This window comes from Cajanus cajan, chromosome 2 (genome assembly GCF_000230855.2).
Source record: "Cajanus cajan strain Asha chromosome 2, NIPB_CcT2T_4, whole genome shotgun sequence".
Taxonomy (NCBI): Eukaryota; Viridiplantae; Streptophyta; class Magnoliopsida; order Fabales; family Fabaceae; genus Cajanus; species Cajanus cajan.
In genome coordinates this window covers 48152518-48218668 of record NC_138518.1, presented here as the reverse complement: position 1 = coordinate 48218668, position 66151 = coordinate 48152518, and the positions used below count along the sequence as shown (strand labels likewise).

General features: G+C 34.6%; 2 protein-coding genes and 1 long non-coding RNA gene across 14 annotated transcripts in view; 1 reads left to right on the top strand and 2 right to left on the bottom strand.

Annotated features, from left to right (window-relative positions):
* Positions 1–26046: 26046 nt before the first annotated feature.
* On the bottom strand, positions 26047–31429 carry LOC109789877 (uncharacterized). 7 transcript variants are annotated; one of them, XR_014431513.1, is made up of 6 exons: positions 31027–31429; positions 30441–30925; positions 29869–30349; positions 29587–29774; positions 29399–29480; positions 26047–26288 (listed from the first exon to the last, which is right to left on the bottom strand). It is a non-coding gene; the product is annotated as an uncharacterized LOC109789877 (long non-coding RNA). The 7 variants fall into 7 exon arrangements; XR_014431511.1 differs by lacking the exon at positions 26047–26288 and adding an exon at positions 27401–28182; XR_014431512.1 differs by lacking the exon at positions 26047–26288 and adding an exon at positions 27401–28182 and having other exon boundaries at positions 29399–29774; positions 29869–30044; positions 30127–30349.
* Positions 31430–36959: 5530 nt separating this feature from the next.
* On the bottom strand, positions 36960–43966 carry LOC114915194 (uncharacterized). Of its 6 annotated transcripts, none has more exons than XM_083068332.1 (6): positions 43189–43966; positions 42475–42647; positions 39914–41009; positions 39708–39835; positions 39429–39584; positions 36966–38326 (listed from the first exon to the last, which is right to left on the bottom strand). In XM_083068332.1, exons 2-6 carry the CDS (start codon positions 42553–42555, stop codon positions 38321–38323), a joined length of 1467 nt encoding a protein of 488 aa, XP_082924458.1. In that variant the 5' UTR covers positions 42556–42647; positions 43189–43966; the 3' UTR covers positions 36966–38320. The 6 variants fall into 6 exon arrangements, 5 of the variants coding, with proteins under 5 accessions (XP_082924458.1, XP_082924460.1, XP_082924459.1 ...); XM_083068333.1 differs by having other exon boundaries at positions 36968–38326; positions 39497–39584; XM_083068334.1 differs by lacking the exon at positions 39708–39835 and having other exon boundaries at positions 36967–38326; positions 39497–39584.
* Positions 43967–58422: 14456 nt separating this feature from the next.
* Positions 58423–66151, top strand: part of LOC145954314 (uncharacterized) — a 9115-nt gene continuing 1386 nt past the window's right edge. The window contains exon 1 of the mRNA XM_083068329.1: positions 58423–61373. Within this exon, the coding sequence (XP_082924455.1) occupies positions 60074–61373 (1300 nt within the window). The 5' untranslated portion in view covers positions 58423–60073. The remainder of the gene's footprint in view (positions 61374–66151) is intronic.

Genomic DNA, 66151 nt, shown 5'->3' with positions numbered 1-66151 from the left:
GATGGGCATCTTACTTTTTTTTAGGCTATTCAAGATTGATTTACGCTTTTGTGCAGTATTTTAGTTTTATTTGTGTATATTAACTACATATTTATATTTTAGTTTTATCCTTTTGATACATATATATTTGTGTACATTATTTTAGTTTTGTTAGAATGCATTATTATTAATTAACGATAATTTTTATTGAATTTAAGGTTGATTGGTATAAAAGTTAATTTATACATTATTTCAAATTAAATGATAAATATTCTACATATTATATAAATTACTATTGAACTCGACAACAATATACTAAATTAAATTGTTCAGAATATATATATATATATATATATATATATATATATATATATATATATTATATGTAGGTTTTGAAAAAATTCATAAAACAAACATATTAAAAAAAATCTCACATTTTATGATGGGTCAGTCATAGAATGTTCACATTCTATAACAGAATTATTGTGCCCTTAGTGCCTTAGTAAATATTTGTGATTTACACACATTCCTTATAAATTTAATTTTAAAATCACAATACAATGATCAAAGCTGTAAGCTACTAGAATTGGGTCCTTCTCAGTAGATGATTCCTCGGTTGCAACAGTGGCAGCTGAATTTGACTTTGGATTATTATTATTTTGGGTGGAATTCCGTTTCTTTTCCGTACATTTTTACCACACAAAGCATGTGGTAGGTATCTTTGCATTTTTTTTTTTATACGTAATACAGTTTTATTTAAGAGAATGATATGAACCTTTATCATGCCTTGTATCTTTTTTCTTAAACCCTAAACATGTCAATTTCCTTTATATGTTAAATTTATTTGATCCTTTCTTGGTTTAAACTGCAAGAGGGAACAAACTATATATATTAGTCAACATGCATGCGTCAGGGAACAACAACTTCAATGATTAACAGACATGGTACTTAATAATATATATAACCCCTTTCATGTGTCCTTGTAAGAGCCACACAGCATTTACATTGGAATTTACTATGCATTTAATGATCTCAATTATATCAGTTCATGTGTCATGTCATCCTGCATATAGAAATTAATTGACAAATTAATAAGAAAATGGTGACCATTTTAATCTTTTCGAGACTAATTTGGTTACGAAATACATTTTTAAAATTATGATTTTGGTCCAAATCTATTTCAATGGATAAAAAGTTAAACATATTTTGTAAACATATTTTATTTGTCTTATTTATTGTTTGGTAGATTTGATCTCAAAAAGATTGAATGAGAACAACCTACTGTTGTCCTCGTAATTCTGCCAATAAGTGTAATTGATACATGTGGCCTTGTGGTTGTGGGGCTCACATATAATATTATCATGAGAAAAAAAAAATTACTCATGCGTTTCTTACTTTCTTTAAATAATAAAACCTTTTACCCATTTAAAGACTCTTAGTCTAAACTAAACATGAGCAAAGCAATAAAAAAAGAAAATTATAATAATGAGAAATAGTGCTATCCTAGTGGTGAGATTGGAACATAGTCATAAGTTTTTATTTTATTAGTTTCATTGTAATTCCATTATATAAAAATTAATTTTAATAATATTTAGATTATTTTTATAAGTTATTTCAGTCAGCTTTTATCTCACAATATATTTTTTCTTTTCTTTTTCTGTTTATATTTTCACGAATTTACTTAAAATTCACTTTTCAAAAATATATTTTTATTTATTAATTAATCTTATCAAATACTTCTATTTTGTTTTTGTTTTATAAAAAGTTATAGTGACTCATGTAAGTTAAGATAAAGTAATACTTTTAATCGTGATAATATTATGTTCAATGTTATAATCGAATCTTGATTCTTGATTAACTAGTTGAAATATTGATACACTTAAGATAACAATTTTTAGTTCAAATACTTTCAATTTTTAAAATACTAAGTTTTCAACTTTATATCTTTTAATTTATAATTTATAAATTCATAAATTAGTTTGAGTTAGTTTTGTTGGCCACACAAGTATTATAAACGTAATATAGAAAAAAAAATATATGAAATTGTTACTCAAAAACATAAAAAGCAATAATTTTTGGTAGATTAAATTACCAAATGCATATGAGTTCATATAGTGTTTTTATCACTTTATACGTGTATATCAAATTTTGTTAAAATTGAACAACAATTTAAAGGTAATTAAAGTGTTCATATTTTAGTATATTTTGAAATAATATTTAAATTATTTTTATAAGTTATTTCAGTCAGCTTTTATCTCACAATATATTTTTTCTTTTCTTTTTCTGTTTATATTTTCACTAATTTACTTAAAATTCACTTTTTAAAAATCTGTTTAATTTATTAATTAATTTTATCAATTACTTCTATTTTGTTTTTGTTTGATAAGGAGTTATAACAAAAAGGTTGATATAAGTTAAAATAAAGTAGTACTTCTAGTCAGACAATATTATGTTCAATGCTAGATTCGAATCTTGATTCTTGGTTAACAATTTTTGGTTCAAATCCTTTCAATTCTTAAAGTACTAATTTATAAATTTTCAACTTTATAACTTTAAATTTATAATTTATAAATTAGTTTGAATTAGCTTTGTTAACCACACAAGTATTATAAACGTAATATAAAAAAAACGTATATGGGATTGTTACTAAAAAAACATAAACAGGAATAATTTTTGGTAGATTAAATTACCAAATGCATACGACTTCATATAGTGTTCATCGCCTGCTAACCCAAACCGCTTTATGATAATACATTTTCATTAAAAACCAAAGGAAAATTAAATGGCTTCCTTTTGTATTCTAATTTAAAGCTTCTAAGCAGAACAATAAGTACAATAAATGTTATATAAAGTGATACACAAATAAGTGTTGTTATAGATATAATATATATATATATATATATATATATATATATATATATATATTTTACATATAGTTACATATAATTTTAGTATAATTTTAAATGGGATTTAAAATAATAAATATTGTGTGTCATTAAAGTCTATACTTATATTTTTTTAACAATATACTAACATATATTGTATCTATAGTATAGATAAAAATAAATTTTAGTAACAAGTATATGTGTCATTATAGAATGTGTGTTATTATATGACTTTTTATAGTGAAGACACTTTAAAGGATCTCCTGTGATGTGCTATATTAGAGACAAGATAAATATAATGATCATGTAGATAATAAAATAGTGAGTAAAGTACTTTTTTTTTTATTAAAGTGGATAGTGACACTGCAACAAAAAAGAGATTTTGGCAACATTTGAAAATGTTACCTAATTGTGAATAAATGTTGTTAATTTACTTTTGCGACACATTATCAAATATTGTATATAGTCCATGTTACTAAAGATGTTTAATAATATTTTTATATAATTAGACAATATTTTTTCAAATGTTACCAAAGTAGTATTTTGTAATATTTTAATAATGTTGCTAAGTATTAGTTAACTTTATCAAATAATAAATTAGTTTTAATATAGTGTTGCTATCATTTATACCTTATGGCTCGTAGCCTCTTAGGAACCCTTTAAAGTTAAAGACATTCTTAATTAATCATCACCAAATCTATATCAAATATCAAAGTTCATTTAACTAATATTATGTGTCATTACAGTTTATACCTATGCTTTTTAACAATATATCAGTATATATTATATCAGAAGTATAAGTAAAAGTAATTTTTAGTAACAAGTATATATATGTGTTACTATGAGATGTGTGTCACTATATGACAATTTTTTTTTATAGTGAAGGCACTTCAAAGGATCTCTTGTGATGTGTTACATTAGAGATGAGAAAAGTGTAACGGTCATGTAGATAATAAAATAGTGAGTAGAGTATTTTTTTTATGACAAAAATATATTTTTCGTCCCTTATATTATTTATTAGATTCAATGTAGTCTCACTTTAATTAATTGAATCAATTTAGTCTCACATCTTAAAAATGTATCTCAACGTTTGATTTTTTGTCTCCTATGTTTAAATACTTAACGGATATGCCACGTGTCATGTTGTTATGCCACATGGCTAGACATCATGACAAGTAGCATGACACATGGCATGATGACATGACACGTGTCAAATCCGTTAAGTATTTAAACAGAGGAAACGAAAAATTAAACATTGAGATACATTTTAAAGATGTGGGACTAAATTGATTCAATTAATTAAAGTGGAACTAAATTGATACTAATAAATAATATAAGGGACGAAAAATGTATTTTTACCTTTTTTTTATTAAAGTGAATAGTGACACTACAACAAAAAAGAGTTTTTGGCAACATTTAAAAATGTTACCTAATTGTGTATAAATGTTGTTAATTTACTTTTGTGACATATTATCAAATATTGTATATAGTTTATGTTACTAACATTTGACTTAAGTACCACTCTATAATTATATATATTCTTTATGTGTCATTCACTTACTCGATATTGGACTTAATTTTGAGAAACATTAATTATAGAGATTGAAAAAGTATATTGTTTATATGTCATTTTATTACTCAATGTAAAACTTTAGTTTTGGAAAAAATTAGAAAGAATAATAGTAAAATAAAAACTATTATTATATCTATAGTAAAAAAAAATTTGAAAAATTATTACAAAATAACCTATTAACTCAATCTATAGTAACATTTTAACAAAATGTAAGTAGATAAATGTTGCTAAAAAAATTAAATATAGTAGTGTGAGTATAGTGTTGTTCTCATAAATGTATGTGATCTAACAAATTTCAATCAATTAATTGTCTATTTTGAATGTGAAAATAATAAAGGTAAAGTAATGTAATTACTTTGGCAAATTTGGTGGCAAAGGTTGAGGTAGTATGCACAGAGTCATAGGTTCAAACTCTATCAACATTAGAACTCTTATATATACGAATAAAAAAAGGTGAAGTAATAATTAAGAAAATTTTTGTAACACTATGTTGTGAATTGTTGTTTATTTAATTACATTATTTAATTGAATATTTGTTGATGTGTTGTTTTAAATGTTTTAAAACTTTAAGGATTAAGGAATTCTTATGAGTTTAGTTGTTTGGGGGTTGTTTTGTATTGAGGTCAAAGTTAACCAAGTTTAGGGGAAAGTATATAAAGTTTTCTTAAGACTTAAACTTCATAAGTTAATTTCTAAGAATTCTAAAAAGAGATTTTAGATAAATAGTCTTTGGAGAAAAAATGATATCTTTTACCTTCGAACTTCATAGGAGAGTTCCAATCCTTCCCTAGAGCATCATTTGTAGGAGTTGAGTTGGGATTGGGATTTGAGGCCTAAAAGCTGAGAATTTGAGAGGTTCAAAGTTGTCATGTGGCAAGAGTTCAAGAGTTGCCTTTTTCGTCATTTGTCTTTTGTTTCCCTCTTTCCTTGAAGATTTGAGGTAAGGAAAACTTGTAGATTTTTATTCTTGTTGTATTGCATATGTTGATTCTTTCGATGATTCCCCCATTTTTGGCTTTATTGTTGAATTGAGAAATGAAAGAAGTTGAAGTCTTAGGTTTTGGGGTGTTCTTGTATGTCTTGGAGAATAAATGTTGATCTTCAGGCTTATTGTTGTTGCATGTTGTTTAAATTGATAAATTGGAGTTGTTTAGCATGTATCTAGATGTACTTGCTTAGAGTGAAAACTTACTTGCTTAAACGAGCTGGTGCAACCATTTCAGAGGTACTCTCTTACTTGGCTCGCTTGGAGTGCTCGTTTGTTACTTTGAACGAATTTTCATTGCTCAAAGCAAGGGCTTGCTCGCTTAAGCAAGTGTATCATTCCTCCTAGGAGTGCTCTCTATCTAAGCTTGCATAAAGTGAGTTGTGAGTGCTTGGAGTGAAATTTTCTCACTTAGAGCGCTTTATATTCATGGCTTGAAGTGCCTGTTCATTTTGAGAAATTGTAATCTTCTAACTCATATCTTGTTATGTTGGTTGTTTATATGAAGATTGATGATGATTGAATCCAGTTCATAATATGTTAGTTTATGATGATGTATAATGAAGTTTTAAGTTATTTTAAAGTTGAAAGTAACTTGATGTTTAAAGTTGTAAGATATTGAATTGTGAATGCATAAGACATGTTGCTATATTGACTTATGTTGATAAGATGCATGATGTATGATGTTGATTGTGTTGTGAACTTAAGATTAGAGAAGAGGTGTTGATTAAAAAGTTGAGATATACCATCATGTGAATGTGTTATGGTGCTCTAAGAACCCACTTGTTGAAAAACCCTTCTTGAGTATTATCGTCTCTTGAAGTGGAGTGTTAAGTCTCCTCTAAGTTTTTAGTTGATATCGTATAAGGTCCAGGTCGACCCATATTCGTTTAAAAGCATCCAAATTGTGTAAGGCATAAAGTCACGAGGTATAATCCTTAAATAATTACTAGAAAGGTTTGTGGTATCATATGGGTAATTAATGGGTTATTCCCATATATGACTTGGTTAATGGATGTCAATGTTGTGGCAAACCCACACCCAAGCCATGTTATACTTGACGATAGGTATTGGACTTTTTTAGTGCAAGTATGTGACAAAATTCAAGAAATCATGTTGTGTTGTAAATTGATATCCAAATTTTTTGTTGATCTAGCAAGCAAAAAAAATCATGTTATTATTGGTTCAATAGTGTCCAGCCATTTAGACTACTTACCTATGTTGTAAGAGATCTTTTAGTTGAAATACATAACAATGCATAAATTTTTTGTTTTGTTAAGTTAATGTGTTATAAGTTATTGTGTTGTTAATTCGTTGTATTGTTCTTATGTTGTGTTGAAAAACTGTGTTGTTCATATCTTGAAAAGTTTCTAAATTGGTATGCTAATAAGTTGTATAGTTGTGTTGTAAGTTGAAATATTTGCATGTTGTTAAGTTGAAAAATTGTCTTGATATGTTGATCTATGTTGTTAAGTTAAGCTTGAGCTCTTGATTTATTATGTTGAAAAAGTTATTTTATAGCTAGCTAAATTCTTCTATATCATGTTGTTTTTATTGTTTATGAACTTACCCTTATTTTTCCTTGTTGTTATACTACGATGATCATACTATTATCGGAGTACGGCATGATTAGGCCAAAAGGCAAGCAAGTTGTGGTGCCATGTTATAGATGGTGATGTTTGGGGTGGCCTTGTTCTAAGGCAACATTTGTATAGTTGTTGCATGACCAACAACCTAGTATCTTTATGTTTTACAGCCTAATATTTATGTGTGAATGTATGTCAATATATATGTATATGGTTCAGATATAATCCCATTGAGGGCTTTTATGTTTTTAGTTGTTTATTTCCTTACATATATATTGTTGGATGAATATCCAATGATAATTTTATATTAGATTAGTTTTACATTTTTCGCTGTGTTGTAAATGAGTTATAAAATAAAGACTTGTCGGGTTGTTACAATTTTGGCTTCTACTTAATCAAGATAAATAAGTTAGTAAGAAAAATAAATAAACTATGAATATTTTCAATTATCTCCTAATATAACTTCATTCAATCCTAAATTCCTTTCCATTCACTAAGTTTACTCTCAATTCTTTGGGCAACACTCTTTTATTACTAAATATGGAGAAAAGAAAGACATTAGAAAGGGAAATTTTAATAGTGTCAATAAAAAGTTCAATATTTTTTTTTGAAATAGTGAAGTAGTATCAAGGACTTTGCAAATCCAGACAAAGAGTCAAGAGAAAAGAACACACAATATTTTTATACTGGTTCATCTCAACCATCAAGATTACATCCAACTCTTGATCAACTTGATTAAGTCTCCCCATCTTTTACAAAGATAAAAGTATTTCTTTCACAAGCCACTTCTAGCTCAACTTAAGTGATCTTTGACTTATCTCTTCAAGCAATTATCCAAGTATTCTTTGAATAACAAAGTTTTTCCAGACTTCAACAACCAAGTATTCTTTTATAAATAAGTCTCTTTAGGCTTAAAGAAATAACATAAAGTTTAAGTTAGGAAATCACTTATTTTTTCATCTTACTAACAAGATGTGATACAATCACTTTAATTATAATGTTTTTTACAAAAACATTGAATATGAATTTTAACAATAATTGTTCTTTCTTCTTTCTAAATCTTCAAGCTTCTATATATAGGTTCTTCATGAAGATGATCATTGCACATCCTTTAGCATCTCTCATTAGCTTGCTTCATCTGTCTTCATCTTCCTTTCTTGTGAGAAAAAGTGTATGTTAGTGCATTAATTATGAGCATTAAATGTGTTTCATCAAATTATCACTTCTTATTTGATCAAATAGACTAGCTATGGAAGCTTCCATGCACAAAATGTGAAGCCAAAAAATGATCTTGCATCCATTACTAAAGATCCATATAGTGTTATCCTTGATACCAATGTCCACGAATTGGAAACCAAATGGAAGAAGATTTATAATTGATCAATGGTTGACCATTACACAAAAGTCTAACATGCATGAGTTTGACCCACTCATACGAAGAATGCATCAAGTATTAGTCCTATTTTAGTGAGGTAACAACATTTATAAAACAAAGTGATCTTAACCCAACGCCGCCTTCCTTGAAAGGTAATCAAACATTTTCCAAGCTACCGTGACATATTTACACACCTATGGGTCACTAGACCAAATGAAATTCCTTATAAGCTCTTCCAACTTCTTAATCATAAGCTTGGGTTAAGGATAAACCTGAAAGTTGTAAAGAAAAGAGCTATGAGTCATCGAGTTTACAAGTTGAACTCGTCCGATGATGAACAACAAGCAACCCTTCCAAGAGGCCATTGTTGCTGTAATTTTATCAAAAGTATCTTAAAGAAAATGAGTTTTAGATTTCCCTTTGATGATGGGAACCCCTAGATAGACAAAAGACAAACTACTCGTTGGGAAACCTAATCTCTCCTTATCCCAACCCTTCTAGACGAAGAGATAGACTTACCAAAAAACCTACACTTAGAGAGACTAATTTGTTAGCTTGAAGCTTCCTTATTAACTTTAAAGAGTTCTGAAAGGTTTATGATATTCTAGTTAGTTCCATGATTGAAAACCATTATATCATCCATATAGAAAGTGAAAGAAGGCATCTTGAAACCTTTTAATCAGTAATAGCAGGCGGTTCTCCACCAAGTAAGATTTCTTCTACTCAAGACATCTTCTTCCAAGGAAAACAACAAAGGTGAGAGAGGATCCCCTTGATTCACCCATGTTTACAAGCCAAATAACCCATAAAGGCACTGTTAATACTAAAAGAAAGTCTTGTTGAAAGCAAAATTCTCTTTATCCATCCATAAAATATATTATTAAAGTTAAAAGCTTACAATATCGATAAAAGGAAGTCCTAATTCAATGTATCAAAATAATTTTTGATGTCAAACTTAATCATTAAATTTTCGCAAAAAATATTTTTATCCAACATATTTGCAGCTTCAGAGGCAATGCAAACACAATATGAGATATGTTGATCTTGTATGAAGCCTCTTTGTTGTGAGCAAATGATATGTGGGGCAACACTTGAAAACTTGCCTACCAACTTTGGTAGTGATTTTAAACTGAAAATTTACCAAAGCAATGGGGCAAAAATCCTCAATCTTATGTACCTCAAAAAACTTAAGAATGAGAACAACTTGATTCAAATTAATCCTAGGCAGAATCCAATTATTCTTAAAAAATTGGAGAATTGAATTATGTACATTAGAAGCAATAATGTCCCATAAGGAATGATAAAAATACCTCCAAATCCATCTAGCCCTAGTGCACTAGTGTTAGGCATAGAAGAAATAATATATTTCACCTCATCCAATGTAGGCATATTCGTAAGCATAATGTTATCTTTTATTGAAACTGGAGCTAGCACCACCTTTTACATGATATTATTATTTACTCGCTTATTCTCCTTCACATATAAAGTAGAAAAAGAACTATACCACATGATTATTAATATCTTCTTGTGATTATAGTAAACAATCACCTAATCTAAGGTAGCCAATTCCTTTCATCAAACACTTGTATTGGAGTAACTTGTGGAAATATACCTCATCTTGCAATCTCTATGCATATGCCAATTCACAATAGGGATGACAAGTAAACATGTACCTATGAGTTATATCCAAATCTATCCTAACTTTGACAAAAAATATCCAGTTTGATTGGGTGTAGGTATAGATGTCGCCACCGGCCCAAACGGGCCTCGGCGGTCGCGAAGACGGTCGAGCTCGCTTTTATTTTAGTTTTGAAAATGTATTGGATTATTAGAAAGACTTGTTCTCAAACTGAGACCTTGTCGATCTTATCCAATTTATTTATTAAAAGTCTCACCAATCCATATTAATCCCAAGCGGGACCCTCTATGGATTAGTGGTTTTCGCAAAAGGAGGGTTCGTGGAGTCGCCACCAATGTTTTACTCAAAACATTGGAAAAAGGGATAAGGCAATTGATTTTATAAATCAACTTTGGCCATTACAACCAGAGTTGGGTAAGGGAGTCGGTTACGCGTGGGGAAGGTGTTAGCACCCCACAGCGCCCCTTTCGGGTTCCCTATGACAGATTATTTCTAAAATGATAGCGTAAAATTACTAAATTACCCCTATTTATTATAAGCGATTATAAATTAACCATCTACATGGTGATAGTTTAAATATGCACACAGAAAGCAGTAAAAGGAAGGATTTAAGAAGAAACCTCTTGAAGCGTGCTTTTATATATTGAGTAAGACTGGGAAGCTTTTTGGCGTTCCCTCGCTCTACAAGCTCGCTCGCTCCTTCCTAAAAACTTTTGACTATGGAAATCCGGAGGATTTCTCTTCGACTAGGTTCGAATCTCCAAGCTAAGTGCTCGGAATTCCGGAACTTCGTCGGATCGACTCCCAGAGAGATTTCTAGGGCAGAACACTGCTCAAAAACCCCAGAATACTCAAGGAGGGAGTCAAAACTGAGTAAAAAAGTGTGAAATGACGTCCAATTGACGTCATATTTATAGGGAACAGGCCCAATACGGGCCCTGGAGCCAATACGGCCGTATTGAAATTTTTGAACTTCAATACGGCCGTATTGAGTTCAATACGGCCGTATTGAAATTCAGAAATTTCAATACGGCCGTATTGAGTTCACTGCGGCTGTATTGAAGCTTCAATACGACCGTATTAAGTTCAGTACGGCCGTATTGGGCTTCATTCCCTCCACTTCCTTATTTTAAGCTATTCTAAGACCTCTAGACCTACAGAGAACCCTCCTAGGGCCTTCCAGGAGTCCTTCTGGCTGATCTTCCTTCAGTCTTCGAGAGTCTTCAAGCTTTATTTCCGACCCGGACAATTTTAGGGGTCTACAGCTGCCCCCCTTTACTTAGTCAAACGGTCTTTTTGGTGTATCGATTGACAAGTAAAGGAGTTGACCCAATTGTCCGGGTAATACGCCAACCTTCTGACTTGTAGTGTCTTCCGGTGGAAAATTGTTGAGTAGCCTCTCCAGGTTGAGTATTAGTCGTCGCCTCTCCAGGCTCATGCATACCTCGGTGCTCTCGACAACTGGGTAGCTGAGTACTGCCTCTCCAGGCCTGTGCATACCTCGGTGCTCTCGACAACTGGGTAGCTGAGTATTGCCTCTCAGGCTTGTGCATACCTCGGTGCTCTCGACAACTGGGTAGCTGAGTATTGCCTCTCAGGCTTGTGCATACCTCGGTGCTCTCGACAACTGGGTAGCAGAGTATTGCCTCTCAGGCTTGTGTATACCTCGGTGCTCTCGACAACTGGGTATCTGAGTATTGCCTCTCAGGCTTGTGCATACCTCGGTGCTCTCGACAACTGGGTAGCTGGGTATTGCCTCTCAGGCTTGTGCATACCTCGGTGCTCTCGACAACTGGGTAGCTGAGTATTGCCTCTCCAGGCTTGTGCATACCTCGGTGCTCTCGACAACTGGGCAGCTGAGTATTGCCTCTCCAGGCTGGTGCATACCTCGGTGCTCTCGACAACTGGGCAGCTGAGTATTGCCTCTCCAGGCTGGTGCATACCTCGATGCTCTCGACAACTAGGTAGCTGAGTATTGCCTCTCCAGGCTTGTGCATACCTCGGTGCTCTCGACAACTGGGCAGCTGAGTATTGCCTCTCCAGGCTGGTGCATACCTCGGTGCTCTCGACAACTGGGCAGCTGAGTATTGCCTCTCCAGGCTGGTGCATACCTCGGTGCTCTCGACAACTGGGTAGCTGAGTATTGCCTTTTAGGCTTTGAGATGATTTTGTCTCCACAGTCCACGATGCTGCTTCGACGGTTTTTCTGATTTTGTGCCGCTGAGGGCTGGATAACGCAGGGATCCATCTAGGGGATGTGCAGTCATTCATAGGTTCCTGTGCCCCAACTTGCATTGCATTGTTGGTACCCATTGAGGAATTTCTGTTTCCTTGGGGTGTAGACACAGATGCTCTTCTTGAATTGAGCGATGCCTTATGTTTGGCTGACGTCCTTTGACGTTGGTGGAGTATCCCGGTTATCTTTATTCGGGTATCTCTTTTGGGTTTTCTGATTTTTGTCGCCTCTGTGTAGGCTGTTATCCGCTGGGGATTCTGTCGTTGATTTTGATTAGCCTCTTCTGTTAGGCGTATCAGCTTGACGTTCAATGATTGGCTAAAAAGCCAAATTCCGCTTGGGGAATTGTTATTGATTTTTTCTTTTTTTGGGTTTTCCTTTTTGAAGGAGTGCCTCTTGTGTAGGCGACTGGGGATTTGAAGTTCAGTGTTCGGCTGAGTGCCAGATTCCGCTTGGGGAATACTTATTGATATTTTTGATTTTTCTCTTTTTGCAGGGATGCCTCTGAGTAGGCGATTGGGGAATGTGGGATCTTATGTATCCCAGAGTATTATTTAGGAAGCCTCTGCAGGCTTAGCCTCACTCAGCGCTTGAGTCAGAGAGCTATCTTCCACTGAGGAAGTTTTAAGTCCTTTGACTAGATATACTGCTTGGGTGATCGTGCTTCCATTGGGAATGTCGTCGATCTTGCTTTGATAGCTCTCGCTGGGGATTCGTTCCGTGAGCTTGAGTTGAGGTTTCTCTGGGGAGTATTATTTCTGCGAGCCTCTCCAGACTCAATTATTCTTTGATGTGGAGTATTATTTTTGCAAGCCTCTCCAGGCTTTAGTTATTCTGAGAAAGTATTATTCCTGCAAGCCTCTCCAGGCTCAATTATTCTGAAAGAGTATTATTTCAGCAAGCCTCTCCAGGCTCAATTATTCTGTGGGAGTATTATTTCGGCAAGCCTCTCCAGGCTCAGTTATTCTGTATGATGCGGAGTTTTTGTCTTTTTTTTGTCGACTTTTGACTTTTTCTGTATGTTTGCCTTTTTTGTCATTTTTTGGCTTTTTCTGTATTTTTGCCTTTTTTGTCATTTTTTGGCTTTTTCTGTATTTTTGCCTTTTCTGTTGTTTTTCGGCTTTTTCTGTACAGAAATGTCTCAGTTATTATGAGAGAGTATTATTTCGGCGAGCCTCTCCAGGCTCAATTATTTTGAGAGAGTATTATTTCGGCGAGCCTCTCCAGGCTCAATTATGATGAAGGAGTATTTTTTCTGCAAGCCTCTCCAGGCTCAGTTATTCTGAGAGTATTCTTTCGGCAAGCCTCTCCAGGCTCAGTTATTCTGTATGACGCTGTTGATTTTCTGAATCTTTGTATTTTGTTTGCTGCTGTCATACACAAGCAATTTTCTATATTTTTTTTATTTTATGCAACTGCCTCATGATAAGGTCTTTAAATGTGCAACTAATGTGTGTGTGATGCACAAATGCAAGTTTTTATTTTTGCTCATTTATTTAGAAAAGTGAGTGGCTCTCCCTATCCTCTTTTTCTTGGAGGAATCGACGTGAGGGAATATTTTTGTGAGCCTTTTATGCAGGAGATTACGGATTTTATAGGAACCCCTCCAATTTTCTTTATTTGACCGATTATTAAGAGAGTTTTGTACAATTTTTGAAACATCAATTTAGAGGCATAATCACATGGTCAAGAGAGAAAAGAAACAAATGGATATTTTATTGATATTCACAAGTGTTTTTACAGAAAGATATGCAGAAGGAAGTTTCTGAAGAATGGCTGGCCAGGGTAGGCTATATACATTGGGCTTAACAATTATATCTGTAATTGTTGCTCTTTACGTTCCCCTAATTGCTTCGGCCTGAGCCAGGAGTGTAGATGCTGCAAGACGCTTGCTTCTAGAAGATAATCACTTGAACCGCCTTTCGGTTTTCGATTTAAGCGATCGTTGCTTGCTTTGCTTTTACATCTTATTCTTTTGCCCCTAACCTTTGCCTAGGACGTATCCTAGCGGGGATAATTTTGCCTTTGTTTTGCCTAGTACCCTTGTACTGGCGGGCTTTTATTTCTCCCTAATTTTTGCCTAGGACGCCCTTTTCGGGTTTTCATCCTAGCGGGCTTATGCAAGCAACGTCTTCAAGCATAATACTTCTTTACCACGTCAGTGTTGACTGGGTATCGAAGTTCTTCTCCATTCGTGTCTGTGAGGATTAATGCTCCTGCTGAGAAGACTCGTTTTATCACTTATGGTCCTCCGTGATTTGGGGCACACTTTCCGATTTTGTCCTTTTGAGTTGGTAGTAATTTCTTCATTACCAACTCTCCCTCATGGTAGACTCGAGGGTGGACTTTCTTGTCAAGAGCCTTTTTGATCTTCCTTTGATAGGCTTGACCATGGCATATGGCGTTCAGCCGTTTCTCTTGGATAAGGTTCAACCGGTCGTATCGGCTTTGAACCCTTTCTGCCTCGGAAAGTTTTGCTTCCATGATCACCCTTATATAAGGTTTTTCGACTTCGACGGGTAGAACTGCCTCCTGAAGTCCTATAACCATGAAGAGCAAAGGGTAATATCTCGTGTCAGTCTTTAAATGAGACAACCATCTTTTGCACTATTTTCTTGATGTTCTTATTGGCTGCCTCGACTGCCCCATTCATCTTTGGTCGATATGGGGAAGAATTGTGGTGCTGAATTTTGAACTCTTTGCACAGTTCTTCCACCATCTTATTGTTCAAATTGGATCCATTGTCAGTGATGATTTTGTCGGGAATACCGTATCTGCATATGATATTCTTTCTGATGAAGGATGTTACCACCTTTCGGGTCACATGAGCATACGATGCCGCTTCTACCCATTTGGTGAAATAGTCAATGGCCACAAGGATGAACCTATGTCCATTGGATGCCTTTGGCTCGATGGGTCCAATAACATCCATGCCCCACATTGCGAATGGCCATGGTGAAGCCAACACATTGAGTGGCGTTGGTGGGACATGAATGTTGTCGGCGTATGCTTGACACTTGTGGCATTTCCGGACGTATTGGTAACAATCCCTTTCAATGGTCGACCAATAATATCCTGCTCTGAGGATTTTCTTAGCCATTGCAGGCCCGGGGATATGGGTACCGAAAACCCCCTCATGTATTTCTTTGATTACATTTTGAGCTTCGACTTGGTCTATGCACCTCAACAAGACCGAGTCATAATTCTTTTTGTAGAGGGTTTCTCCAATCAACAGAAATCCCATGGCCCTTCTTCGGATATGCTTTTTATCATTATCGCTAGCCATATCAGGATATTCCCCTTTTGACAGATATTGTTTAATGTCATGGAACCATGGATGATCGTCAACAGCTTCATCTATCAGTAGGCAGAACGCTTGCTTATCGTGCCGCCGGATATTGATGATGGGCATTTCATGCTCCTTATCCAAGGCGAACATCGATGATAGTGTGGCAAGGGCGTCAGCGAACTGATTTTCCTCCCTTGGGATATATTCAAAGACGACATTTTGAAAGAATTGTATCAGGTCTTTGATATGCTCAACATATGGTATCAGCTTAGGATTTCGGACTTCCCATTCACCTCGCAGTTGGTGGATGACTAAAGCCGAATCTCCGAATACTTTGAGCTTTAGGATACCATTGTTGATTGCTGCTTGGATTCCTAACGCGCAAGCCTCGTATTCGGCCATGTTATTTGTACAGTCGAAGTTGAGTCTTGCCGTTAAGGGGATATGCTTTCCTTGTGGGGAGATTAATACTGTTCCAATCCCCTGTCCAAGCATGTTGGAGGCTCCATCGAAATACATGGTCCACGTATCATCCTTAGGATCTTCATGTTGTAAATGCATTATATCCTCATCGGGGAAATCATCCTGAAGGGATTGATAGTCATTGGTCGGCCCGTGTGCTAGGTAATCAGCTAGGGTACTACCCTTGATGGCCTTTTGTGTGACATATATGATGTCAAATTCTGATAATTGCACTTGCCATCGGGCAATCTTCCCAGTGATTATCGGTTTGTCGAACACGTACTTAATTGGGTCCATTTTGGAAACCAACCAAGTAGTATGCCTAATCATATACTGCCTGAGCCGTTGTGTTGCCCATGCTAACGCGCAGCACGTTTTTTCTAGAGGCGTATAGCGGGTTTCGTAATCAAGAAATTTCTTGCTCAGGTAGTAGATGGCTTGTTCTTTCTTTCCTGTTTCATCTTGTTGTCCCAGCACAGCTCCCATGGACTCATCAAGCACCGTCAAGTAGAGGATTAATGATCTTCCCTCGACAGGTGGCACCAATACCGGTGGATTGGCCAAGCACTGTTTGATCTTATCGAAAGCTTGTTGACAATTCTCATCCCAAACTTCGGAATGATTCTTGCGCAACAGTTTGAATATCGGCTTGCACGTGTCAGTCAACTGTGCGATGAACCTTGCGATGTAGTTCACCCTGCCGAGGAATCCTCTAATTTCTTTCTCAGTTTTAGGAGGAGGCATTTCCATTATTGCCTTTACTTTATCGGGGTCCACCTCTATGCCTTTTTCACTGACGATGAACCCGAGAAGCTTACCCGACCGAACTCCGAAAGTACACTTAGCCGGGTTTAGCTTAAGCTGATACTTACGAAGCCGATTGAATAATTTTCTCAAATATTGGATGTGGTCCATCTCGTCTTTTGACTTTGCGATCATGTCATCCACGTATACTTCAATTTCTTTGTGGATCATATCATGGAATAGCGTCACCATCGCTCGTTGGTAGGTGGCACCCGCATTTTTAAGTCCAAAAGGCATCACCCTGTAGCAGAAAGTGCCCCAGGGTGTAATGAAAGAAGTTTTCTCGCGGTCTTCTATATTCATCTTGATTTGATTATACCCCGAGTATCCATCCATAAAAGAATAGAGTGTGTTTGTGGCGGTGTGATCCACAAGTGTATCGATGTGGGGCAAGGGAAAATCGTCCTTTGGACTGGCACGATTCAAATCCCTATAATCAACACACACTCTAACCTTCCCATTCTTTTTGATGACTGGCACAATGTTAGCCAGCCATTCGGGATACTGGGATACAACCAAGAATCCCGCGTCCAATTGTTTTTCTACCTCCTCCTTAATCTTTAAGGACCATTCGGGCTTGATTCGTCGAAGCTTTTGCTTGATAGGTCGAAACCCTTCTTTTAATGGCAACTTATGCTCGACGATATTAGAGTCCAATCCGGGCATATCATGGTACGACCATGCAAATACGTCCTTGTATTCCCTCAATAGTTGGATCAATTGTGCCTTTATTTCATCACTGATATGGGTCCCAATGTTGACCTCTTGCAACTCTTGACCCTGCCCCAAATTTACGGTCTCCAATTTCTCTTGATATGGCTGGAGTAGACGAGCTTCTTGATCTAGCAGTCTTTGCAGATCCGGAGAGATGGTCTCCTCATCACTGTCCAACTCAACCCATTCACCCTCGGCTTTCGGATCCCGGTCAGAGCGAGCAATCACAGACATAATTATTTATTGGTTCTGTTTAGGTTTAGAGTTTATTAATATTAATGAGAGAGAGAGAATAGAACAAAATGAGAGAATAATGTGTGAAAAATGCCTCTTTATTGATATATGTATGTAAAACTGTACAAAACCCTTTATTTACATGAAAAGGTCCTCATGATCTCGGGTACTGATCATGAGTCCCTAAAAGAAAAAAATATGGAGGGGCCCTATCATGGCTTGCCCTTCTCTCTACTCCTGCTGTGGTAGAGGATTCTTGCTCACATCGGGCGCCGTCGAATCGAAAGTGACCCACCCAGCATCGATAAGGTCTTGGACCTTATACTTGAGAGCTCTGCAGTTCTCCGTTGAGTGCCCTGGTGCCCCCGAATGGTATAGACATTTGTCTTGTGGATTGTACCAATCGGGGTAAGGTGGATTCACTTTCTTTGGTGGAATGTAAGCTATAAGACGCGCCTCCACTAGCTTCGGCAGGAGATCGCTATAAGTGGTCGGAAGTTTATCAAACTTCTTCACAGAGTTGTTTTGCGATTTGCCTGACTTCGAAGCGGAAGAAGATGGAGAAATAGTTACAGCGTTGACTCCTCCTTCTTTCTTCTTCCCGAAGGCCTTCTTAGCTTCATATGGTTGGGAAGGCTTAGCCAGCTTCCCACTTTTAAGTCCTTGTTCCACCCTTTCTCCAATGGTGATGATGTCCGAGAAGAGTGTCGTTGTGTTCCCTATCATTTTATCGTAATAGGGACCAGTTAACGAGTTGATGAATAAGGACACCGTCTCCTTATCCGACAGCGGGGGCTCTATCTGTGCCGCCAACTCCCTCCAACGTTGGGCGTACGCCTTGAAGGATTCATCGTTCTTTTTACTCAAGGCTTGAAGATCAGACCTATCGGGTGTTAGGTCGATGTTGTATTTATAGCGCTTGAGAAAGGCGTCGGCCAACTGCCTCCATGTATGTACTAGATTTCCATCTAGCTGCATATACCAGTTGAGTGCAGTTTCAGCTAAGCTCTCTTGAAAGCAGTGGATCAAGAGCTTTTCATTTGTGGCATATGCGGCCATCTTGCGACAGTACATGGTGAGATGACTTTTGGGACAAGTCGATCCCACGTACTTTGGGAAATCCGGCACTTTAAATTTAGGAGGGAATTGGATGTCCCTTACTAAACACATGTCGGCGGCATCCTTGATGTCAAAATCATGCCCCTCCATAGCCCTTAGCCGATCCTCGAGGGCGTGGAATTGTTCCTTTGATACTTCGGGCTCTTTAATCATAATTCCATCCCCAAGGGGTACAGCGTGTGGAGGATCTTTTTCATGCTCTTCCTCCTCTCCCTCATGATGGGACCCATGATCACTGTGATGAGATCCATGGATGTTGTGATGACGTATGAGTTCCATCATTTGCGCCATTTGGTCTTTAAGTTGTGAAAGCTCGGTTGTGAGCTTTTTGTTTTGCTCCTCCAATGCTTCCATTTTCTTGATCTTCTTTGCGCGTGTGAGGACAGAGAGATGACCAGCCACTTTCTAAAATGAATTTTTTAATCTAATTAGTTTATTCATGAATACGCTCTTGACATGAGCTTGATAACCCTCCATTTTTAAGGCGCTGCCTTTTTAAAACAGAGTGTTACTACCCTCCTTGACTTATGATCTCTCCTCAACGGAGAATCTCGATAATTATGGGTCTCTTTTACTCATGTCAAGAGGTATTGGTGAACCTAGAATGCATGGTTTATGAGGATGCATGATATCTTTATTGGTAATGATGCACATGCTCCTCACTTTTATTATATTTTCACACATGGTCTTTCCTCTCATGTCATGGTTTTTTCATGCATGGGGATTATTCTTTAGACCTTATCACGAGGTTTATTATTAATGCACAAACAATTGCACATAAGCATTTACACAAACAATTCACTCATCCACGAACAGTCACGAGCGAATCACGAGGTAGGGGTATCCTGCAGAAAGGTGCATATTCAAGGTAGGTTCTAACTGTTCTCACCAGTCCAAGGCCCCCAAGGTGCCCCCATTATAGGGACCCAATTCCTCTCATCGTAGGTCGATGGAAAGCTCCAACGCACCATCGGACTCAAGTTCATGGTTATCACCTTGAGTGATGTTTTCCGACAACGGTCTACGGGCACCTATAGACCCATTCGACAACCGGCCGTACTAACATCCACTCCCTATGGTTAATCACTCATGCCCCCGGGTATAGAGGGAACTATTGTGTGCAAAGGTTTGTGTGCAGTTTTTATTTCAAACAATTGCGTAAATTTAAAAATACAACAGTTATTAAAGCCATATAATAAATCATGTTATCATACAAGCAAGGGGTAATAGAGTAATTTTAACTATTATTTGTTAAAAATAATCTGTCACTAAATGGGACTGACTCTCGAAGCTTCCCCAGTGGAGTCGCCATCTGTCGCCACCGGCCCAAACGGGCCTCGGCGGTCGCGAAGACGGTCGAGCTCGCTTTTATTTTAGTTTTGAAAATGTATTGGATTATTAGAAAGACTTGTTCTCAAACTGAGACCTTGTCGATCTTATCCAATTTATTTATTAAAAGTCTCACCAATCCATATTAATCCCAAGCGGGACCCTCTATGGATTAGTGGTTTTCGCAAAAGGAGGGTTCGTGGAGTCGCCACCAATGTTTTACTCAAAACATTGGAAAAAGGGATAAGGCAATTGATTTTATAAATCAACTTTGGCCATTACAACCAGAGTTGGGTAAGGGAGTCGGTTACGCGTGGGGAAGGTGTTAGCACCCCACAGCGCCCCTTTCGGGTTCCCTATGACAGATTATTTCTAAAATGATAGCGTAAAATTACTAAATTACCCCTATTTATTATAAGCGATTATAAATTAACCATCTACATGGTGATAGTTTAAATATGCACACAGAAAGCAGTAAAAGGAAGGATTTAAGAAGAAACCTCTTGAAGCGTGCTTTTATATATTGAGTAAGACTGGGAAGCTTTTTGGCGTTCCCTCGCTCTACAAGCTCGCTCGCTCCTTCCTAAAAACTTTTGACTATGGAAATCCGGAGGATTTCTCTTCGACTAGGTTCGAATCTCCAAGCTAAGTGCTCGAAATTCCGGAACTTCGTCGGATCGACTCCCAGAGAGATTTCTAGGGCAGAACACTGCTCAAAAACCCCAGAATACTCAAGGAGGGAGTCAAAACTGAGTAAAAAAGTGTGAAATGACGTCCAATTGACGTCATATTTATAGGGAACAGGCCCAATACGGGCCCTGGAGCCAATACGGCCGTATTGAAATTTTTGAACTTCAATACGGCCGTATTGAAATTCAGAAATTTCAATACGGCCGTATTGAGTTCACTGCGGCTGTATTGAAGCTTCAATACGGCCGTATTAAGTTCAGTACGGCCGTATTGGGCTTCATTCCCTCCACTTCCTTATTTTAAGCTATTCTAAGACCTCTAGACCTACAGAGAACCCTCCTAGGGCCTTCCAGGAGTCCTTCTGGCTGATCTTCCTTCAGTCTTCGAGAGTCTTCAAGCTTTATTTCCGACCCGGACAATTTTAGGGGTCTACAATAGATAATACTCGATTTATTAAATCGAGTACAGGGACAACGGTATGAATATACTTACCCACCCCATATTGTACCTGCACCCATATCCACTTTAAATTTTTAGAAACTTAATTTATTTTTTTAAAGAATTTACTTGACATTTATGTTATTCTTATTCTATTTTAAATTTATGTTAAATAAAACTTAACTAATGTAATTTTGTAATGGTTACTTTATGTTGAAATTCTTCTTTTATATATATATATATATATATATATATATATATTCAAAAAAATATTTAATTAATTTTTAGGCAGGTACGATGAAGGTACATGTGTACGTAATACCTGACGAGGACATGGACAGGGACATAAATTTCATATTAGTTAGGTATGGAGACGAGGATAAGTATAAAATACAAGAACGAGGATGGAGACGAAGATAATGAGACCCTTGCCTGTCTCAACCCATTATCATCCCTAATTAAATTAGCTTTTTCTTTCCAAAAAGACTCTTTCATATTCACAACATAACATCTAGAAAAATGTTTCCTTAAAATAACATGATACAAAAGATAAAGGAAGAAAAATTTTGAAGACTTAAATTTATATTGCTTTACTCTCCAATAAATTACAAAACTTTTAGAACTTTTATAAGCACCTCACAATATTAAAGGAATAACATTAAACAATTAACCGAACACAAATTAAAATTGATGAGGAATATAAAATGTTAATCAAAAGGATCATCAATCCTAGTATAATTATATATATAAAAAAAATACAATTATTTTTAAAATTAAAATAAATAAATATAATTATATCAATATATGATGTTATGAGATTATTAATGTAATGACTCGCCATGACCACTATACTTTTAGAATTCCTACTAGTAGTAGAAATTAGATTACTAGAACATACAAGATTAAGGAGGGAATGCATCATGCATACATAGATACATATATATATATATATAAATATATATATATATATATACACACACACACAAGGATATAGTAATCCCAAAATAATTCTATGTCTTAGTGTCGGTCGAGCGCAACCATACATGCTACAAAAAGTAACATTGACACCAACAAAAGGTATCACCAACCTCCAAGTAGCAACTTCTTCAGCCTAGCCCTAATCTGCTCTCAAACATTGTATGATCATCACAATCCAAACTACATGGAAAACAAAAGGGTAAGCTAGTAAGCATAAAAACAGTTTCATACCATACAACATCATATCACAACCATATATGAAAGCTTAACAGTCCTAAGCAAACATGTATCTCGATCATCCAAACCATGTCAACAAGACATCCAACAATGCATATGAACAAATCACAACGTACATCATATGCAAATATCACAATCAATGCATCATCATGCATTCGTTTATGAAGATCTCATAATGCAACAAGGTAGTCTAAGTGGCTCGACTCTACTAAATCAACTCGATCATCTCTAGAATAGACCCATCAACTGAATTAGGTCACCAATCCTAACAACATGATTTCTCGAATTTTGTCACTTACACTAGGAAAGTCCAGTTCCACCATTAGGAATGGTACATCTAGATATAGGCGTACCATAACCTTGGTATGCACTACCAAGTCACATGTGGAGTTAGCCTATTGGTCATCCTCAAAGAATCACTCAACTTTTCTAAGTACTTGGTTAAGGGTTGTAGCCGTCAACCTCCCACCTTACTTAACCATTAACTAAGGATCTAAAGGAGACTCAACACACATCAAAACCTACTTCAAGAGATACACCTACTCAAGAAGGATTTTCCAACAATAGCCTACCCAAGCACCACTTTAAGATTGCTTGTGTGGGATCTTTAGATTTTAAAGTAATTTCCTCTCCTCAAGTCTTAAGTTAGCCAATATGCCTTAATGCCACATCACATTCTCAACATCCACACCTTACCATACATCACATCTAATCAATATATGTAGAGAGATGAACAACATCATATATATATATATATAGCTTATATATGCTCATCATCATTCAATATCATACAAACATCTACATATGTCATATCCAATCAACATACATATAACCTATACATTTACTCATTTTCATCATATAACATTCCAAAAATACACCCTCCATTTAGGCATTCTACACCCGATGCAACATACCTCACACCCGACACCATCGAGGCAAAGAGCTCTTAGCCTCGCTCATGCCCGACATCATCCAAATCAGACTCGACGTGATCGAGGTGGAAACCCCCATGGGACTTCACGCCTATCGTGGCAAAATCCATATTAGGCCTCATATTAAGTAGAGAGCCTCTATCTGACTCACACCCAATGTCACCTCAGTGGTGCCCGAAGTCATCTAGATAGAGAGTCTTTGCCTTGATCACGTTTGGCGCCAGCCAACTAGGGCCTAACGTCACCAAGCCATAGACTTCAGATGCTTTCACACCTAGCACTATTCGAACCATGCCTAGTGCCATCCCAACCCAAGATGAGTCTCTCTCCTCATACCCGACACCATTGATCCTTTGATTGGCGTGAATGAGATAGAGACTCATGGTTGGAACTACACCCTACGCCACGAAGGCACAACCAGCGTGACAATAGAAGTCTACACTTGCAAACCACGAAAATTGCCTCATTCACTTGAAATACAGAAAATCCAACACATGCATTGCATCCAAAAACTCACAAATCATATAAGACTCAAAATCAAGCTAAAACAACACATTCACCCACAGTTAAAGGAATCACCAATTCCACCTCCATGAACCCAACCACTCGAGTTCAACATGACCAACCCCAAATTCATGTAATTTCAACACTTAAAAGCATGCAACCCACAACCCATTTAATGCATTCAACTCAACCATTCATTAAAAGACTTCCTAACTTTCTTTACCTCAACTTTGAGCCAACTGAATCTGAAGAAGAGGAAGAATAAGGAAAAACCACTCCAAGCTTGAAGAAGACGGGCTCTGCACCCAAGATTCTCAACTTCCATTTCAAATCACCACTCCCACAAAGACAGCCACCCTCAAAAAGGATCTGAAAGAAGAAAATGAGGAGAAAAGTTTTAGGGAATCAAACTCCATCTCTTTAAAACCTCTCTCTAAGGTATGGAGAACAAGAATTTATGAAACTCTGCTCAAAATATAAAAATTTTATATACATTTTCCTCTTAAAATCAATTGGACCGCTGATCAACAACCCTTACAACTCACCTAAATACAATGTTACAATTAAAATAAAAATATTAAATAATGATTAATAATATTATAAAGTTATTGAATGCATCGGTGTTTAATTTTCATGAAAGGTTAATAACATTGTAAAATTATTGACCTGTCAAACATGGTTAATTATAACGATAAATATAATTCATTCTATTTTATAAATATTTAATAACAAATATATATATATATATATATATATATATATATATATATAATTATGAATATGATTAACATTTAACAATGCTACGTAGTTATTGAAATATCTCATAATAATTAATTTCCTCTTAAATATAATGGATTATAAATTTATTGAAAGATTTAATAACAATAAACCTATAAAATAACTATATTTATTCACGTAAGTAACTATTTTTGTGAGTGGACGTACGTGTGCAAAAATCCATTTGTATGATAAAAATTGAAAAGCCCTTATTGTCCTAAACTGTGATAAAATTTGGGACAAATGTCCATGTTTTTTTTAATGGTTGGTGGAAACTGCCAAAACGTACGATGCTGGCCTCTGTGGTTTTGAAGACAAACCTTTTTAATGGTTTGATTTATTGAGCTCCTCTACAGTTTTTGGAAACGACATAATTTTGGCATTATATTACAAATATCTTAATTTCCTGTTATTCTTAATTTAAATTTTAAGTTTTATTATGATAATTTGTGTGGGTGGGATGGGGCTGTTAATGTGAAAATTTATCGAGTGGATAACTGATTAAAAAGAATTTAATTTTATTGAAATAATAATATAAAAGCATGTCTAAAATTGTACTTAAATTTTTGCTTATTAAAATTTTTTTATTTTATCATTTAGTATCCTTTTTGTTTATTTATTTTTTTTCAAATGAATCTGTTATAAAAAAAATTTTATCATCCAATGATTTCTTATTTACATTTTTTATTTTTCTATTTGGTCTTTCTAATCATCATTAGTTTTGAGTTTTCTCTTTTGTTCCTCTAATAACATGTAGGAAACTCAAATATTAGAATACTAAACATGAAAAATTTATATTTAATAGACCAGAAGAAAATTCGTAATATTTAAAGGGACACGAAAGGGGGGAAAATTACACAAAAAATTGGTGATATATTTCTTTTACACGGGACCTTTTTTAAAAAAAATCAAATATGTTTGGTCTAAATGCAAAAAATTACAGAATTTTGAAGAATAAAAAACTTAATTAAGCCTAATATATTTTATTAGATATTATATATTTAAATATAATTCTAGTCATTATAACTTTACCTATGTCGTTAGGTTTTTTTATTATTCTTAAAAATCAAATATTGTCTCATTTTTACTCATTGGAGTTTTTAGGGTTATCTTAGTTTCTTCCAAATCAATTCTCATCCATTAAGAGTTTAATTTTTTTCTTAAATAAGTTTTTAGTTCCTTAAAACTAAGATAATTTTTTTAGTTCTTCAAATTTAAAATTGGTGTTTTCACTACAACTGTAATGACTCGTCATGATCTCTACACTTAGTAGAATCGCACTACTAGTGAACTAAAAGAAATATTAAGTTGGATAACTCATACATACAAGTATAGATAAGAATAAAAATAACTAAATTTCTTAAATAAAAAATAAAACTCCATATATGTACAGTCATCCCAAAAATAATATTCCCTAGTGTCGGTCATGCACAGACAAAATCCTTACCCAAAATGGTAACTCTGACACGAGGATCAAACTTCCCGTCTCGCAGTGGTCACCTCAACTCCAAGCTATCCCTGACCTGCTCCCATACCAAGTATGATCATCATAGTCCCACCACATGGAAACAAAAGGGTAAACTAGAGTTCAAAAACAATCATACAAGTATAGAACAATAATCCATACTACACAATCATCCAACTATCAATCATATTCATAGAGTCACACCATACACTCTATCCAATACTACTCATGCATAAAATACAATCCACCAATCATGAAGTAAAACACCAGACTTCATCATTTTAATAATCATGCAATAAATGCATCTCATGATAGATATCAATGCATATCAATCATCTAATGCGTCGTTACGCATACACTTAGGAGATCTTCCTAACAACAGAGTTGTATAAGTGACATTCCATCCTACCGAAACCACCCCAACCGTTTTCACGCCCAATGCACCCGCTCGGCCACAGCTAAACAAGATATAATCCTCACTCGGGTTTACTCGGATGATGTCACTTACACAATTGAAAGTCCAGATCCACCGTCAGGTATAGCACAGCTGGGTACGGGCTTACCACGACCTTGGCATTCATAACCAAGTCAATTGTGGAGTTCGCCCACCGACTATCCACAAGGATCCACGCACCTTCCCGAGTACTTGGTTAAGGGAATGACCCTCTAACTCATACCCCGCTCCAACACTAGCTAAGGACTTAAAGAAGACTCACCCAACCTAGTTGCCTACCTGAGCACCACTCCCAAATCCAGTTGCCTACTTGAGCACCACTCTCATATATCAGTGGCTTATCCAAGCACCACTCTCAAGAGACTCTATGTGAGCTCTTCTAGTTCAAAAATATTTTTCCTCTCAAGTCCTAGGCTAGACTCATGCCATAAGGCATCACATGCAATTATGCATCATACATCATACAAAATTGATGGTAGAAGTCAAGATAAGTGGAAGAATGGCTCCTCTATTCCTTCACCACACGTAGGATCCTCTTCTTGGAGACTTGAACCAAATAGATGAAGCTTGAATAGCTGAGGAAGACAGATTAAGGAAGCCTAGGCTAGAGATGGAAGCATCCGAGCTTAAGGCTCAAAAGAATTCTCACTTCAATGGTAGGAAAACTAGGTAGGTTTCCTAAGGCTTGAAGGCACTCTCGGTGACTCTTGAAAGAATTGGCTGAATAATTCAGAATTCTATTTCATCAAAAGTGAATACAAGTTATGAAGGATTATGCATATATAGGCTCAGCTAGGGAAGCATTTTGGTGCCAAGATTCAAACACCACATGTGGCGCCAAGATTTGAATTCAAATTTGAAATTTGAATTCAAATCTTCACTCCCATGTGCAAGTCCGTGAATCTAGGTGCCCTCATGCATCTTAATTTGATTTAGGAAGCATTCAGGGTTGATTTGGCTAAGCACATGGTCAGCACCATCCATGTGATCCCAAATTCAACATAAATGCCTTCTATATTAAATCTAGTTTAGCCTAATGAATCTATTTAAGTAATCCCTCAATAATTCTAATTTAGCCAAGCAAATACAATGGAAAGTAAAAGTTACAAGAATGAAAATGAGCCCAATATTGGGTACCAAAAGCCCAAAGGCCCATGAAGCCCAAAACTAGGCCCAATAAGCCTATAGCCTAAAATACTATTCTAGTTGGTCCAAAATACAAGACCCAAAATATAGAAAACCTATACTAACATGATATACACAAGACATAAGAAGAATAGCTAAAACAAGATATGGCCCATGAGAAGCTCAACTTGGGCTTTCCAAGCCCATTAGACCCATTGGACCAGTCAAAACCCAAACCTTCATGTCTAGCCCATTCCTCTTGGCTCTCTCAATATGTCACCCCTTACCTTCCTAGGCATGATTCCATCATTCACTCCCTCTTGAAAAAGATTTGTCTTCAAATCACGAGAATCTATAGAATAAGAATCATCACCTACATGCACAACATACCATGTATAAGAGGTGAAATGTAAGGAAAATGAACTGTGGATCCTAAGAGGAATCCTTCCATATAGCCTAACAAAGAAAACTAAACTATTGAAATTAAAATCCCTAAAGGTGGAAATAGGATTCTCTTCTAAGCATAACCTAGAATGAAATTATAAAAATGTAATAACACTAAAACTAATACAATGAAAAGAATGATTCTTAAAAACTACAACATCTTGCCTAAAGTACTCTAAATGGTGTCCTAAACATGCCCTAAAAAACAATACTAGAAAAAAACTTCCTAAATAATTTTGAATCATATTGTTTGTTAGATACTTGTAAAAAGATATTATCCCATGAAATTTTGAAAACTCATATAAACTATTTTTGTCTTGTAGGGAAGAAAGTAAATTAAGTTCAAATAAAGATGAACTTCCCATAAGATCAAAAATAGAATATGAAACATGACAACATGTATCTATCAAACAATATATTTCAAAATTTGGATGCTTTATTAGAATAATTAAGGTAGAAGAAGTCCTAAAGAGAGGTAGGCTTTCTTCCTTGGGCACCTCCAAGAAAGTAGCACAAGAAATGGAACTAAATGTAATCCACTCCTTCTTCACTACATCTTGAAGTTGAGATTCATTTTTCTTTAAAATATTTTGTTCTAGAATCTCTACTTCATGACTAGAGGTAACATTAGGGTAAGAGTTAAAGTTTTTATTTAGGAAGAAAGTATTTTGTAAATGATTTTTAGTGATAGATCAACTCTCTTCTCTCACAAATCCTTTAGAGGAAATATTTTCCTCCTTACTCTTTCATAAGAGAAATGCCTTTTTTTCTTTCTTTTTCTCTTATTTTTCTCAATTTTTCTTTTGCCAAAAGTTTTTCTTCCTTTTGTTTAAGAATGCGAATTTCTTCCTCCAAAATTGCAAGTTGTATTTTTCTTTCTATCTCATAATTAGTGTTGTGTTAAAAGAAAAAATAAAATAATTTTTTTAATGAACTATTAAGACCATTTTTACGAAAATTTGTGCTTATGTTTTTTGATGATATACTGGTCTATAGTAATTCATTTCAAGATCACTTGTCCTACTTGGATTCTATTCTTCAACTCCTATTATCTAACCAGTTTTATGCCAAATTTTCAAAGTGTGTGTTTGCCATGCAATCAGTGGCCTATTTGGGCCACATTATTTCAAGCAAGGGAGTCCTACCTGACCCAGAGAAGATTCAAGCCATTGTGGCCTGGCCTCTTCCGCGTTCACTCACGGCTCTACGCGGGTTCAACGAGGTTTACTGCAAATTCGTGCATAATTACGTGTCAATCACCACTCCCCTCACCGATTTGTTACGCTCCACTACTTTTCAATGGTGTGTACAAGCACAACAAGCATTCACAGACCTCAAAAATAAAATTACATCAGTTCCTGTTCTGGCTCTCTCAGACATCAATTCTCCATTCGTTATTGAAACTGATGTTTCTAACAATAGGGTCCATTTTATCCCAACATGGTCATCCGATAGCCTTTTTCAACAAAGGTCTTTGTCCAAGGCTACAGGCTGCGTCCGTCTATGTGCACGAAATGCTTGCTAGCATAGAAGCCATCAAGAAGTGGCGTCAATATTTGATTGGTCATTATTTTCAAATAATCACAAATTAAAAGAGTTTGAAGAGTCTTCTTACCCAAGCGGTGCACACTCCCGAGCAGTAGAAATGGGCCATTAAGTTCTTGGGCTACCATTTTGATATTCTTTACAGGCCAGGCAACCAGATTATCGTGGCTGATTCGTTATCAAGACCGGAACCAAAGCCTTCTGTCTTGTTCCACATTTCCTCCCTCGTTCCTACATTTCTTCACCCTTGGCAGGAATATTTTAAGACAGATGGTCAGGCATTAGTTACTCAACTACATCAACAAAATCAAGAGCACGAATTGTTTACCTTCCACAATGGGTTGTTGTACTTCAAAACCAGGCTTTTTGTTCCAGATATTCATGATTTTTTCCTTCAACTGATAAAAGAATTCCATTGCACCCCGGTTGCGGGTCATTCTGGTTTAAAACCCACGGTCTGTTGCATTGTTGCCGCTTTTTATTGGCCTGGTCTTTACTCTAATGCTCGCAAGTTCATTCGTGCGTGCCATGAATGTCAACATGATAAATACCTACCAACAAAAAAATTTGGATTATTAGAGCCCCTCAAGCAAGCCAACAGAGTATGGGAAGACATTTCCATAGACTTTATCACTCACTTACCTAAATCATTTAGTCATTCCACATTCTGGGTTATCTGTGACCGTCTAACCAAGTTTGCACATTTTCTTGCTCTCCCTGCCAAGTTCACTGTCCCTCAGCTAGCTCGTCAGTTTATGGTGGAAATCTTCAAACTTCATGGCTGCCCGAAATCCATTGTTTCCAATTAGGATCCCTTGTTTGTGAGTTCTTTTTGGCGTGAACTCTTTCGCGCTCAAGGCACCACTTTGGCCTTTAGCTCGGCTTATCACCCCCAATCAGACGGTCAATCTGAGGTCTGGAATCGCTGTTTAGAAGCCTATCTCCGTTGTTTTGTTAGTGATCATCCCCGTGCATGGTATCAATATCTTCACCTCGCGGAGTATTGGCATAATACCTCTTTCCACACCAGCATCGGTACCACTCCCTTTCACGCCTTGTATGGATGTGCCCCGCCTACCCCTGTTGATGTTTTACAAAGCCCGTCTTCCACAACTGTTCAACTTCTCCTACACGAACATAGATTAATTTTAAGAGAAGTCAAACTGCACCTTTCTAAAGCACGGCAGCGAATGAAACATTTCACCGACCAAATCCGCCGTGACATTACCTTTCAGCCGGGCGATTAGGTATTGTTGAAGCTTCAATCGTACAGGCAAACGTCGTTGTTGCGCCGCACGTCACAGAAACTGGCCAAGTGCTACTACGGGCCCTTCCGCGTTCACCGTCGCATCGCTTGGTGGCCTATGAATTGCTGTTGCCCGAAACCGCTGGCATTCACCCAGTGTTTCATGTTTCTTTGCTCCGACCGTACAAAGGAGAGGATCCTCTTCACCATTTTCGTCTGCTTCCACCTCTTCCAGATCAGTTTCGAACTGATACATCCATGGAGCTCGCTTCACCTCTCACCAACTCAGACGAAGGGACTTCACTTAATGGTTTCAATGATGTCGTTGGCTTTGGTGAAGTGGGTGCCACTTCGTTTACCCAGCCACGTGCCCCTGTCATTAATTCCACAATTAATGCCCACGCTCCACTTCGCACCCCTTCATCCCAGCAACTTAAAAGAAACACAAACTCATCGCGTGCGTCCACCTCAGCAGCGATCCGTGACTGCATCCACTTGCCCAATGACATTGAGGACAATGTCAAAAGTGATCAGGCCGATATTGATACAGATGGGAGGCCTAAGCGCGTAACAAGAAAAGGCTCGTGATATATACACCTCCTTCTTTTTATAAGTACACCTCCTTTTTCTAAAGAAAATTATAAAATATTATTTTTTTTTATAAAAAATTTAATTTTACACTTTCAACTTTCAATTTGTTACTTTCTTCTTCTTATTCACACACACTTTTTTTCTCTTTCAATTTTCACATGCTACTAAAATAGGTGGGGTGAAGGAAAAATAAGGGGATGCATGTAAAAATTGAAAAAAGGAGGAAAGATATGTGAAAAAAAAGTACTAAATTAAATGTTGTGGATGTAAAATTAAAAAATTTAAAACAAAAAATTAAGAATATTTTAAAATTTTAATTATTTTTTTTAAAAGAAGGTGTACTTATAAAAAAAAGGAGGTGTATATATCATGAACCACAAGAAAATCATGCAAATTCAATGATTATAAAATTTGAGGGAATTGGGCCTTAAAAGTCCATTAGTTTTTTTTTTTTAAGTTGAGTCCAGCAATTGGTTTCAGTCATAGCATTAGTTTTCATACCCTAAAATTAGTGCTCTACACATGTAGGCACTAGAGTCCTTAAGGTCTTCTTTTTATTACGGCTGTATGAAATTTGGAGGCATAGAATAACCTAGTGTAGTACTATTCTCTAGCAATCCTCTATTATCCATATATTTAATGGTTATAAAGGTTTTTAACCTAATAAAGGCCTATACAACGTTTTTAAGTTTCATACTTTAAAATTTAATTAGAAATTGTCAAAATTTAATAATTTATTATTAACTTCTTATGTTAAAAAAATATTATTATTGTATGTTAATTTAAAATTTTACTCAATTTATAGTATACGTATATTATTGTACAATTCAATAACTATTCATTTTATTTCAAAACTCACAGTAAATTAAAAATTGTTTTGACATCGATTTTGTTTTCAATTTTTTATATTAACGTAAAGTTATTTAATATTTTATTTATATACATTAAAACTAATGTAATATATAGTTTTAAATATATAAAAATATAAATTAATTGGTTACATTAAATTATTGAAAAATTTGACAAAATTTAACCCAAATAATCAAGAAAATATATAATTACAACTAGCTGGTTGAATTAATAAAATTCTTATTTTATATTAAATTTATAATAAGTGATATAACTTATAGAGAAAGTGGGAGGAAGAGTGAGGAATATTTTTTTCTTTCTCATTTTTTTTTCCTAGCCATTAACATATGCTTAATAATAATTGAGTCTACATTAAGAGCATCTATAATGGGAGTTGTTTATAAGCAACTCTTATCCACTTTAAATGGATCACACACTGCCATGTCACTCATAAGCAACTTATATTACATTTTTATAATTTTTACTCCAATGAAAATTTCTTATAAGCACCTCCACATTTTAATCACTCATACTTCATTTTTAATAAATTTTAAAATTTAATTATTATAGTTGTTGGCATTAGTTAAGGAAGAAAATATTAAATTATTTTTTTTATTATTAAGCAACCGCCTCTTATATAAACAACGATACTTAAATTTTAGCAATTTAATATGTCATGTCAGCATGCTCCAATGCAAGTTAAACTTAAGAACCGGATAAGAACTTAATATTGGAGATGCTCTTAATTGGTTTAGTAATATGCATGTGCTGTTGTAAAGTCTTGAGTTCACTTATAGATTAAAATAGATAAATATCTACTTAATATAAATCTTCATGGGCTTGGGCCTTTTATATACTTTGAGAGCTTATGGGCTTGTCAAGTTTTAGTGGGCTTTAGTAATTCTCATGTGCCAAATCAACAAATTATACTAGCATAGAATTTATTGTAACCATGCAATCTCTAAAAGGAATACATAATTGAGAAAATGAAATTTCTGAAATAATTTATCATGCTTTGGTACCAATATTTGTGTCTTGATCTGTTTCCAAGTCACTAAATAGACATATAAATTGTAACAGCCCAATTTTCAATGGGCCTTGGGCCCAATTCGTTGCCCGGAACGGGCCGTTTCAAAAGTGAAACGGGCCGTTCCGGAATAAAGAATTTGCCTAAAAAAACGTAGTTGAGAACGGGCCGTTCTGGTTTGGAGAATGGGCCGTTCTGGAATTGGAACGGGCCGTTCTACTGGGATTGAGAACGGGCCGTTCCGGTTTTGGAACGGGCCGTTCCAGTTGAGATTTTTGCGTGGTTCTGGAGGGTCCAGAACGGCTGTTCCACTTTTGGAACGGTCCGTTCCGGGTTAGTGAGGCAGATTCCTATAAATAGGGGGCTTCACTTCTCATTTTTCACACACCTCTCATTCTCATTCTTTCTTCTCTTCTGTTCTCTCTTCTTTCCCTCTCCTTCTTTCTGAAGACCAAGAGGAATCTAGAGAAGGAGGTTCTACCCTAGTTTTAGTTCTGGTCCCTGTTTAAGGAAAAGAGGAGGAGGTTCTGCTCTAGTTCCTATTTATCCAGGTACGGGAGAAAAAAAAGAATTATTTATATGTAGAGTTACATGAGGAAATTGAGTAGAGGAAGAACCCTAATTTTATAATTATTTCTGTTTGGAGAATTCTTGGTTTTAAGTGATTCTATATGAATTTAGGATTATGAATATATGATTTATTTGTAAAAATGATGCTCTGGGAGAGAGAGAGCGAAATTGTAGAAAAGTGCCTGTAAGCTAGGTTTTGGGGAAAATTGGAATATTTCTGTTTGAGAAATTGATTATCCTAGTAGATTCTGTATGTGTTGAGGATTAGAAATACATATTTAATTTGTAAGAATGATGATCTAAGAGGGAGAACGAAATTGTAGAAAAGTGCTTGTGAGTTGGGTTTTGGAATAATTGGAGATTTTATCGTTTGTATTAAAATTATATTAAATTGCTAATTTATTGATTATTATTACATTTATGAATGTTATATTAAATTGATAATTCTATTGATTTAATATTGTATTAAACTGGGGAATTAACTGAGTTTTATATTATTGTTATAATGAGTATTCATGGTGAATTGCGTCAGGATGTGTAAACCCTTATTTTGTTAGACTTATCTGTTGAGTATGTGATATGAAATTGTGTATGTGATATGAAATCGTGATATGAAATCGTGATATGAGATGAGATGTTGTATGGACATGATTAAGGTTGTGATTGTGATGTGTTTCCTCACACTAGTGACTAGGGATGGCACGACCCTTGGGTAAGTGGTGCTACAGGGAGGGCGTGACCCTAGTATGGTGTGGGATGAGTAAGACAGTTAACACACACCACTTATGTCGATTATGGCAGCACTGACATAGGGTTAATTGCAAGAGATTGTATGGATTGTAATGTGATTGTGGTTCCTCACATTCATGCTTCAGGGACGAGCGTACTCCTGAGTGATCAGGGATGATACGAACCCTGGGTAGGTGATGCTTCAGGGACGAGCGTACTCCTGAATGATCAGGGATGATACGAACCCTGGGTAGGTGATGCTTCAGGGACGAGCGTACTCTTGAATGATCAGGGATGATACGAACCCTGGGTAGGTGATGCTTCAGGGACGAGCGTACTCCTAGATGATCAGGGATGATACGAACCCTTGTATGGTGTGGGTTGAGTGAGACAATTAACCCGTATCACTTGTGTCAGATGTGGCGAGGTCTTGGCATAGTGTTAATTGTAAGATTAGCTTGAATTATGGACGTGAAAATGATATTGTTAAACGTAAAATGGTGTGGAGGGTGATGGATTGATAAATTATGATACATGCTTATATATATGAATTATGATGAGATTTCATTATGATGTGGTGGTATGTACTTTGCATATAGATATTTCCTTTTCTCACCGTATAAATTGTGGATGTTTTAGGTGAGGAAGATCCAGGTACGAGTAGAATGCCAACAGTTGAATTGTGGGTATGCTCTGATATTGTGACATCGGGGCAGAGGATTTTTAGGACATAGATTTGATATGGATTTGGAATTGTAAATATGATTTTGAAAACAATTTGTAAACTTTCAAGTTTTATTTTCAATTATTATGTTGGTTATTGATAAATAAATATGAAGGTTTTATGTGAACCCTTTTACCAACGTTAAAAACTTTATTCTTTAAGTTTATTTATATGATTAATATTTATATGTGTTGGGGTAGTAAGGGTGTCACATAAATTCTCACTGATCCAATCCATATTAGAAGAAATTACCTTAATATAATTAATTTATGAGAAATATTAGTTTTTGATAAAGTCTGAGAATATTTCCATCAATATCACAAAAGAAATTAAATGATTATTTTTTAGTGAGATTTCTTCTTCAAATAATGATTTTTTTTATTGGGTTTGTCAAATTTTGGTGGACTAGATTTTTTTTTTCTGTTTCTAATGGTTTTGGCCTTCATTTTTTTTTAATTTTTAAAACAGTTGTTGATTTAAAATTTTAATATCAAATTAACCTTTTTTTCTCTCAATTTTAATAAACATTCACTTCACCAACTACTTACTTATTTTTTACTAGAATGGACTATACAACCAATCAGAAAATAAATATTAATTCAACTAAATGCTATATTAAATAAGAAATTTTTAGTATAATTTTTTATCTATTAAATGTTTATTGATCTATCTGCATTAACCGTAAACTATTAAAAATGAGAATGAGAGGGTATGATCAAGTTCCTGTTTGAGTTGTTTGAACAAAATATTAGAATTGTTTCGAGGACAAAACTTAAATAAATAATATATGTTATTGGTATTATTCTTCAATAAAAATAGAATTTTATTTTAGTATTATATTTATATTAAATATAATTTTTAATTATACAAGTAAAACTCTAATTTTAATTGGATATCAATTGCCAAACTTGTGTCCAACCACGTCCAATAATTTATTTTATTTATTTTGGATTCGGAAGTCCAACACAAAAACGTTAATAAGAAAAAGATATAAAAATAAAATGGGCCACATAAGCCCAATAAAAGTAGTGCTATAAAAGGAAAAAGAAAATCCCCTTTGCTTTACATTTTTTTTTTGTCTTTTCAAGAAGCTTTGGATCAAGAAGCCCCCAGGCCTGATATCCATGTCTTCAAAATAAATTTCTTTTCTATGTTTTGTTTTAGTTAAATAATAACACTTTCTTTTATTAATAAATTAATAAAATCAAGACACTTCATACTTATATTTATTTTTTTTGTCAATATATCAGTCTTTGGTGCGGTAAAAGCAAACAAGATAACCACTAGGCTAGGTATGGTGCATTATGCTTCTTGTGTGTTTGGTACACATATTAAAATCTTCAATTTCAACTGTGTACAATAATAGTTTAAATTTCTAAATAATTTTTTATTATAATATTATAATAATAGTCAATTATTCATATAATTGACGACCAATTTTAAAAGGCAAGACTTACCAAATTGGCTCTTTTAAAATCCTACAAAAAATTAATTTTACAAGTAAAAGATTATCAATTTTAAAAGTCATTTTTTCACTAGTGTTTGTATTTCCCCTCTTATTAGTCATAATTGTCTTATATGTCAATTTGACACAAAATTATCCCTATTTTTTATGTCTTCAAACCCAATAATCATCCTCACCCTCCTTACATTTCTCAACACCTATTCCAACTCTAACAAGGACTCCTTTGCCCATTCAAACAATGACCTCCTCTACTCCCAAGTATCCTCTCACCTCCCCTCAAACCACTTACATGCATCTCCCACCTTCATCCCCTTATCTGAAGCTACATTATATACTCTTTGAAATCTATCTTTTAGAACTCCACCCTTCATCCATGGATCATGTTAAAACAAAACCCAAATCCACCCTTTTATACATCGATCTTGAAAATCACTTATCTTGAAAATTTGAATTGTCTTTCATTGTATTGATATCGTTCCAGCAATTTGAGCAACTCCTATTACTACTCATCTATCCTTCTGTTCCATTAGCATATTTTCCTCTAAGCACCCTATACCACAACTCTTTTCTCTCAATTTTCATCCTCCAATTCCATTTTCCTAACAATGCCAAATTAAAAGCTTTAAGATTTATTATTCCCAAACCTTTTTCGTCCTTCGCTATACGCATGCACCTTTTCCCACGCCACCCAATGAACTTTATGTTTTTATGCATTCCCGTACCCCACAAAAAAAATTTAAACAGAGATTCAAGTTTAGAAATAATATCTTTCGAAGCTTGGAAAAAAGAAAGGAAGTAGATCAGAAGAGATAACAAGACTAATTTGATTAAAAACACCCTTCCACATGTTGAAATGTGTTTGCGCACCTTCCCAAAACATTAATGTATTTCCCACCAATTCCACTATAGATTTCCACTTCTTTCTTTCTTGGATTAGCCCCAATCGGTAACTCAGATTATTCGAAGGGTAGGAATCCAACCTTACAATTCAAAATAACCGTCGCATCCATTAACCATTCATTAACAACATTCACCCCTACCAATTGACTTTTATGATCGTTCACCTTTAAACCAAAAATCAATTATGTATGTATTTATACATGTAAAAGCTTATTTTATCCTAAAAATATTTATGTATGTATGAATTACAATGTTTTTAAAGACAGGTATGAATTATAATTTTTTATACACAAAGTACGAATAATATTACATCTAAAATGCTAATGCAATGTATATATTTGTACTTGATTAATGTGACTTTGAAGCCTTTCCTCATATCTCTTCTATTTAATATGTAATCTTCATATTCTTCCTTGTAATGTCATTCCTGATATTGAAAAAAAAATTAAAAGATAAGCCAAATTTATCAAGTTAATAACCAATAATTTAACTCATAATTTTACTTGCTGAACTGAATGCCACTAAAGACCCACTAGAAAAATTTTGTCTTTGATGTCAAGGGGTCTTCTTGAGTAGCAATACTCATCAAAATAAGATATTAATGGTCACATCACGAGGAACATAAACTCATATTGGATCCTGAACCATTTTTATCAAAATTAATAGCTTTAAAACAAGGTTTGAAAGGACCTTGTAAAATAAAAAAGTACAAAATCCTAAAAAATTATTAGCAATTTTTTTAAATTAAAAATATTTTAATATAATCAAAAGGTAATTGTTATCATCTAACAATTTAAATTAATAATATATCTTGTACAAGAGATATCTTTTAGGTAAAAAAATGATATGTATCATGTATATAAAACAAGTTGTAAAAGTAACACTATTATGTTACAAGTTTTTAATTTTTGGCATATAACATTAAAATTTACACACTTGGATTGTTGTGCATATATGATATGGTCTCCTTCAAATTTCCAAGCCAAAGTTTCTTAGCAAATGTTATATACACTAATTTCAACAATGGTGTATTAAGATCATCTCTCAAAAATGTTTTCATACTTGGAATATTGTTCACCCTCACTATTTGTAAGTTAGGCCAATTAAAACATCCTCTTTCTTAACAAAAGTTGACAAGCTTTGGAAGATCCTTGAGCACAAGACATTTTATTTTAGGGTGTAGCCACCTTTTCCCCTTTATCACTAGATATTACCTCTTCTACTTTCTCACAATTACACAATCTGAGTATTTTGAGTTTTTTAAGATTTTGGGCCTGAGAAAGTGAGAATAAGCTTTTGAGGCAATGACAATGAATAATGAAAAGTGAAACCAAATTAAGGAAAAATGGAACTTGAGGTTCCTTGCTCCAGAAACATGTCAAATTACTTAGGTTACTCATTGCTAACACTCTTAGTTGAGGAAGCATTTCTTGGTTACCATGATTTGGTTTGTCACCTTCAAGGATAAATACCTCGGCCAATAATTCACATTTTTCCAAAGTCAATTTTTTTAGCTTGTTGAATCTTACTATCATGGCGGGGGAGAAGACACTCAATAACTTTTTGTTGTTTCTCAAAGTAAGATTTTCCAACTCACAAAATGATTCAGAAGGATAACTGTAGTGCCAAAGCTCCTCAACCGGTTGATTCATTACATAAAGTACCTTCAATTTGTCCAATGACAACTGCAAAGAACAAAAAATAATTTTCAATGATTTGGAACAAAGATGAATAAAAAAAAACTATGTATACATACACCCTCCCGATAATGAATATTATTTCTAAAATGTTAAAGTGAAGAAACTTGCTGAATTTGGAAAGAAATAGTTTGAATTATCTAATTCTGGATGATCTTTCTCCTCATTGGACTCTTCAACAAAAGTCTTCAGACTAGGACAATTTTCTATATTCAGTGTTTCTAAGGATGAAAATTTAGCTGCAATAGGAAAGGCAATGGAGAGATTTAATAGATTTACAAGGGAAACATCCTTCAATCGAGTAAAGGTGGTTTTACCTCTCTTTCCTTCTTCTTCATGGATGATCATAATTTTATGCAAGGCTGTGCAATCGATAATTTCCATATCTTTTAGCACTTGAGATATGGACAACCATTCAAGAGACTCACAATTCTTCACTTGTAGGATTTTCAAGTTTTGATAGAACTGGACAATTTCTTTGTTGATGATTTGGGTTAAATTAGGTAGATCATTCAAGATCAATTCATCTAAATGTTGTAGGAGTTCAGTTGAATGAGATATTTTTCCATCAATGTTGAATAACATTTTCAATTTCATACAATCACTCACAATGAGTTTCTTCAATTTTCTTAACTCTTGTAAAGTCTTAGATGACACAACAAGAATCAACTTGTCACAACTACGTAATGTGAGTTCATTTAGCTCAAAGAAAGACTTCCCATCAATAATTGTGGATGATTCATCTTTAGTTGCAAATCCATTTGTGAATGATGTCATTTTTGGACATTTTTCTATTGTCAAGGATTTTAGACTTGGAAATTCTACTCTATAAATGTAGAACCATTCCAATCTTGAGAGAGACTTCAACTCTACCTTGGTTAGTGATGGGAACTTTGTTGTTGGTCTCTTTTCACTAGAAGAATAAATTAAATCTTTTAACGACTCGCATGCCTCTAACTTTAATTCATTTAGTTGGTGGAGCTTCTCTGTTACATCATAATAGAATAGAAGTCTTAGAGAGGGGCAACTTTTGATGTGTATCAATTGGAGATTTTCGAGGCCAAAAATTCCTACTGGATTCCCACGCCATACGAATTCTAGATTATATAGTTCTATTAATTTTAATTCTCTCATCTGTGTGAAATATATACCATGTCCATCTTCATCAGGGATAAGAGCAAGAGGAAGGTCAAACAAATATTCTATTGTTTTGCATTGTTGAATGTTGATAACTTCAAGTTTATTTGACCTCTTCGTCAAAACATCAAGAAATCTAATCAGCTTTTCATCGACATTTTTTGCCTGGAATTGTAACAAGTTGGTGAAATGCGATGGACGAAGATTATCCAATATCTTGCCTAATTCCTCATTGACACCAATTTCATACTCAATAATTGTTGATAATTCATCATCCTGTAAATTTTTCTACTCTTGTTACCATTTTGTGCAACTGGATTGGCAATTATTCAAACATAGAGTAAAAGACTCACTAAATATATATCCAATACCTTGAAAGAAGTAAGGTAACCTATTTTTCATAATTAAGCCTCCCACATTTTAAATTTAAATGCACATTTTTTTATCAAATATTCTTTATGTACATATTTGAAATTTATATGTAGTTTAAGATTAAAAAATTCAAGAATTAAATTTAGGAAAATTTGAAGAATTTTTTGAAAGTTGTCAAATAAGATTTAATTTGACAAATAAATTTTTTTATACTTTGCAATTTTGGTTGAAATTTAATGTTTTGGTTAACGAGTTTTGAGTAGAAAAAGATTTAAAAAAATTAATAATATTAAATTTTTATAACGTATTTCAGTAGGAAATGAGAATTTAAAGACTCATAATAGAACAATATTTATAAAAGAATCAAAAGTCACTCGATCAATCTAAAAAGTAGATGGACTTAATTAATTAAAAAAGTTTAGATTTGAAAATCGTAGTTAATAACAATTAAAGAAGGCAAAAGCATAACCGTAAACAAGCTTAATGTTTTTAGTCTATTATGGCAAATAGTGTTTTGATAGAGAACTAAACCCATGATTCAAAAAAATAGATAACTTTTGTATCAATGTTATGTTGCACTTGATTTTCCATGATGAATGATTTTAATCGTGACTCTTTTATCTTTTCGAATCCAAACTTCTTTAAGTTAGGGCAGTGGTTCAAAATAAGATTCTCCAAGTATGGCCATTCAATAATGTCTCCTGAGGAAAAACTCCTTAGATTGGGCAAGTCTTTACAATGCACTGTATTTGTTTATGGAAATTCCATTCTTATTGTGGCATCTTTGACTTGTTTAAGATCATAAGATCTGTACTGTATAATCCAAGGCAATTCTTCATGATAAGCCAATTTTTCTTAAGGTTGTTAGGATGTAAACAAATAATAAGAATTAATTAAGGGCGTAAAGTTTATATTGTCATATAAACTTAATGTTGTCAACTTACAATATAATAAATTTAAAAGAATACTAACACCGATGAAAAACATAAAAATTGGTGGGTCTTTCATTCTATATAATGACCCTCTTTCTTAAGTTTTTGGTTTTCAATAAAATATATTCAATGAGAAATGATATTAAGAAGAGTATGTTAGAGAATGTATTGTTAACACTGTTCACAAACTTAATATTCTCAAATAATTAATCTATTATTTATATTTTATTTTAAAATTATTAAATTAAAAATATTTACTAAAATAAAAATCTCTCTCTCTCTGAAACATACTCTGAATTTGTGCTAGATTTAAGAATCATTAATTTGGTGACTATAATAAAACATTGTCATTTGATTTTTAAAGTAAAATATGTTGTATTACAATAGTAGGAAAAAGAAAATGAGTAGTGATAGTATGAAGAAAAAGTGATAAATACCCATATGTTGTCCGCCTTCCACCAACTGAAGCCAGTAGTGTCACAGAGTTTCTTCAAAACGTCTGCGAGTGATATAGGCATAGCCGCAAATATATATGAATATAGTTTGTCGTTGGTATGTGCTTTTATGGAAGAAACTCCTCTTTATGTGCTTTTATCAAAGCTCAACTCAACTGTTTTTATTACAAGGAGTCAAAAATAATATAAACTAATTCAAATATAATGCAACTGTGAATCTTATTCATAGATAACCAAGATTTTCTTTATTATTATAGTAGTAATTAATATTTTTATCACCTAAAAATTTTATTTAACTCTTTTTTTAATTAAATAAAATATTAAAAAAATAAGAAAATAATTTTTAATAAATATGATTACCACCTTTCATGTTAATCGAAGCAACTTTTTTTTATCAATTCAGTTTATACAACTCCAGTACTATAAAATTTTCAACATGAATCATTAATTTCAATTACTATTAAATTTTTAATGAAACCTTAATCCATCTTGTTTGTTCAGGCTTTTGTCATCATTTCTTAACTTTATAATTCAATTAACTAATTCTGATCTTACTACTGGATTTTGTAGATGCAAAAGCAAATTAGAGACAAAAAATGGTATGTTTTATAGAAACTAAATAAGTAACTATATATATGCTTTTATGATGTGTATAGATTTGTATAATTCAAAATGAAATGGATTATGGTAGTGTACCTGCACGACGCTCCTTCTAATTGTCCCTTTGATAGTCTTCAGCTAAATTTAGCTGCTTCAGACTCTCCAAGAAATATAATTTCATATCCGTGAAGTCGAAATATTTATAACTTAGAAACAATGCTTCAATTTTTTATTCTCTCAATGCACATCAACTTTAAGTAATTCCTTTCTTTCATTCTTCCAATTTCCAAAAGTAATTCCTTACTTAAATTTAAGTAATTCCTTTCTTTGATTCTAACAATTTCCAAAAGTAATTCCTTACTTAAAACTAATGCCACCATCTAGAATAAGAATATCACAATTACTTTGTCACCACGGAATGCATATGCTTTTTCATACTTTTTATTATTATTAGAATGGTATTAACTAACTATAATAAAATATTTAAAACGTTTTTATTTATGAATTAAAATAATGTATTTATTATATAATATTATATAATAATATAAATAATAATTATATTATATTTAATTAATCTTTATTTATATATATACTTACTTTTATAATTAACAATCTACTTATTTCTATTTAAAATTAATTTTATGGTACAATTTAAATTATTTATTATAAATTTAAAAGTTTAAGTAATAATTTATATATTTAAAATGAGAAGGGTTATAATAACACCGATATAACTTTTACTACGTATTACACCGCTCAATAACTTTATATTAAATGTGAATTTTGTAAATCCAACCATTAGATTGAAAGTTCATATCACTTTATATGTTTAATTCAATTTTTGTTAAAATTGAACAACAACTTAAAAGTAATCAAAGTGCTCATATTTTATTTGAATGTATATTGTAACACCCCTGTTTTTATTTCATTTTTATTTTATTTTATTAAGGGCATTTTGGTAATTTTTATAAATGTATAGGGGTGATTTAGTAGCTTGGAACGGACTATTCTGAAATTGGAACAGACCGTTCCAAACTACCAAAATGTATGTGAGTTAGTAGCCTAGAACGGGCCGTTCCTAACTATTAAAAACTGCCTATAACCCTTAATGGGAACGGGCTTGGAACAGGGCATTCCCAAAATATGGCCGTTAGTGAGTAATAAATACACCAGAACGGGCCGTTCTGGATGTGATTTTTACCCATGATTTAAGGGTCCAGAACGGGCCGTTCCAAATTTGGAACGGGTTGTTTTGGCGAAGCCTGATGCCTATAAATTAAGCTCTCTACCACTCCCAAAAAGGAACACCTCTCATTTTCTGATTTCTTTTCTTCTGCTCTCTCTTCTTTCCCTCTATTTTATGCTTCAGACCAAGGGGAATCCAGCGAGGGAGATCAAACAGATCTTGTGTAGGTTCAGCTTCTACATATCCAGGTACCGGGAAAAGGGGATTATTTATATGTAGAGTTACATGAGGGAATTGGGTAGATGAAGAGTCCCTTAGGATTATGAGTAATTTTATAATTATTTCTGTTTGGAGAATTATCGGTCTTATGTGATTCTGTATATATTTAGAATTACGAATATATGGTTTATTTGTAAAAATGATGCTCTGGGAGAGAGAACGAAATTATAGAAAAGTGCCTGTAAGTTAGGTTTTAGAAAAATTAGATTATTTTTGTTTGAGGAATTAATGATACCATTAGATTCAGTGTATGTTGAGAATTAGAAATATATATTTAATTTGTAAGAATGATGATTTGGGAGAGAGAATGAAATTGTAGAAAAGTGCCTGTGAGCTAGGTTTTGGAATAATTGGAGATTTTACTGTTTATGTTAAATTAAATTAATAATTCCATTTATTATTATATTAATTTATGAATGTTATTGTTATGTTAATTGATAAGAATTGATGATCTAGATGTGAATTGTGGTTCCTCACACTAATGACCAGGGATAAGACGAACCTTGAGTAGTGATGCTTCAAGGACGAGCCTGCCCCTGGCATAGTGTGGGATGAGTGAGGCAATTAACATGCATCACTTATGTCAAATATGGCAGCCCTGACATAGGGTTAATTGCAAGACTTGTGTGGATTGTAATGTGACCGTGGTTCCTCACACTAATGACCAGGGATGAGACGAACCTTGGGTAAGTGATGCTACGAGGACGAGCGTGCCTCTGGCATGGTGTGGGATGAGCGAGACAATTAACCTGTATCACTTGTGTCAGATGTGGCGTGGCCTTGGCATAATGTTAATTGTAAGATTTATGTGGATTGTGATGGATTGATGTAATTGTGAATTGAGATGTGAAAATGATGAATGATTGATAAATTATGATATATATATAAATGCTTGTAAATATTTTATTAAGTAATGAGTTATGATGAGATTACATTGTGGTGTGTTTGTATGTGCTTTGCATATAGATATTTTCTTTTCTCACCGTATAAATTGTGGATGTTTTAGGTGAGGAAAATCCGGCTACGAGTGGTATCTAGAATACCAACGGTTGAATTGTGGGCATGCTCTAATATTGTGACATCGAGGCAGAGGATTTTTAGGACATAGATTTTTATATGGATTTGGAATTGTAAATATTATTTTTTAAAACAATTTGTAAACTCTTGTGTTTTATTTTTTATTATTGTGGTTATTGAAGAATAATTTTGAAGATTCTCATGCGAACCCTTTTACCGAAATTGAAAAATTTATTTGTAAGTTTTCATTATTACAATATATGTGTTGGGGTAGTAAGGGTATCACATATATATTACGTCAATTTTTTTTTACAATAATGAAGTATCAAATCATCTTGAATTCATATAATAAAAAATTTAAAATATTTCCATTTATGAATTCAAATAATGTATTTATTATTATAAAAAAAATCATTTCTAGCATTATGGGAATTAATGTTAATAAAAAATAAAAATAAAAAAAATTAGAAAAAATATTTTATTAATTTTTATACATTATAAAAAATGTTTTTGTAAATTAAATATTCTTTATGAAACTATCGTATTATACATGAAAAAAGATATAATAGAAAGTTATTTATAAATATATCTTACTATTTATAAATAAATAACATAAAGGGAACAACTTTTGTAATATATTTCTTCCTCCAAATTTTTTTTATATATAAATGTTGTTATAAAATAATCTAATATTGAAAATTATTAAAACCAAACAAATATATCAAAAATTAATACTAATAAATGCTACATTTATGTTTGATTAATTAATAATTAATTATACTAATAATATTAATTTACAAATTATCAACACTACTAGGTCTAAAATTCAAATAAAAATATAAATTATAAAAGTTATTAATAAAAGATGTATTAAGAACTTATTACATACAACGAAAGCAAATACAATATCTATATTATCAAATAAAAGCAAATACAATATCTATATTATCAAATAAATATAAATATTATATAATCAATATTATATGTGTGTAATTATAGTAATATTTTTTTAATACTACTATTTAATATAATTGATATCTATATTATTATAACAATATAATTGATATCTACACATACACACACAGAGATATATATGAATTTGCTAATTTACATCCACTTGTTTTTTCAGAAGAAGAAAATTAGCAAGTTATATTTAAGTGCATTTTAAAAATTACTATAGTTTTAACTTGTTAATATACTCCTTCTAAAAATGTAATAAGTGTATCTTAGCAATTTCGCAAATGTTTGATAACTTATACACACTTGTTTTTTAAGAAAATGTAAGTTAACAAGTTATATTCAAATGTCTTTTAAAAATAATATATTTATTATGACTTCTTTTTTTTTAAACATAAAAGCAAAAAAAAAATTAATTAATTTTTAACATGAAAAATGATATATTTTATTATTATTATTATTATTATTATTATTATTATATATATATATAACTAACATTAAAAAAAAATATTTGCCCCACAACAACCATGATCTATCTCTCCAGCATATAATCAATTATTTAAAAAATTTAATTTTTACCACTTTCTCAAACACATTTCTAATTTCTTTTAATTACATAGATACTTATCTCCTACCTTAATTTTGTTGCTTTTGTAATGAGTATTTCTAATTTCTAATTTCTTTTTATAACATCTTATTTGTAACAATCCAATTTTCACTGGGCCAAGAGCCCAATTAAGGTGGTTTAGTAGCCCGGAACGGGCCGTTCTAAACCATTAAATTTGCCTATGATTTTTAGTTGGGAACGGATCGTTCCGGTTTTTAGAAATGGCCTTTTAACCTAATTGAGAACGGGCCGTTCCAGAGTTGAGAACGGGCCGTTCCAAAATATGACCGTTGTGAGTATTAAATACACCCCAAAACGGGCCGTTCTGGATGTCATTTTTACTCGTGATTTAAGGGTCCAGAACAGCCCGTTCCGAATTTGGAACGGGCCATTCCGAAGACATTTGATCCTATAAATAGAGCACTCTGCCACTCCCGAAAGCACACTTTCACTTCTCTCTTCTTTTCTTCTTTGCTCTCTCATTTTCCTTCTACACTCTCTGAAGACCGAGAGGCACTCAGAGGAGGAGATCAAGGAGATCTCTGTTTTAGTTTCAGCTACTGTTATTCCAGGTACAGGGGAAAAAGGGATTATTTGTATGTAGAGTTACATGAGGGAATTGGGTAAAGGAAGAGTCCATTAAGATTATGAGTAATTTTATAATTATTTCTGTTTGAGGAATTGTTGATCCCATTAGATTTTACATGTATTGAGGATTAGAAATATATATTTAAATTGTAAGAATGATGATTTGAGAGAGAGAACGAAATTATAGAAAAGTGCCTGTAAGCTAGGTTTTGGAAATATTGGATTATTTCTGTTTGAGGAATTGATGATCCAATTAGATTCTGTGTGTTGAGGATTAGAAATATATATTTAATTTGTAAGAATGATGATCTATGAGAGAGAACGAAATTGTAGAAAAGTGTCTGTGAGTTAGGTTGAAATAATTGGGGGTTTTATTGTTTATGTTAAGATTATATTAAATTGGTAATTCCATTGATTATTATATTCATTTATGAATGTTATTGTTATATTACTTGTTAAGAATTGATGATCTAGATGTGAATTACTTGAGGGGTGTGTAAATCCTTATTTTTTTGGACTTATCTGTTGTGTATGTGATATGGAATTGTGTATGTGATATGAATTTGAGTTATGAAATGAGATATGGTTGTGGATCCTCATACTGATGACCAGGGGTGAGCAAGACCCTACACTGTTAAAAGGGTGGCGTGACCTTGGCACAATGTTATGTCAGGGGTGAGCACCGCCCTAGGCTACTAAAAGGGTAGCGTGACCTTGACATAGTAAGATTTGTGTGGATTGTGATGGATTGATGTAATTGTGAATTGAGATGTAGAGATGATGAATGATTGATAAATTATGATATATATAAATGCTTGTGAATATTTCATTAAGTAATGAATAATGATGAGATTATGTTGTGTTTTCCTCATGTGCTTTACATATAGATGTTTTCTTTTCTCACCATATAATTTGTGGATGTTTTAGGTGAGGAAGATCTGACTTTCACTACAAAAAAAATGCTATTTAGTGGGGGTTATTTAACGGAGGTTTTAAAAACCCCCTCAAAATAACATGACTTGCGGCGTTTTGGTGGAACGCTCAAAATTATAAAAATAGTGGCGGTTTTTAATATTTTTTGAGGAGGTTTATGCCCTCCCAAATTCAGAGGCATTTTTCTCTGAAATTTTTTCACCATTTTCCCTCTTTTACTTTTCTCCCACAATTTATTTTCACCCAATCCCTCCAAATTTCACCCTTTTACTGACTCCGCTCCTCCATCCACTCCGTGCACCACTTAACCACGGGCGTTGCCTTGCTCATCCGCTCCGCTCAGCTCCAGTCAATCGCGCGCTACTTCGTTCATCCGCGCGCTGCTCCGTTCATCCGCGCGTGCGGCTCATCCGTGCGTCGCTCCTCCCACATTCTCCTCCCTAGAAGACGACATTAGGGCCAATCTCCCACGTTTTCACTCTGCTCAACCCTCTCTCTCTCCCTAGCTTGTAGTATTCCAAGTATGTTTCCTCTTCCTTTTCTGCAATTTCATCTATTAAAGAGAATGTGTTTGACAATTATATTGTTGTCGTAGGGTTTGTGATTGGTTGAAAAGATGTTGAAAATGATTGTTTGTTTGATTGATTTTACGAGTGGTGTGTGAACCTGGTGTGTCTTCTTTGTAAATCTTATGCCAAAGTCAAATATGTGTGCAGTGGATAAAAGGTCCAGAAGGGATTTTTATCTTTTGATGTTTGTGAAGGAAAAACAGATTCCTTATTCTATCACTGCAGGAATATAAATTTTACTGGATTTGTTAATTTTAATGGAAATCCCTGAAAGTGTGTTTGGATCATATTAATGATGTGTGATTATTTTCAGGAACTCTTTGAAGGTTATTACTTCTGTCAGGCACAAAGAGGGGATCACATTAATGCCTGAACTTTCCAACAGATTTGATCAATTAATTTTTGAAAATGCAGGTACCTGTTGTGGCTTCAAATAGGATAGGAAAGGAGATAATTGAGACTGAGCATGGAAAAAGTGAGATAACATTTTAAGGAGGTTAAATGTAATTTAGATTAAAAAAAATAAAATATATTATGAAATAAATAAATAAAAATATATCATTCAAATTGAGGAGGTCAAAAACCCCCTCTAAACAAAACGCCGTAGAATGGAAAAGGTAGCGGAGGTTCGTCAAAATCGCCGTATAATGCTAGTGGCGAACGTAACTGCGGCGTTTTTATAAAACGCCATTACTTATTTTGAGGGGGGCAAAAACCGCCGCAATATGAAAAAAAAACCCCCGCAAAATGACGAATTTTTTGTAGTGTTTGAGTGGCATCTAGAATGCCAACAGTTGATTTATGAGTATGCTCTCATATTGTGACATCGGGGCAGAGGATTTCTAGGACATGAATTGTATTTGTATATGGAGTTGAACCTATTATTTGGAAAATAATTTGTAAGCTCTTAAATCTTACCTTCCAAGTTTTATGTGACACCCTCTACCCTAACATTAATACACAATAAGTGTAAACAATAATCTTTTTTCTTTTTGAGTAAATAAAATCTTTCATAGTTTGATAACATCTTTCATGGATAAAACAATTGTCTCAAATCTCATAAGATAGAAGATTCACATTCGTAACTTATAAATCATAAAAAAATCAACATGTAAGTATCAAAACTCAAAAAATCATATAAAGGAAAATATAGATTAATTTCAGCAAAGGTGGCAGTGCCTCCTAGTTAGGAATTAATAATAACCTTCAAATCATGTAGTAAAAATAATATGACAATTATGCACATTTTGGTCTTTTATCAAGAACGTTCAAAATTACAAAAGAAAAGAAAATTAAGGCTTTTAAAACAATAACATCCTAAACTAAGCCTAGCTATGCCCGATGTCACATCCTATCAGAGCATGCCTAACTGAAGCCTTAAGCCTCATCACCAACATCCTCATGATGATGATCACCTGCAACATAATTTAAACATATACAAGAACAACAAGGGAGTGAGAAACATCTCACTCAGTTTTAGGTGCAAAAATAAAGGTTAGATAGCACACACACACACAAATATAAGTCACATGTAAACAATACAGATACATAACCAATATCTCATATACACTCATTTATCATGCAATGATGTCATAGACTCGACTTATAAATGCATGCATGTGACGTCATACAGAAGTTTCTCATTTCATAACTGGTGACCCTAAGGTACACCTAGTTACATCACTGGTGACCCTAAGGTACACCTGGTTACATCACTGGTGACCCTAAGGTACACCTTGTTAGCATGTTACTTCGTGGGTGACCCAAGGTACACCTTGTTAGCATGTTACGTCGTGCGTTACCCTAAGGTACACCTTGTTAGCATGTTACGTCGTGGGTGACCCTAAGGTACACCTTGTTAGCATGTTACGTCGTGCGTGACCTGAAGGTACACCTTGTTAGCATCACTGGTATGCGGCCTCAGTGGCACACCTGGAGTCATATATGCGTATGATGCATGTCATACATTCATTATTTCATTGACTCAACATTTGACTTATTACAAAATTTCATTTAGTACAACATGTCATCATTCTTCATATTCTTATAATCATAGCTTGTCTCAATAGTCCATTTTTATGTCTCATGTCATTTGTGCATATTTCACATGGTCATGTCATAATTGTTCCTCATAAAGTCCACACAAGAATTCATAGAGAGCATTCTTATTCATATTAAAACTTATTTAGTTTTAACATTAATTACGTATTCATTATTACTTTCAACAAGGAACAAAGTAGAGCAAACAGAAAATAAAATAGAACACATTAATACTTTGCATGTTCATAGAAACATGCAACAGGCAAGGGATTGGGAGTCAATCCGACAATTAGACTATCCAACAATTATTCCCACACCGCCGAGCGAGGTTTCTCACTCCCCCTTCCTCTAGATTCCCTTTTTCTTTCTCTCTCTCTCTCTCTCTAAGATTTTACCTTCTCAGTCAGTTATAATTTTTTTTCACCCCAAGCCTCCTATTTATAGGCATTCAGGTGTACCCGGAACGGCCCGTTCTGAATCCGGAACGGCCTGTTCTGAATCTGGAACGGCCCGTTCTGGACCCTTCGTTTATATGCAAAATTTTCAATTGCAACGGCCCGTTCTAAAATCAGAATGACCCGTTTTTAAAAACCAGAACGGTCCATTCTAAAATTAGAACGGCCCGTTCTTAGGTTCCTTTTAACACAGATTGCTCATAAGTGGAACGGCCCGTTCTCAACACCAGAACGGTCCGTTCTTAAACCAACACGCCCTGTTCTGGGGTTGATTTTAACCCACATTGACCATAATTAGAAAGGTCCATTTCCAACTAATAATTTTAGTCCATTTTATTACCCTGGAACGGGCCGTTCCACTTTTTGGAATGCCCGTTTCGCTTTTTGGTAACAGCCCCTTCCGCTTTTTGGAACAACCCGTTCTCGGGCCTAAAAAAAACCAGAAATTTGGGGTGTTACAATTCTCCCCTCCTTTTAGAAATTTCGTCCCCGAAATTTACCTGAAAACAGAAATGGATAAGCTTCTCGCATTTTGCTTTCTAATTCCAAAGTAGCACTTTCTTCAAAATTTCCTCCCCAAACGACCTTAACCAAAGGGATTTCCTTTCCTCTCAGTTGTTTCACCCTCGTGTCATCAATCCTCAAAGGAACCGTTTCATAGGTGAGATTATCCTTATTGTCAGACTCAATGATATGGAAAGGATCATGAACATACTTTCTGAGTTGGGAAACATGAAAGACACTATGGAGATTTGAAAGAGATGGAGGCAAGGCAATTTGATAGGCTACTTCACCGATCCTTTTAAGAACTTGATAAGGACCGATGAAACGTGGAGTAAGCTTACGGGATTTCAGTGCTCTGCCTACTCTTTTCCAAGGAGTGACTTTAAGGAATACATGATCACCTTCTTTAAACTCAAGGTCTTTTCTCCTCTTTTCATTAGAACTCTTTTGCCTACTCTGGGTTGCTCTCATTCTCTCTGGGATCATCTTAACCTGTTTAGTAGTTTGTTGAACTATCTCAGGTCCTAACATAGCATTCTCTCCAGGTTTTGCCCAACATAAAGGTGTTCTACATCTCCTACCGTACAAAGCCTCATAGGGTGTCATCCCAATACTAGAATGGTAGCTATTATTGTAGGTAAACTCTATCAAAGGTAGGAAACTATCCCAACTACCCCTATGTTCTAAGATGCAAGCCCTCAATTAATCTTCCAAAGACTGTATGGTTCTCTCAGTTTGGCCATCTGTTTGGGGATGGTAGGCTGAACTCAATCTAAGCTTAGTGCCTAAAGCCTTATGCAAACTCTCCCAAAATCTAGAAGTGAACCTAGGATCTCTATCAAACACTATACTAGTAGGAACTCCATGCAACCTCACGATCTCACTGATGTACAACCTGGTTAACCTGTGCAAAAGGTACCTAATATTAATGGGAATAAAATGGGCAGACTTAGTCAATCTATCCACAATGACCCATATAACATCTAAGTTCTTCACAGTCTTAGGTAACCCAACTACAAAATCCATAGAGATACTATCCCATCTCCACACAGGCACATCTAAAGGTTGCATCAGACCTAAAGGTTTTTGGTGTTCTACCTTAGCTTTCTGACATACTAAGCAAGCATACACAAATTCCTCCACTTCCCTCTTCATCTTAGATCACCAAAACATCTTCTTAAGGTCTTGGTACATCTTAGTGGCTCCTGGATGGATACTAAGGATACTCTTATGACCTTCTTCTAGGATTGCTCTCTTAAGCTCTGGCACACTAGGAATGCACAACCTATCCTTAAATCTCAACACTCCATCCACTCCAAATCTAAACTCACTCTCTACACCTTGATTCAACTTCTCTACTTGACTCAATAAGAAAGGATCTATCTTCTGACCTTCTCTAATTTCATCTATCAAGCTATTAGTCACTCTTAAAGCTCCCAACTTAATACTCTTAGAGGTCAACTCACACCCTAAGCTCATATCCCTAAACTCCTTAATCATATGCAATTCCCTAATCATCAAAGAAGAAACTCTCAAAGATTTTCTACTTAAAGAGTTAGCTACAACATTAGCCTTACTGGGATGATAATTCAATTGAAAGTCATAATCCTTAAGGAACTCTAACCATCTCCTCTGCCTCATATTCAATTTCTTTTGGTCAAACAAGTACTTAAGGCTTTTATGGTCACTAAAAACCTCAAATCTAGACCCAAACAAGTAATGTCTCCACAACTTAAGTACAAATACTATTGCAGCTAACTCAAGGTCATGGGTAGGATAGTTTTGCTCATGAATTTTAAGTTGTCTAGAAGCATAGGCTACTACCTTACCCTCCTGCATAAGCACTCCTCCTAAACCCAATTTAGAAGCATCACAAAATACCTCAAAAGTGTTACTAGGATCAGGTAACACTAACACAGGGGCACTAGTTAATCTTCTCTTAAGCTCTTGAAAACTTTTCTCACACCTAGAATCCCACACAAAAGGTTGGTCCTTCTTCGTCAGCTTAGTCAAAGGAAGAGCTAGCCTAGAGAAATTCTCTATGAACCTTCTGTAATAACCGGCTAGTCCTAAGAAGCTCCTAATCTCAAATATTGATTTAGGTGTACTCCACTCTAACACAACTTCTACCTTAGCAGGATCTACAGCTATCCCACCTGTGGATATCACATGTCCTAGAAAGTTCACACTATCCAACCAAAATTCACATTTTGGCAATTTAGCATACAACTGCTTCTCCTTAAGGGTTTGAAGAACGATCCTAAGGTGCTCAACATGCTCCTCCCTAGTCTTGGAATACACTAGGATATCATCTATGAAGACCACTACAAATCTATCCAAGTAAGAATGAAAGATCCTATTCATGTAGTCCATAAAAACACCAGGTGCACTAGTCACACCAAAAGGCATAACTAAATACTCATAGTGCCCATAGCGGGTCCTAAAGGCATTCTTAGGAACATCCTCAGCTCTCACTCTAATCTGATGGTATCCTGACCTTAAATCTATCTTACTGAACACACAAGCTCCAACTAGTTAATCCATAAGGTCATCTATCCTAGGCAAGGGATACTTATTCTTAATGGTCACTTTATTCAGTTGCCTATAGTATACGCATAATCTCATGCTCCCATCTTTCTTCTTAACCAATATAACAGGCGCTCCCCAAGGCGAAAAACTAGGCCTAATGAATTGTTTCCCTTGCAGTTCCTCTATTTGTTTCTTAAGCTCAACTAACTCTTTAGGGGACATCCTATAAGGTGCTATAGATATAGGTGAGGTACCTGGTACTAAGTCTATGCTAAACTCAATCTCTCTCTTAGGTGGTAAACTAGACACATCCTTAGGGAAAATTCTGGAAATTCTCTCACTAAGGGAATCTCATCTAGCTTACTATCAGTCTCAAGTGTTAAGGAAGCGAAGATCATGTACATTCTTTCATTTTCTTTTAAACAAGTTTTAATGTTGGCAGCACTAAGAAATTCTGTACTCTTACATTCACCAAAGGAAATAGATTTCTCAAAGCATTTTAAAAGGACATGGTGGGAAGATAACCAATCCATACCAAGAATTACATCTAATTGACTAAGAGGCAAACAAATTAAGTCAACTAGAAACTACTTATCAGAAACTGTCAAAGGACATTTCAAACACACTAGGGATATAGTCACAAGACCATTAGTAGGGGTTTCAACAACTAAATCAAACTCTAACAAAGACACAAGCAAATTCAATATTTAAACACAAGAGACAGAAATAAAGGAATGAGTTGCACCAGAATCAAATAGTACAACAAAAGGAGTCTCAGCTATGAAACAAGTACCTTGTATCAAATTTTCCGACCGAGCAGATTCAGCACCACTAAGAGAAAATACTCTCCCTACAGTCTTTGGACGCTCAATTTGCGAACCTGATCCAATAACATGTGTTCTTCGTAGTTCAGGACATTGGGTGCTGATGTGACCCTTACCACTGTAATTGAAGCAGGTAACCTCCTTATCACGGCACTCAGACTGATTATGACCAACACGTCCACACTTCCTGCATCTTCCTGAAAGAGTGGACATAGACCCTCCAACACTTCTAGTAGCACTAATAGTGGATCCTCTAGTAAATGACTTGCTTTTATTGGCAGCAGCTTTACTCCCTTGAAATCTAGTAGGAGCGGAATAAGGCTTACTCCTACCTGAAGTACTAGAACTCACAGCACGGATAGGACCTCCAACTCCTTTATAGAAAGCAGCACGAGCACAGTTGTCACAGTCATAAATGCTGCACTTATTGACCAAAGTGGGAAAGTGATATATCTCCTGATAGTTAATTGTAGTTTTCACTTCAGGACGCAGACTATTTACGAATTTTATGCATTTAGCCCTTTCACCACCCTCACCATGGTAGTGTGTACAATAACGAACCAAAGCATAAAATTTGGCAGCATACACTGCCACTGTGTCGTTCCCTTGATTCAGTTCAAGGAATTCCATTTCTTTCTGACTCCTCACATCATCCGGGAAATACTTCTCAAGAAAGACCTTCTTGAAGTTGTTCCAATTCAAGTGTACCCCTCCATCAATCATCCTCCGAAGTGCTCCTTCCCACCAAAAGTGAGCATCAGTAATCAACACTGTTGGATCGAGCGCTTACCACTAGGCCAAAAGCTATAGCTGATAGTCAGGGCGCAACTCTTAAGTAAAAAGAGTTGCACCCTGACTATCAGCTATAGCTTTTGGCCTAGTGGTAAGCGCTCGATCCAACAATTGGTATCAAGAGCAGGTTTCTTGTAGAAGGCTTAAAAGCTTCAAGAATTGAAATGGCCTCATCAAATTTTTTATTTCCCGAGGGTAACTCTATTTATAGACCCCCTATATTCAATGGTGAAGGTTATCATTATTGGAAATCTAGGATGCAAATTTTTATAGAAGCCATAGATTTAAACATATGGGATGCTATTGAAAATGGTCCTTTCATTCCCTCTATAGTAGTAGGCAATGAAATTAAAAATTTTCCCAAAGATCAATGGAATGAAGATGATAGAAGAAAGGTTCAATATAACTTAAAAGCCAAAAATATAATCACTTCTGCTTTAGGAATTGATGAATATTTTAGAATTTCAAATTGTAAAAATGCTAAAGAAATGTGGGATACACTTGAAGTAACACATGAAGGCACTAATGATGTGAAAAGATCTACGATAAACACTCTCACTCATGAATATGAATTATTTAGAATGAATCAAAATGAAAGCATACAAGACATGCAAAAGAGATTTACACATATAATTAATCATCTTGCATCTCTAGGAAAAGTGTTTCCTAATGAAGATCTTATTAACAAAGCTTTGAGATGTTTGAGTAGGGAATGGCAACCGAAAGTGACTGCAATTGCTGAATCAAAAGATCTAACAACCATGTCTCTTGCATCTCTATTTGGAAAACTTCAAGAGCATGAAATGGAATTGATAAGACTAAGTCAAAATGAAAATATTGACAAAAAGAAGAAAAGTATAGCACTTAAAGCATCTTCATCCTCTCGTGAAGAAAATGAAAAAGATGACAACATTGAGGAAGATGATGATGATGATGATGATGAAGATTTCAATCTCTTTGTAAAAAGATTCCACAAATTCCTAAGGAATAGAGGAAATAGAAGAAAATTTAATTTCAACATAAAGAAGAAAGGAGAAGAATCTTCTTCAACTCCAAGATGCTATGAATGCAATCAATTGGGTCACTTAAAATTGGAATGTCCAATTTACAAAAAGAAGATGGAGAAGTCAAACAACAAAAACTTCAAGGATAAGAAAAGCAAGAAAGTATATATCACTTGGGAAGAAAATGATATGAACTCTACAAGTGATTCAGAAAATGAAGTTATAAATTTGGGACTCATGGCCAAAGATTACGAAAGCGAAGAAGAGGTAACATCGTCTAACAATGATATCTCTATTACCTTTGATGAATTGCAAGATGCATTTAATGATTTACACAAGGAATCTTTTAAACTTGCAAAATTAGTATCATCATATAAGAAAACAATTTCTAACTTGGAAAAAGAGATTTCGAAATTAAATAATGAATTAGATGATCTTAAAACTGAAATTAGTATAATAAATTATAAAGAAGAAAATCAAGAGATTAAAAATAATTTAGAAACAAATAAAATAAATCATCCATGTTCAACATGAAATAGATTTAAAGAAGAAATTAGTAACCTAAGAAACACTCTTGCATAATTTACTAGTTGAAGAAATAATTTGGATATAATATTAGGAAAACAAAAATGTGTATTTGATAAGGAAGGATTAGGATATAATCCTCAAGAACAACAAAAGAAATACAAAAATTTCTTTGTTCCCACACAAGTTACTAGTTCTCCATTCACAACATGTTTTTATTGTGGAAAGAAAGGTCATAATTCTTCAACTTGCTATATTAGAAAGAATTTTAACAATCTCAAGAATATGGTATGGATTCCTAAAGGTTCTTCTGTTATTACTAACATTAAGGACCCAAAGAAAGCTTGGGTACCAAAATCAATTCATTCTTTTTCTTGAAGGACTCCAAAGACCAAACTTGGTACATTGATAGTAAATGTTCCAAGCACGTGATAGGAGACAACAACAAAGGAAAAATACTTGGCATTGGAAGAATTGGTACAAACTTCTCAACCTCCATAGAAATTGTCTTACTTATGAATGGTATTAAACATAGTTTATTGATAAATCATAATTTGATATGTATCTTTTCCTTTAATTTAGCTATTTTACATTCCAGTCATGGCTAATTATAGGATTTAGATAGATATGTGTGTTGTTAGGCCTAATTGGATAGTTGGGAATTATTATTCAAAATTTTCGCTGTTTTTGGGCTGATGAACATGTCTCGGTTTTCAGGCCATAACTTGGGCTGTGGTGATCCAAATGGAGCAAACTCGGTGGCCCTGGAAAGCTAAGACAAAGACCTAAATATTTACAGAAGGAGCCGTTGGCAAATTCGTCCATCTAGAAGGTCCAATTCGGTGGTCAAAAATCGGTGCGGAAATGGAATCCAACTCATCCCACCAACAACACCAACTCATCCCACCAACTCTCCCATTTCGTTTTGTCTACTCTTTTCCCCATTATTTTACAATTTTTTTGTGTTGTATGAAGGCTATAAATAGGCCTTCACTTCTCCATTGCAAGATGTCCCAAACACCTTCAAATAAGTTACTCTTGGGTGTTCTTCTACCTCCCTTTCTTCTTCTTCTTCTCAATTTCTTCTTAGTCTTTCTTGTTATTTAATGTTATAATGTCTTTTAATTTTATGGATAGCTAAGTTTCTAATTCAGCTTGTGGTAATAAGTTCTAATGGATTTTGAGGTTTGAAGAAAATTTTGTGTATCCTCAACTCTTAATAATTGAATTTACCTTTATCTTTCTATCTTGTTTATGCTTATATAATTGAATTTGAATTGATCACTTAAATTCATTACATAAGATGTTCTCATTAACTCCTTGAACTAAGACCTATGTGATGCTTACTTACATTGGACTTAAGAAGGAATGCAAGACCAAGAATTATGTGACACTTGTTTACATTAATTTTGAGAAAGACAAAGGAACATTCATGGACTTAATTGATTGACTCATTAATTGTTTGCCGATTCAAGGACTTAGAGTTTAACTAGGGATTAAATGTGAATGAATAATTCTAACCTTGTTAACTCAAATCATGTTTGCTTAAACATTTGAAGAATCTCCTAAATTAATTGACGCTTGATTGATTAACTTTGGGACAAGCAAGATTTGATTAATTAAATTCTCCAATGGATGGCTTGTTGGATTCTTGGACTTAGAGACCAAATAGGGATTAAATTTGGACGCTTGATCCTAACCTAATGGACTCAAATGATGTTCGCTTGAACTTTGGAAAGAATCTATTTAAGTTTTGTTGGTGCTTAACTAATTGAACTTAAATGCAAGAAATTAATTATTATTTGAGATTGAGATTTTGAACCAAGGATAAATCCAAAGAACGAAAATCCACAAGTTGAAGTTTTTATCATTTAAGTTTATTATTCAACTTCTTGTTCTAAAAATTATATCAAACTCCAAACCCCCCCCTTTTCCAAAATTTTGTTAATATTGCTAATATAATAAAAAGAATTTCCTTTGATCCTCGAGAGACGACTTTAGGGCACTACTGTGCTACAAGTTTAAACTCATTTTATTTTGTGTTTGATAGAGGCTTCGACAACCTCTCGTCAAATTGGCGCCGTTGCCGGGGATTAAAGGTGTCATTTTGTTATATTAGATATCTTTCATTTTATTTTATTTTCATTTTCTCTTTGTATTTTTGTATAGTGTATGACAAGATCTTCTACTAGTCCTTTACTTGATTTGGATCCTGAAATTGAAAGAACACTAAGGATAACTAGAAGAAGACTTTTTAGAAATACTTCTAATAATCAAAACAATAACATGGCTGATAATAGGACACTAAAACAATTAGCTGCACCTGATGTTTCAAATCCACCTTTATGCATTCAATTTTCTGCTAACGAGGATGACTGTGAACTAAAATCAAGTTTAGTTCATTTGTTACCCAAATTTCATGGACTTTCAGGTGAAGATCCCCACAAGCACTTGAAAGAGTTTCATGTTGTATGTTCAACCATGAAACCCGCTGGTAGCAATGAAGAAAGCATAAAGTTGAAAGCATTCCAGTTTTCACTAGTTGATGCAGCCAAGGAGTGGTTGTATTATCTCCCTCCTAAAAGAGTCACATGGGATGAAATGAAGAGGCTGTTTCTAGAAAAATACTTTCCTGCTTCTAGAACTGCAGCCATAAGAAAGAACATATGTGGCATCAAGCAAATGAATGATGAAACACTGCATGACTATTGGGAGAGATTCAAGAGGCTGTGTGCAAGCTGTCCACAACATCAAATCAGTGAGCAACTTCTAATTCAATACTTCTATGAAGGTCTCTTACCAATGGATAGAAGCATGATCGATGCTGCTAGTGGTGGTGCTCTAATGGATAAAACTCCTGCTGCTGCCAAAGACTTGATTGCAAATATGGCAGCCAACACACAACAATTTGGTGCAACAAGAGGAACTAGTTCAAGGTCAGTAAATGAGGTACAATTATCTAGTACTGAACATCAAAGACTAGAGAATAGATTAGATGAATTGACCTCTTTGGTGCGAGGATTGGCCATGATGAAACAAGCGCCTGCTAAACTCTGTGGCATTTGTGCTTGTCCCTCTCATCCAACTGATGCATGCCCTCAGCTACAAGAAGATAATCCCGAAGAAGTAGCTGCTGTAAATAACTTCCCAAATTCCTCACAACCAAGAAATGACCAAGCCAGAAATAACTTCAATCCCAGATACAATGATCATCCTGGTTTCAGATGGAGCAACAACAACACATCACAACAACAACCATTTCCAAATAGGCAACCTTTCCAACAAGCTCCAAGGCAGTCAATGCAACAACCACAACAACAACAAAATAACCCTTCCTTGGAGGACCTTGTAAAACAAATGGCAATGCAAAACCTGCAATTCCAACAAAGAACTGATGCTAGCATTCAAAACTTGGAAAAGCAAGTGGGACAAATGGCATCTTCCATAAGCCAACTTCAAGCACAAGGATCAAGTAAGTTGCCTTCTCAAACTATTCCTAATCCTACAGGAAATGTTAGTGCCATCACGCTTAGATCTGGAAAGATTGTGGAAGTTAAAAATGATGTGAAACCTGCCACTACATCTGAGAAATCTGAAAACAAGGAGAAGCAATCTTTCCAGTCAAAGGATGAAGAGCCAAGCATTCCACTACCCTTTCCACAAAGAGTTTTACAAACTAGGAAAGCTGAAGCTGAAAAAGATAAAGAATTGCTTGAGACTTTCAGAAAGGTAGAAGTAAACATTCCTCTGCTAGATGCAATCAAACAAATCCCTAGATATGCCAAATTCTTGAAGGAAATGTGCACCCATAAAAGAAGGCTGAAAGGGAATGAAAAAATAAGTCTGGGAGAGAATGTTTCTGCTATCATTCAACCAATGCCTCAGAAATGCAAGGATCCAGGTACGTTCACTATCCCTTGTACAATAGGTAATTGCATATTTGAAAATGCCATGTTAGACTTAGGTGCATCTATCAATGTCATGCCTATGTCTATCTTTAAATCTTTGGGGCTTGGTCCTTTAATTCCAACTGGTGTGGTGATTCAACTTGCAAATAGAAGTAGTACTTACCCTTCAGGATTAATTGAAGATGTCTTAGTTAGAGTAGGAGAACTAATTTTTCCTGCTGACTTTTATATCCTAGAGATGGAGGGTGAAACTACAACTAAGGTACCAATCATTTTAGGTAGACCTTTTCTTAAAACTGCAAAAACAAAAATAGATGTGCATGCTGGAACTCTTTCCTTAGAGTTTGGTGATAATATAGTCAAGTTCAACATTCTAGATGCCATGAAACACCCTAGGGAAGAACACTCTGTATTTCACATTGATTTGTTGGATGACTTGGTTGATTGTTATGCACATGACCATTTATGCATTGAATTTCCTGACATACATGATCTTGATGATACCATAAATTGTCATTCATGCATAAACAATAAATCAGAATGTGCTGCTTGTACTGAAATAGAAGAATTTTTAAGCACTAACAATTTTGCTGAGGAATATAAAAAAGAAAAATATGCAGAAATTTTAGCTGCAGAATTGATAACAACAAACAGAATGTTGCCCTCCATTGTGCAACCACCAGCATTAGAGCTAAAACCGCTTCCTGATCATTTGAAGTATGCTTACCTTGAAGAAGGTTGTAAACTTCCGGTCATTGTTGCAAAAGACTTAGATGCTGAACAAGAAAGGATGTTGTTACAAGTTTTGAAGGACAACAAAAAGGCAATAGGGTGGACACTTGCAGATCTCCCTGGAATCAGTCCTTCTACCTGTATGCATCGGATTCTCCTTGAAGAAGATGCTAAACCAGTAAGGCAACCTCAAAGGAGACTTAATCCTCAAATTTTGGAAGTAGTAAAGAAAGAGATATCTAAGTTGCTCCAAGCAGGTATCATATATCCTATCTCTGATAGCAAATGGGTAAGTCCTGTTCAAGTTGTTCCAAAAAAATCTGGAGTGACTGTAGTAGCAAACAAAGACAATGAACTAATTCCAACGAGAGTGCAAAATAGTTGGAGAGTTTGCATTGACTATAGAAAATTGAACCAAGCCACAAGAAAAGATCACTTTCCGTTGCCATTCATTGATCAAATGCTTGAACGATTGGCTGGGAAATCCCATTACTGCTTCTTGGATGGATACTCAGGATACTTCCAAATCCACATAGCACCTGAAGACCAACATAAGACCACATTCACTTGTCCTTTTGGAACTTTTGCATACAGAAGGATGCCATTCGGCCTATGCAATGCTCTTGGTACTTTTCAGAGATGTATGGTAAGTATTTTCTCTGAATTTCTAGAAGATTGTATGGAAGTTTTTATGGATGATTTCACTGTCTATGGGTCTTGTTTTAAAACATGTCTAGATAATTTATCCAAGGTGCTACACAAATGCATTGACTCTAATCTTGTCTTGAATTTTGAAAAATGTCATTTCATGGTAAAACAAGGCATAGTTCTAGGTCATGTCATTTCTGAAAGAGGTATTGAGGTAGATCCTGCTAAAGTAGAAGTTATTTCTAGTTTATCTTACCCCGCATGCGTGCGGGAAGTGCGTTCCTTTCTTGGTCATGCAGGATTTTATAGGCGCTTTATCAAAGACTTCAGCAAGATAGCATTGCCACTGTCTCGCTTGCTACAAAAGGATGTTGAATTCAATTTTGACCAAAAGTGCAAGGAGGCATTCCATACACTGAAGAAAGCTTTGACAAGCACGCCTATAATACAACCACCATACTGGACACTCCCTTTTGAACTGATGTGTGATGCATCCAACTATGCTCTGGGAGCAGTTTTGGCCCAAAGAATGGGCAAGGCACCTCATGTCATATATTATGCTTCTAGAACTTTGGATGCTGCACAAGCCAGTTACACTACCACAGAAAAGGAACTTTTGGCTATTGTTTTTGCATTAGACAAATTTCGATCTTATTTGCTAGGTTCCAAGGTGATAGTGTTCTCTGATCATGCTGCTTTGAAGTTCCTACTAAAAAAACCAGATGCAAAACCTAGGTTACTACGGTGGATGCTTTTACTCCAAGAATTTGATTTGGAAATAAGAGATAAAAGTGGAGCTAAAAACTTGGTTGCTGATCACTTGAGCAGAATTGAACAACCACTTGATCCGATACCCATACATGATACTTTTCCTGATGAGCAATTGTTGAAAGTTCAGACAATCATTCCATGGTTCGCCGATTTGGTAAACTTTCTTGTTGCTAATGTTCTGCCTAAAAAAGCATCTAAATCTTACATTGCTAAATTAAAGAGTGATGCAAAATATTTTGTATGGGATGATCCTTATCTTTGGAAATATGGTAGTGACCAAATAATTAGGAGATGCATACCTGATCATGAAATTCACTCTATTCTTAGCTTTTGTCATAATCATGCATGTGGTGGTCATTTTGGTCCCCAACGAACAGCTAGGAAAATTTTGGAATCAGGATTTTATTGGCCTACTATTTTCCATGATGCATATCAATTTTGTAAAACTTGTGAACAATGTCAAAGGACTGGTAATATAACTCGAAGGAATGAGATGCCCCAACAACCTATGTTATTTTGTGAAATTTTTGATGTTTGGGGTATAGACTTCATGGGTCCATTTCCCACATCCTTTGGTTTTGTTTACATTTTACTTGCTGTTGATTATGTATCCAAGTGGGTGGAAGCTAAAGCCACTCGAACTGATGATTCAAAAGTTGTTGTGGATTTTGTTAGGTCTAACATTTTCTGCAGATTTGGCATTCCAAGAGCCATCATCAGTGATCAAGGGACGCATTTTTGCAACCGCAATTTGGAAAGCCTCTTGAGAAAATATGGTGTTGTACATAAAACTGCTACACCGTATCATCCTCAATCAAATGGACAAGCTGAGGTGTCAAATCGAGAGATAAAACAAATTTTGGAGAAAACAGTCCAACCAAACAGAAAGGATTGGAGCAAGAGACTTGAAGATGCTCTGTGGGCTTATAGAACTGCATACAAAACACCAATTGGGATGTCACCTTTTCGATTGGTCTTTGGTAAAGCATGTCACCTTCCAGTGGAAATTGAGCATAAGTCATATTGGGCAGTAAAACAATGCAACTTAGCTTATGACAAAGCTGGCATGGAAAGAAAGTTGCAATTACAAGAACTTGAAGAGATTCGCTTAGAGGCTTATGAGAACTCAAAAATGTACAAAGAGAAGACCAAAATTATCCATGACAAAATGATATCAAGAAAGGAATTCTCTGTTGGACAAAAAGTTCTTCTTTACAATTCTCGCCTCAAGCTCATGCCCGGAAAGCTTCGTTCCAGATGGATAGGACCTTTTGTAGTTACTGATGTGTTCCCTCATGGAGCAGTAGAGATCAAGAGTGAATTATCACAAAATAAATTTAAGGTCAATGGCCACAGACTAAAAATTTTTCATACAAGTGAAGGATACCAAGAGCAAACTGTTGAGGAACTCAGCTTGCATGATCCATTCCAACCTCCATAAATGAGGGAGTTTCTTTATCCTCTCCTTTTATTTCACTTGTCGTAATTTACATTGCATAACATTGAGGACAATGTGAGATTTAAGTGTGGGGGGGATTATTCGTTAGATGTTTTTGTTATTTTGGGTTTTATGTTTGGTTGTTATGTAAAATTTTGCATGTTTCTCTTTGATTTCTGGGTTTTGATAGTTTTTAGGCACTTGCTTCACTCTAAGATATGAGTTACTTGATGTTACATGGATTGAAATCCCTGTCTTTCTCTGCTTGTAAAGTTGATTATGAGGTTTGAGAGGTTGAATTGAAGGTGACAGATATACCCTGTGTGAGGAATTAAGCCATTCTCTATTCTTTCTTGTGTGATATGCCTCTTGATTGCTTGCACAGTTGCCTTGTCTTGACTCTATTTGATACTTCTTGATTCACATGCATGTTTGGATATGATTAAGGCATTTTTGTTCCTATAAGCCTCTAGCCAAATAAGCCTACCTTGAATTAACTCCTTTGATAACCCCTGCTAAGCCTATTTACCCTTCTTTATTTGAAGCTCATTACAAGCCTTAAGTGAAAAACCAAGATCACCTTAACCTTAGGGAATTTTGGAGCTTTGGAATAGTTTTGGGAATAAATTCTTGAATAAGTAAGGGATGTATCATTGGTTATTAAATTTTGGCTAGTTAATTCTTCCTGTTGTATATGTCTTAGTGTTTCATGATGTGTGAAAAAAAAAAAAAAACAAAAAAAAAAAAAAAACA

Coding starts and splice junctions, on each gene's coding strand:
- LOC114915194 (XM_083068330.1), bottom strand. CDS start 42,555: ATGCCTATATCACTCGCAGACGTTTTGAAGAAACTCTGTGACACTACT. Junction 39,836..39,913: donor TGAAGAAGAAGGAAAGAGAG/GTAAAACCACCT, acceptor TTCCTATTGCAG/CTAAATTTTCATCCTTAGAA. Junction 39,585..39,707: donor ACTATTTCTTTCCAAATTCA/GCAAGTTTCTTC, acceptor TGTTCTTTGCAG/TTGTCATTGGACAAATTGAA.